Here is a 72089-nt window from a genome sequence, read left to right as displayed (position 1 = left end):
AGTCCCGTTCTAAATGCTGGGTGCAGTCATTGTGGTTTCTATGGTGTGGCTAAGTCATTTTGCAAGCTTAATGCTAATTTTAGAAGTGGGTGTTCTGGGAATCTCTCTGATACTATACTGGGTGTTGGGTTTAGCAACAGATTATACAGCGCAGATACAGGGCTCCTTATGTGGTAAGCACATGCCTACTGCTGAGCTGTGGGTGTAATCACTAAATGTTCCCCAATACACAGGCAGACAGAAAAAGCCGAGTCCCGTGTGAGCACCCTCAGCACTGGAACACTGTTTAACCTGTTCTTATTTTCTCACAAATAAGAACAAATAAGAACTCTAAAAATGACATACTCTTTGTGCCAAATTGGCAAGAAAACAAAAATGAGATTTAAATGATTTAAAGATTCAAATAAAAAGAAAAAATTCTCCACACAAGCGAGTAATACAGACATAGGCTCTAGGCGGCAGAAGTCCTCTTGTGGAAAGGGTCCATAATCCTGGCCAATGTGCAACAGGGTTAACTGGTTCTGTAGACTCCTTAGATAGACGGAGCAACTTTTTTTTTTTTTTTTTTTTTTTTAATGGTAGACCATGATTCTGCTCAGCTGATCAGTTCACATTAATTATTTTACATCGTTCCGGGCTTTCAAAAATTTTTACAGTTCTGAGGCTGAAGCTCAATTTGTAGGGTGCTTGCCTTACTTTCCAGAAGTCCTCAAGTTACTACCCATACGCCATATTCCCTGGGGGTCCCTCTCACCTGCAGCCCCACTCAGCACTCAGGAGGTGGAGGTTCCCGTATCAGAAGCTCGAGATCATCTTTGACTGCATACCAGGTGCAGAGTCAGCCTGGGAAAAGAGAAGCGAATTGAAAGAGTCTTTCCTCAAGGCTTTGGAATCTGCACAGATGAATGTTCAGTTTTCTGTTCCCACCTCCCCTGTGTCATAACTGTGCGCTGCTCCGGGTGGGTGGAAATCAGTTCCATACTCAGACGAAAATTATTGGCAGAACAACAATGGTGACACATGGCATGAATTCTTATCCTCATGAAATCAACTGTTTTTTTTTTTTTTTTTTTTTCCGAGACAGGCTTTCTCTGTAGCTTTGGAGCCTGTCCTGGAACTAGCTGTTGTAGACCAGGCTGGCCTCAAACTCACAGAGATCTGCCTGCCTCTGCTTCCCGAGTGCTGGGATTAAAGGCGTGCACAACCACTGCCCAGCAAAATCAACTGTTTTCATATATAATGTGTCAACTGATCAGTGTTGCTTTAACTTAATTAAAATCCAGAATTTCATCAACAGGAATGAATGTCAGTGCAGGCGAAGGATCGGTTTTTGCAGTGAAGTTCACCCATTGGCACACCTTTTCACTAATCGGTACCCAGATTTTGTCTTCCTAACACTATCAGGGACCCATTTTTATTCTTCTAGGAAAGCTACAGCTTGGGGTTTCACCATTCAAATTTTTCATCAGTGTAGTCTAAGGGACTTCAGAATTTTTCATCACTGAGCTTCCATCTTTCTGTGGGATGATGGCATTTAGGGTTTTGACTTTTGTGATAAGGTTGGGCACAATTCTCAGCTCAGGAATTTGAGGGCATAGAATTCAACCTAATAATTAGAATGCTTGGAGAAATCCAGTAAGTTGGTGGCGCATGCTTCTGGAGACAGAAGCAGGTGGATCTCTGTTAGTTCCAGGCCAGATTTGTCTAAATAAGGAATTTCAGGACAATTAGGGCTACATAGAAAAAAAAAACAAAGACAGACCAACAATGCTGCTTAAAATACTGAGGCAGCTATGAACCCCAATAAAGGGGTGCTAGAAGCCAGAGCATTGCAGTGCCGGTCATTCTCAACTGCTTATGGAGTTTGTGAGCAGACTAGGCTACAAGACACCCTTTTGCAAAAAGAAGCAAACATACACACACAAAGAAGGCACAACAAAAACCTCCTCGTTACTTGGCTACAACATTTTATTCCTCCACAGACTAGTTCTTACATCATGTCTCCCAATCATCATGTGTTCCCCCAATAAAACACAAGCCACTCCATACCTACAGAGATGAGCCCTGTTCAGCCTGTCTTTCCTGTTAAGCTTCAGACATCTCATGGGCACCTCTCGCCCTCAACCCCCTACCAAGGGTTTTACCTTCTTCACCAGAGCATTTGGGATCCAAAACTATTTGAAAATCAGGAAATATTAACAAGTTTGTATTGAGCCATATGTGAAAATACAGGATTAGAAGTCATGCGAGATAAATGTCAGTCTTGATATTCCCTTTCAGTGTGGTACTGTCCCCTTTCCATACAGTGACTTACTATGCTTGTTTAGGGTCTGTTCTTCCATGGAAGCATCAGCTATTACATTACAGAAACAGAGTTGGGACTGAGTTAGGATTCCATCTGTGATTCAGTCAGCAGGAAAATTGTCATTTCCTATTTTGTTTTCTTGTTTTCATATTAGGTCAGGCTGATCTTGGTCTCCCTGGGTTGCTAGGTTGTGCCAACTCTCCTGCTGTACATCAAGGGTAGTGGGTAAAAAGTTGTGAGCTGCCACACAGGAGGTCTGATCTAGTCACATTCGCCAATCTATTAGCATCACAGATTGATTAACTGAAGCCAGGCACTATAAAAGGAAGACAACTTGGACAGAATCTCAGATGAGGTAGCATGGAGGCCCAGGGCACACACCATCTCCCAGTACATCCTGGAATCACCCTGGAGAATCATCCCAGAAGGAGTTAAGGTTGGAGAAAAGAAAGATTTTTCTCCTTTGTGCCCTTGAGTATGTAAATTTTGCCTGCTATTACTTGTGGGCTGTGGGAGATGCCACGTCACAATTTTGGGGGAGATTTCAGTGGTCGAGTGTGGTCTTTTGGACGACTTCTCTGATTAAGGGTTTGACATTTTAAATAATAGACGCTATTCAAGGATGGGACCACGTGATGTATGTAATAGCCGTGTCTTTGCTGCACTGTGACTTCAATGTTGCGGGCCATTTACTTTTAATGGGTTTCTTATGGAAGGGCTGTTTTATGGCACTCCAGAATGGGAGAAGAAGGGTGAAGCTTAAAATTGGAGGATCAGTCACAATAATTTTACCTTTCACAAGGAGGAAACAGATAGCCCCGAACTACCGCAGAGCTTGTGTGCAGTGTGCAGCTTATGATGCGTCTTCCATTCCTTAACACAGGATTTTTTTTTCCCTATGGAGCTACTCTTTGATGTGTTCTCTGGACGCATTTGTGTACCGCTAGGATGAAGTATGCACTGTCAGGAAACCATGAGACCATCTGTGACAGAACTCTTAGTTGATTTTTGACTTTAATTATTGTGTCTCATCTCTTTTTAACGTACAGCTTTTCACATCCACGAATTGTTGAAAAAGATCTTCAAGTCTCAAGGCATATATCAAACTTCTTTCTGAGAATCCTGACCAGAATGGCTTCACAGCTCAGAAAATCTTTTAAGCCCAAGTCACCAGCAGATAACCTTGAACCGGACACTAGAGAGTTTATTCCAAACCAGGAAGATGACATCTCTAACTTTTCAAGTGCCCGTCTTGCACCAGATGACAATGGCTCCTGTGTGAAGCAGGAGCTGCACACACTCTGGGAGATGTTTACCTCGTGGTTGCAACCAGAAAAGCAGAGCAAGGAGCAGATGATTTCTCAGCTGGTCTTGGAGCAGTTTCTGAAAACTGGGCGCTACAAGGACAAGTTTGCCTTGAAAGAGAAGTGGGAATCAAGTGGCAGAAACCTGGGAACATTCATGGAGGGCCTGACTGACGAGTGCTTGAAGCCTCCTGTCATGGTGAGTGACTGAGGTGAGATGGCTGGGTTGAAAGGAAAGACTCATTTGTATCTGGGAATAAATAAGGAGAGGGTGGTGTTATTGAGATACTTGTATTATTTTTTGTTTTTATTTATTTTTGTTATTAGTGAGATTGTTCTCTGCCTCCAAAATTGTTACAAGGGATAATATACTGTGCTCTAAATTAGCATGAATAAAGCAGAAAGGAGTGTATCGATTGTTTGAGGAACATAATTAAGTTTAGTTAGTTTGTACTGTGATGGAAAGACTGGAGAATTGACATTCGAGCAGAGCCTTTGAGGCTTTAGAGGCGATGCCTCTGTGACATAGCTAAATTGAGGGAGGTGCCTATGTTGTAACTGAGTTGGTAATCTGGCTAAAATTCTAGCTCCTAGCACTGGCTTGTGATCCCCAGACCTGGGACGTAGAAACGGACTTTCCAAGATGGTTGTTACATGTCAGAAGATACCTGTCTAAAATACTGGGGTTGCAAAATGGCAGAGTAAGGTTTTCATGTTAAAATATAGCTCTCACATGCTTACACAACACTGACACACCCATGAGAAATGCCTCGGTGAATAGTGGTATTTAGGTGCAAAATTTTAAATTCAGAGAGACTTAATATATGTGTAATTATATTGGGTCTTATTTCAGAGTCTCGATTTGCATAAATCTTAGTTATTGACAGGAATGGTCTAGGTGAAGAAATGCTTCAAACGTAGTGTTTTAGATTTTTCTTCTTTCAATATCAGTTTGTTTGGTCCATTTTTTTAGTTAATTAGGTTTTAGTTTTTAATTTTTTTCTCAATTTGAGGCATGGTTTTGTAGTGTACCCCTGGCTGGCCCTTTCCTCTTCTGATGCTGGATTAAAGGTGCCACCCACTACACCCCACTATTTTTAAGTCCTTTTATTCTGTAAACATGTTCCCACTTCACAGTTTGTTTTATTCCACATTTGCACACCTGCACTTGTAGTGTGGAGCTGCGAGTAGCGTTCCTGCCGCCCTGCTCCCGGCCACCGGATAGCTTATGCCCCGAAATAACAACACACAAACTGTATTCATTTAAATACTGCCGGGCCCATTAGTTCCAGCCTCTTACTCACATCTTGATTAACCCATATCTAATAATCTGTGTAACACCACAAATGGTGTCTTACCGGGAAAGATTCATCATGTCTGACCTGGTGGCTGGCTTCATCGTGTCTCTCTCCCTGAGGAGAGGCACGGCAGTCTGGTCCAGAGAGACGAGGCATGGTGATTTATTAACTTCCCTTCCCAGCATTCTGTTCTGTCTACTCTGCCCACCTAAGGGCTGGCCAATCAAATGAGCCAGGCAGTTTCTGTATTAACCAATGAAATCAACTCAAACAGAAGACCCTCTCACATCATTTCCCCTTTTTCTGTTTAAACAAAAAAGAAGGCTTTATCTTTAACATAGCAAAATTACATAAAACAAAACAGCTATCAAGCAAGAATTACAGTTACAATATTTATATCTACTTTATCTTTTATCATAACTAAGAAAAAATATAACTATTCTTCAACTCCATCAAAGACTCTAGAAGAACACACTATTACCTAGGTGAACAAGAAGCTACTTCCAAAACTCTAGAAATGACAGAGACATCTTGCTGCCTGGACAGTCACCCAAAGTTCTTTTGTACTGTTGGGGCATCCATCTTCGGCCTACAGGCCCATAGTATCCAGCAGACATTTCCATGAAGCAGGAAATTTCAAAGGCAGTTCAGTCAGTATCTGCTGTGTCCTGCAGAATGTCTCACAGACTCTTTCATGAATCAGAAAGATCATCTCACATTTAGGCAAGTTCAGCAGTCCTCTCTCTGCGGGTTTTTTGTGTCCAGTCTATGCATCAGTCCAGGCAAGAGCAGTTTCTTGTCCAAATGGCTACCAAACTCAATAAGGAGCCTCTTCGATGCCCATCTTCCTCTTGAAGTAGATTGGTGCTGCCAGGAGCAGATGTGTCTCATTGTCATGAAAAGCTTTAAGTTATTAAAACATTCAAGGGGAATATTCTGTAGTCTTTGAAAGATATTAGGAATGCCTATCTAACTGAAATATAACTCTATATATCTAGAAAATCTAACTAACATGACTATAGGCTTTACTATTATTGATGATTATCCATTAAAAACCTATATTTCTTAATTATACATTACATTTTTAAAATGAACTACACATTCACAATACCTTAATCATTATTAGAAACACATATAACAAAATTGACCTTAAATTTAAATCACTAAAGCAAAATCCATATCAATGCAAATTATTCATCTCCATATCATATCCCCCTTTAAATGTAAAAGAACATTTATAAACAATATTTGGGAATATGGGTGCAGTTATTTCTCTCCAAATTGCTTCCTGCTGAATGGAGGCCCTGTTATTTAGGTCTTTCATGGTATAACCTGTGTGCCAGGGTCATCTCAGTCAGCAGTTGAGCGAAGTAATTTTTTGAGGGTATTCATAGCAACCTTTCAGGAGGGCATGATCTGTCATACCATATTGGGATAGAAGTAATCCATAGGGTCTCATTTTCTGCAAAAACAAAAGAAAAATCTCTTTTCCAAAGTATCATATCCTTAGATCCAAATTCTGAAGTCAAGGTATTTTCAAAATATCTATCTTGGATTAGTTCTGCAGCACTTGTAAACAAATATCTTTTAGCAGCTGTTGCTCCTTCCTCAGCATTCAGACAATTCAAAGAGAGCATAATAGCATACAGTATCAAGATTCTCTATGTATTTTCCATCTTTGTGCAGCTTTATTTTAACCTCTATTTCATTTATTTTTACTTTTATTTTTTGAGACAGGTTCTCTATATATCTTTGTCCTGGAATAAATCTGTTGACCAGGCTGTCCTTGAACTCACAGCGATCCATCTGTCTCTGCCTCCGAGGCATTGGGATTAAAGGTGTGTCCTGCGCACCTTGAAGTCACAGAGGTCAATCTACCTCTGCCTCCCAAGTGTTGGGATTAAAGGTGTGTACCACCACAACAAACTACTTCTTTTTTTTTCTTTTAAGAACTTTAACCTTTAGCCTGCATATATTTTTAACACACTGGAAACCATTTAGAGGTTTTCTTTGTCTTTGAATTTCTCCTTACTGTATATCTCTCTTTTTCTGACCACACGAGTCTTTAATTTATCAAGCAATATAGGTAGGCCTAAAGCCGTGACTTTGACAGCTAGATCCAGTCCATTCCTTAGCTTTTCAGCCTCATGGCAGAGGTACCGGCTGTAGCCATGTTTATCATCACAACTCTGTGGCGGTTCAAGGTCCCTGCCAGCAAGCAAGCTGCAACAGTGTTAAACAACAATCAAAAGCTCCATACTCATGACCGCCTGCTTGAAAGAGTCAGAGTTTACCCTGGCAGGATGGCCCAGAAAGCCTGCATTTTAAAACGTTACAGCTTTTTTCCTGCTATGTCTGAAAACTGAAAAGCATGCAGTCAGTTTTTCATCAACACCACTTAAGTGTTTGGTGGCAGGACCTCTTAAAGAGCTGCAGGGTTTTGCAGCTGAAACTGAGTCAGGAAGCCTCTCTTGGATGAGAGCGCTTGCTATCCTATAGCAAGCAGAGCCAAACCCGAGAATTGCTGCTACCGAGAAAACATGCTTTACTCTATTCTTTCCCAAGCTTTCTCAAGCTTTCTGTGGATTCAGTTATCCACATTGGGCGCCATTCTGTAGTGAGGGGCTGTGGGCGTTGGGCGCCAATCTGTAGAAGGAACGGCGGGGCTGCGTCCCGCCACCAGGCTAGCTTTACCCAAAATAATCCACGGAAACTGTATTCTTTTAAAACACTGCCTGGCCCATAGTTTCAGCCTCTTATTGGCTAATTAACCCATATTTAGTAATCCTTGTAGCACCACGAGGTGGTCGCTTACCAGGGGAGATCTTAACCTGCGTCCATCTTGGAGAGGAGAGGCATGGCGACTCCATATGGCCACTGCCTTAAGTGTCTCCCCAACTCTGCTTCCTTTCTCCCACAATTCTGTTCTGTCTACTCCGCCTGCCTAATTTTCTGTCTCTTAAAGGGCCAAGGCAGTTTCTTTATTAATAATGAAAGTAACACATAGACACTTCTCCATCATGCACTTTGTTTTTAATTGAGAAATTCATGGTTGAAGCTTAATTCCAAGTAAGCTACTGTCCTAGTCATGTTCCTAAGAGCAGAGGCAGTGTGCGACTTGTGAAGATTATGTATGTGTTGGACAAGTTTCAGACAGGAGTTATTTCTGTTAAGAACTCAATAATAAATAAATTAATGAAACCCAATTTAAAGCTTTCTTACTAAGGGCATTTTTGGTCAAAGGTGATTGTCTAGGGCCAGTAGTCGATGGGAACGACAACGTATTATAGGTATTGGAAATAAAGACCACTTACACAGCAGAGTGGAGTGACAGGGAGATAGGGAGAGACCACTGACAGACTAATGGCTGGAGATGGGGGATGGGAAAGCTTCAGCTACCTGAGAGTGGAAATGGCTAAGTACATGCGGTTCAAAGGCAGAAAATAATCATTGCCAGTCTGAGGCTCGGACTCCAAGATGGCAGGCACTCCAGTATTACAGTTGAGTTTCTGAGGATTCCAGATGATAACATCCTTATGGATGAGGATAAACAAATGAACTAACCAATAGTTCAGTTATCCTGGGCAAACAGGTTAGGGCAGGTTTTTCTGTAATCCATGGATTCATTGGCAGTGGTCATCTGGCTTTGTTACAGGTTCATATCTTCATGCAGGGGCAGGAAGCCCTCTTTTCTGAGAACATGACCTTAAAAGAAGTCATCAAGCATTTAAAAGAACAACAGTCATTCAGAACTACAACACAGGAGAAGGCAAGAACACCCTTGCAGATTCCACGGGATGTGATATTGGCAACAGGTGAGTAGGGTAGTCTGAAGAGAAGAGGGATGTTGTGTGAGGATCCCTTCCTGGGCACAGTTTCATAGACTCTTTATTTCCACAGGATATGAAAACAGTGAAGATGACCCAAACACTTTCTTGAAAGGTAGTAAAGTAAATAGTTGTGTTAGTAGTCCTGGAAATGAGATGGACTCCCTTCTCATTATCCAGACAGGGCAGTATCCTGAGCCTGAACAAGGTGTTTCTTATGGAGTCCTTTGGGATTCCAAAAGAGCAAAGCAAGGCACTTCCAGGTACCAGGCAGAGTCCCTGAGTGCATCTTCTTATGAACATATGTTTATGGAAGTACAACCAGTATATCTCTCCAAGACAGACCAGTCTGAAGACGCTGAAGATGGCCACAACACCTTCTTGAATACTACTGGTGGAAATGGTGGTATTAGCAGTCTCAGAGATGAGAAAGATTCCCTTCTCATTATCCAGAGAGGGCAATATCCTGAACTTGAACAGGGAGGTGTCCCTTATGGAGTTCTCTGGGATTCCAGAAAAGCAATTTGGGATACATCCAGATCCCAGGAAGTGCCCCCAACACCACATTCTTCTGAAGGTGTCACAATGGTGGTACCAGGGTTCCTCTCCAGGCCAGAGCAACCTACCTCTGAGCCTGTTCCTCTTTACCAGAATCAGGAGGCAAATTCTCTCTATGTGGGTGAGCAGGAGAGACTCCACATAGATCCCAAACCATACAAATGTGATAAATGCCCCAAAGCCTTCAAATATTCCTGTAGCCTGTCAATGCACCAGAAAAGACACATGAATGAGAGGCCATTTGTCTGTCCTATTTGTCAGGAAGGCTTCTATCAAGTCTCAGAGCTCCAAATTCACGAGGCCGTACACAAGCCAGAGAAGCCTTTCTCATGCAGCACTTGTGGCAGGTCCTTCAGCCACAAGACCAATCTGCAAGCTCATGAGAGGATTCACACAGGAGAGAAGCCCTACACCTGTTCCCTGTGTAACCATAGGTTCCGCCAGTCATCCACATACCACCGGCACTTGAGGAATTACCACAAATCATACTGAACTGTGTGCCTTCCTCACCAGAGGTTAGCAGAGCTTCCGCCTCACTGTCTCATCTGCGCATGGAGAGCCACGTAGCTCCTAACTAGCACTTAGCCAGTGAAAACAGGTCATTTAACTTCTGGATTGTCCTCCCATCTGTTAGCTCTTCCTCCTGGAATGTGAGGATAAAAAAGATGAGGAATTTGAAAGTTTGATCACTTAAGTTTACCAAATGCCTAAAAAGTGTCTGGCGTTTTATTTCTGAATAGTAAATAAATGTTGATGCTTCTGTGTTTCTCCTGTGTGCTATGTCTCATGTATTTTCTTGTGTGGTCTATGTGTTAGTGAGTGTCTCTGTATAGGTCTGTTGGGCCTTACCTTCCCCATTTTGTGGCAGAGACACTCTTGCCACCTTGTACCCCTTGTGGGATAAAGACCCGAAGCTCATAGTGAAGGAGACTCCCATAGGGCAGGGGCTTCCTCCCAGTCCCCGGATTAGGCACAGACCACATCTAAACACCTGTTTTCACAGAGAGATACTTTATTAAAGGTAAAGAAAAGTGACTGCTTTCCCAGTAAGGCAGAAAACAGCCCCAAATGACTTTTCAGGTGTAATTTTTAGGTGGGGCAGAAAGGAAGGCCTGTGTTAGAATGAGCTAGGATGTGGTGGGAAAGGAGATAGGGTATGAGGGACAACGGGAATGGGATATGGGAACGGGGGGAGGTCTTGGGGACAAAGGACCACATCTGGATAGAGAGGAGACAGATGTGGCCTGCAAACGGAGACTGCGCTTTCATTGTCCAGCTGCCCAGACCCAAATAATCACTCAGAAACTATATTAATTACAGCACTGTTTGACCAGTGGTTTAGGCATATTTCTAACTAACTCTTACATCTTAACCCATTTCTATTAATCTGTGTATTGCCACAGGGCTGTGGCTTACCTGTAAGGTTCAGGTGTCTTTCTTCTTCAGTATATACCTGACTCCACCTCCTTTCCTCATCTATCTCTGCTTGAATTTCCTGCCTTACTATATTTTGCCCTGCCATAGGCCAAAGCAGCTTCTTTATTAACCAATGATAATAAAACATCTTCACAGTATACAAAAGGGAATCTCACATCAGTGGTCCAAAGCAAATAGCAGTTTATTAAGGTACAAGGGGGAAACCTATTAGGATGAGGTATTTAATTTTAATTGGGCACTGATTTTCCTCACCTCACTGTATTTCCTTAATTATTCATGATGATTCTCTGCTCTCTGCCAGCACTTACTTTCACATGCAATCTCCCAAAACACACTTTGTTTTGTTTTTAAGAGTCTTCTCATATATATGTGTGTATACCTGTGTGGATTCATATGTACAACATGTGTGCCAGAAACCAGAAAGACCAGAGGGTGTCGGGTCCTTTGGAACTGGAGTTGCAAGTAGTTGAGAGCTGCCTGATGTAGGTGCTAGGAACTAAACCCAGGTCCTCTGCTTTTTTTAAACACTGAGCCATTTCTTCAGTCCTGTGATAAGCATTTTCAGCTGCCCACTTTAGTGTTCAACGTTTTCAGGTCGGAAAAATGATACTATTTTTGAAAACAAAGCATGAATATTCTTGCAGGTGATTTGTGTGTGTGTGTGTGTGTGTGTGTGTGTGTGTGTGTGTAGAGGTCAAGATCCAAAGTCTTCCTTAATTGCTGTCTACCTCATTTTTTTTTGAGAGGGTCTCTTACTGTCCTGGTGTAGATGGAGCGGTGGGCTGTGTCCCACCACCCGGCTAGCTTTACACCTGAAATAATTACACGGAAACTGTATTCATTTAAACACTGCCTGGCCCATTTGTTTCAGCCTCTTATTATCTAATTCTCACATCTTGTTTTAATTCATATTTAGTAATCTGTGTAGCACCACGAGGTGGTCGCTTACCAGGAGAGATCTTAACCTGCATCCATCTCAGAGAGGAGAAGCATGACGACTGCCTATAGCGACTGCCTGAAGCATCTGCCTCACTGCCTTCTACCCAGCATTCTGTTCTGTTTACTCCGCCTACCTAATTTTCTGTCCTATTAAAAGGGCCGAGGCAGTTTCTTTATTAACCAATGAAATTAACACATAGACACTCTTCCATCATCCTGGAGCTTGCCAGTCTGGCTAGACTGGTTTACCAGTGAGCCAGAGACCCACCTGTCCCCATCTTCCGGCACTAGAGCTCTGTGCCACCATGCTTGGTGTTCCGTTGGGTGCTCCAGGGAACCAACCATGCTGGGTGTTGCGTTGTGTGTTCAGTGAGCCCCAGAGACCCACCTGTCCCCATCTTCTGGCACTGGAGCTCTGTGCCACTGTGCTGGGTGTTCCGTTGGGTGCTCTGGGGACCCGAACTCAGATCCTTGTGTTTGCACAGCCAGCGCTTTACTGGCCGATTGTCTCTCCCACCCCTAGTTTTAAAATGCTGTCTTGACGTGTTGCTTGTGAGTTTTGAAATGAGCTTTGCAGAAGTGTCCATGAAAGCACACATAAATTAAAGCAAAATTAATATTAAAATATTAAAATGAATTAAACAAAAGGAATCTTTAAGTATTCACTTTATATTTGAAAATTTAAACACTCATTCTAAACATAACTGAAATATTTTCTCTTGTTTCTCTAGGTGAATTTCAAATTTTGGTCATGCGAATTCAGAAATTATGGCATGATTTGAAAATTCTTTGAAAGATGATCTCAAGATCATTTTATTTAGTCAGAATGAATAAAACAGTCCTTTTTTCCTTTTTTTTTCTATCATCATTTTGGCTTTTTGAGACAGGCTTTCTCTGTGTGTAGCCCTGGCTATCCTGGAACTGACGTTACAGACCAGGTTAGCTTCAAACTCATAGGTCTGTCTGCCTCTGTCTCCTTAGTACTAGGAATAAAAGCTTGTGCCACCACATTCTGTGATAACATTAATCTCTACTAAACACATCCAGTACTTTCCATTGAGATAATAAAGTCTACAAGAGCTAGTTCCAGGACAGGCTCTAGAAACTACAGGGAAATCCTGTCTCGAAAAACCAAAAAAAAAAAAAGTAATTTTTACTGATTCTTTGGAGTCTCATATCATGTCCCCCATTGTGCTTGCTTTCGAGCCCTCCCTTATCTGCTCCCTCCCCCATGACTTTCCCCCACACTCACAAAGAGAAACAAACAGATACAAAACCTATTTTGTGTCGCCCATGTGCACACTGAAACATGGTGGAATTCCTAGAGACCAGGGCCTGAAGGGAAGATGAGCCTTTCTCTGTCTGCATACATGCCAGAACCCATCAAGTCCTGGGGGCCAGACGGGGGCATGCCTACATCTCCCGTGCCCTCACCACCACTTGCTTCGACATGCTGTGGGCTGGTGCAGTGTGGTCCGTGTCTTCCACAAGGCATGGGGCTGAAAAGACCTACTATAAACAAAAAGCTTTTAGACATTCTTCAGTGAGGCAGCTAAGTAAATACAAGGAAAATGATAACTTTTATTTAAGGTAAACTAACTTCTTGAAATTACTTCCAGGGTCTGCTGAACCTACTACTTTACTTTTTAGGTATGTATGAAAATGTTAGAGTGGGAGGAGTGAGAACATGAACAAAGCGGTCAAGACCATGATGGGGACACCCACTGAAACAGCTTACCTGAGCTAATGGGAACTCACAAATACCAGCCGGACAGGGAAGGAAACAGCATAGGACCAAACTAGTCCCTCTGAATGTGGGTGACAGTTGCATGGCTGGGGCAGATTGCAGGGCTACTGGCAGTGGCACCAGAATTTATCCCTATTGCTTGTACTGAGTTTTTTGGAACCTATTCTCTTTGAATGGGTACCTTGTTCAGCCTAGATATAGTAGGGAGGGCTTTAGACTTTCCCCAAAGCAATGTGCCTTACCCTCTCTGAGGAATGGATGGGGATAAGGTGGGGGGTAGGTGGAGGGAATGGGAAGAGGGGAAGGAGTAGGAACTGGGATTGGTATGTAAAATAAAAAAGATAGTTTGTTTTCTTTTAAAAAATAATAATTTTAATGATTAAAAAAAGAAAATGTCTCCTGCAAACTTGGTAATGGGAATTTTCCTCTTCTCCAAGACTATAGTGGGAATGCTTGGCTGTTCCTTGGTACTATTTTATTATGCCATTTTGATATTCACTGGAAAGTAGGTAGTGCCCAAAGACCTGTGTAGCACAAATAATAAAAACCCAGAGACAGAAAGCAAAGCAGCCAAGTTACTAGAGAAGTTTTACCTTCACCAAGGCTGGACGACTGCAGACTGAGCAGACTAAATAGACTAAGCCGACTGAGCCTCTTTCTCCAACCAGTTTATATTCCTTGTACAGTTGGGATTAAAGGCATTACTTCCTAGTACTGGCATTAAAGGTGTGAACCATCACCACCTGGATTTGTTTCAGCATTGATCTTGTGTAGACAGGGTGGCCTTGAATTTACAGAGATCCATCTGCCTCTGTCTCCTAGAATCCTGGGATTAAAGGTGTGTGCCACCACTGCCTGACTTCTGCTGGCTTGGTTTTGCCTTTCTGATATTTAGGCAAGCTTTATTTATTAAAACATAAATAAAATATCACTATATACCTGATTGTAGAGCATTTGACTTTTGTCATCTGCTTGCCTATCATCTCAAAAGGCATTCTGCAATGTCACATTTTGGGTTTAAGGATTTCCTGAATGACATTGGATGTAATTTGATAGTGGGTGTTTACAGAATAAATGTTTTGACGCTGGGCGATGGTGGCGCACGCCTTTAATCCCAGCACTCGGGAGGCAGAGGCAGGCGGATCTTTGTGAGTTCGAGACCAGCCTGGTCTACAAAAGCTAGTTCCAGGACAGGCCCCAAAGCCACAGAAAAACCTTGTCTCGAAAAACCAAAAAAAAAAAAAAAAAAAAAAAAAAAAATAAATGTTTTGACTCCAGAAAGATTGTTCAGGGCCCATTTCCACCAAAAGTGTGGCTTGGAGGGTGAGTTGTGGGTACCGCTCATGGTTTGTTTCTGCTAGTATTGCAACGGCTCTGTATATGTTCTTACTGTGCTTCACTGATGACCTGCTCAACTGTCTCTATAGTGAGTGTTCTCTGCAGACTGAAGAGACAAGTCCAGCAAATCCACAGTGCTCAACACTTTCTGAAAGTCTCGCCTAAGGACAGAGCTGCCCAGACTATCCTCACGTTGGTGTGCATATTTGTCACCTCTTACTCAGTCTCTTCCATTCTTTATTCATAAAAATGGCCATCTTTTATGACCCATTGCAAACGTCCAATACTCTGGGGAGTATGTATATTTTTATTAAAAATTCTTTCCCATTTCTCCCTTTGTTCTTACCTACAGTATCGGGTTGAGTTCCAGTCTGTTACTAACCTGCTGTGATAGATAGTGGCCTCCGAGTTTGACATGAACCCTAGTCCTCTCCTTTTTTATTTTCCTTAAATAACATTTTAAAAATGTATTTTACATATATGAAACTGAAGTTTCCCTCCCTCTTTTCCTCCCTCCCCCCTTGTCATCTACCCTCTCCCCATTCACTCCTCTTACACCTGCATTCAGAAAGGGGCAGGTCTCCTATGGGGTTGAACGAAGCATGGCACATCAAGTTGAGGCAAGATCAGGCAGGTCCCCTTGCTTTTGGAAACATGTTCCCCAATTTCAGTCTCTTAGCATTGGCCCTTTCTGTATCCCTCTGTAGTTAGAAGCTTCTTGGTCTGTCTTGCCTGGCCCCACTGGCCTGGTTTCTCTTCTGTCCATCAGTGCCCACAGCCACTTATAGTGGCTCAGAGGCTAAGATTAATTTAATTGCTTGGTCGATGGCTTAGGCTATTAATGGCTTTTTCCCACTTGTAAATCAACCCATTTTTATAATGTCACATGGCTGTGGCATTATCTTAGGTGTTCTGGTATCTGTGTTTTTTTTTTTTTTTTTTTTTTTTTTTTTTTTTTTTTTTTTTTTTTTTGAGAATAGTATCAACTTATTTGACTTAGTTTTTTTTATCATAAGACACCATAATGACAGTCATGGGAACAAGTTGTGACAAGTATAAAACAAGAAGATGGAGATTCTGGGAATATGACAACAGTAGGGGATCAAATTTTTTTTTTAAAATCATAGTTTTTTTTTTCTCTCATGGTTTTTTTTTATATTTAAAAATTTCCATCTCCTCCCCTCCTCCTCCCCCTTCCCTCCCCTCCTTCTCCCCCTTCCCGGTTTTATGAGCGACTTGCTGGCATCTCTCTCCATCCCATCTTCTTTCTCTAGTTCTGCTTGGGTTTCCTACTTATCTATATTTTCTCCTGCCATAGGCCAAAGCATGTTCTTTGTTAACTAATGGAAAGAATACATACTCACAGCATCCCTCCTTGTAACATTGGGCTCACAGAGATGTTTTCTACCTAATTCATCCTATTTGCTTCCTTGAATTTGCTCCTGTGGTGTGGGCAGCTTTTGCACTGACATGTAATTGGTGGAAAGTCATTTGAGAGCTTTCTCAGTCCCTTATCTAGATGGTGTCATAGATCTAGAGTTGAGCTACAAAGCTCTCCTGTAGTAGAAAAGGGGCCCTGGCAATGATAAAGCTGTAAATCAGGGCCCATCGTCTCATCTCAACAAAGGACAGACTCAACTTTTAGCTCAGCACTTTTTGCTGTGGCATCACACAGTATGCAGGTGAGAACTATTTTCATGTCAGGATAAGGATAATTATAAACTTGAGACTTACATGGGTACAGGGAAATGACCACGCTGTTGTGATTAGAGCTGAGATTTGAAAAGATTTTTAACAGGATTTGGATGGTGTTTACTGCTAGATGAAGAATACACTCTGTCCACTCCTTCCTGTGAAAATCTACTTTCAGTACTTAAAATGGAATCTACCCTTCTGTCTTTCCTTCTGATATTTATTCCTTCCTTCCTTCCTACTTCCATTTTCATTATGCTTTTGATTAAAATTCATTAAACTTCCACACCTCTCCAAGAAGCTATTTGTCTTTGAAAGCTGCTAGGAGAGGGAAATTTCAGTTTTCTTCAATGGAGTGACACTGGGTATGTGAACCACACTAAAGGTCAGGCCTCATACCCAGGAAGAGTTTGCCAACACTTTTCAGACTCTATGTATTTATTGATATTTTTCCGTTTGTCGTTGCTTTTGTTTTTTCTTAAGAAGGAGAAAGTGTGTGTGGAGTATGGGATGATCTGAGAGGAGTTGGAAAATGTCAAAGAATATAATAAAATGTACTATATAAAATTGTCAAAGCATAAATGAATACATATTAAATAAGTGAAAAATGATATGAATAAATATGGATATTACATAATTACATACTCACTTCTAAAGTGCCTTAAATAATCCAAAACATTTTATCAAAAATATTTTCATATTTAACCAAAAGCTTCTACAAAATCAAATGGAAAATAGACAGGTAACAAATTCAGAATAAACAGCAAGTGCATATCTTTCATTTCTCTTGGAACTCTGTATAAGCCTGTTATGACAAACAAGTTAATGATGAAAATTTACTTTGGTTAGTTTTGAAAATCTTTTAGGCACAGTCCGTATTCTGCCATTTATGCTAATGAATAGCAAGGAAGAAGTGACTGCCATTGTTCAGGGCCACATAACTGATCAGAACTGTGACACCATGGGTTTGAGCTATACGCCAGTGTTGAATGCTCAACACTGACTGATATGATGGCTTTATTATGCCTTAAAACATTATTAGGACATGAATCCAGTATTCTAAAAGGAAGTTGAAAGAGGATTGTAGTTTCATTTAGACCATGAAGAAATATTCCTTTCTTCTTTTCTGTCAGCAATGGAACCTTCCGTGTTGTCCTGTCAGCAAGTAGCATGGGAGGGAAGGGCCAGACTTAGAAATAGACAGAGCCTGGGAGTGAGGGAGGAGTGCTGTGGGTGGAGCTTTACAGCAGGATGGTCTTGAAGTTGGCCTTTATCTCCCATGAATTCTGACATTGTGTTCTCACACATGGCTTATTCCAAAGATGACAAGTTTTCCTGATTTCTGGGGTTATTTGGATCCCTAATGCTGTAGTAAACAAGGTCAATTCCTTGGCAATCAAATGAAACAGAGGACAGGAGGCACCCAGGAAGTATCTGAAATACAACACAGAAAAGATAGAGGCTGAACCAGTCTCATCTCTGTCTGCAGAGAGAGGGAAATGTATTTCATTTTGGGAAACCATGATGTTTGATAGACATGATGTGAAGACTGGCCTCTGGAGGAATTAAAATGGTTTGTATTTTGTTTGTTCAAAATATTATCGTGCAGTCTACTCTACTTATAGACTCAGTAAGAAGTTGAGAATGACCTCTCACTCAAATCCTATGGTTTCTAGATGCCCAGTGCTGGGGTTCTAGAGCTGTCTCTCTCTCTATTTCAGACATTGTTACATTTGTCTGTATTTTTTTTGGAGAGACTTTCTCTTAATGTAGCCCTGGTTGTCCTGGAAGTCAATATATAGTAGGGGCTGGGCTCAGACTCACAGAAATCCCCCTACTTATTTTACTCAGTGCTGGAATTAAAGGCATGCACATGACTTAAAGGCCCATGACTTTCTCAAAGCATTCTAAGTGTTAGGTTAATTTGTGTCTTCTGATGCTGGGCCTTGGTAGAACAAGCATTTAATCCCAGTACTCAAGAGGCAGAGAGAGGTGGCTCTCTGAGAGTTTGAGGCCAGCAAGGTCTACAAGGTAAGTAGCAGGGCATCCAGGTTTACACAGAGAAACCCTTTCTTAACAGACAAAAACAAACAAAACAACAAAAAACAAAACATACAAACAAAAAACAACCAAGCAACATTAAAATATGTCTTTTGAAATCATGGGTGGGAAATAAATAGTGACACAGAGTGGCATGTTTATTCTCATGGAAACAAATATTTTCATATGAATGCTTCTTTTGACCAGCATAACTTCATTTATTAAAAATCCATGCTATCATCAATAGGATTGACTACCAATGCAGACAGATCATGTATTCTTATAGTGAACATTGAATAAGGATTCTACCATCTGCTGATCCATTCCCAAAATGTGGAATTCTTTTCCTATCATGTGACATTTTTCCCCCAGGGTAACTGAACTTCAAATTTCAACATTCAAACTTTCAGGTAATGGCATTTAGGGTTCTGAATTTTGAGCTGAGAGTCAGCACTTTTTTTGATAAGAGAACACAGTCTTTGGGGTTAAGACCTCAAGGTATGAACATCAGGGGAAACAATTCAATCTGTCAATTATCATGCTTGGAGGCATCCATTCATAATGGCACACACCTTTAATCCCAGCAATCAGAAGTCAAAAGCAAGTATATGCAGTTTTGAAACCAACCTTGTCTACTTAGTGAATTCCAGGACAGCTAGGGCTACAATGTCTCAAAAAACCAAACCAAACCAAACGAAACCAGAGGGAAAAAATAAAACAAAACAAACAAAAACAAATGGATGCATGAAGTACTGAGGCAATTTGGGCCCCAGGCACTAGGGAGGTATAAGCCAGATGATTGTCAGTGAGTGTTTTAGTAGACTAGGCTACAAGACACCATTTTACAAAACAAGCAGATACCAAAAATTAGAAAAGAAGAAGAGAGAAAATAGCCTCCTTATTTTTGATCACACATTTCAATTACTATCTTCGTATTGTGTCTATCAAGCATCATGTTTTCCCAAAATAAAATACATGCCCCTCTCTCTACTCTCAGAGATGAGCCTGGTCAAGCCTCTGTCTTTTCTGGGTTGTCCACAAGACAGATCCTGGGTGCCTCCTGCTGTCTGTATTACTCAAATGCCAAGTGTTTTACCTTGTTCACTGCAGCATTTGGGATCCAAAACTCAATGGAATCTGTAAATTTTAACAAGTTTGAAATGAGCTATATGTGAGAATGCAGGATCAGAAGTCATGGGACATAAATGCCAGACTTGACATTTTTCTCAGGAATATGATCCCCTTTCACTGCAATGACTTACAATGCTTGGTTAGGATGTGTTCCTCTTCCAGGAAAGCATCAAGAGGTTGTATCACATTAGAGATGTAGAGTTGGGGCTTGTAGTGAGGAGTAGCAGGCTGTGTTCCTGCCGCCCAGCTCCTGGCTGCCTGGCTGCCTGGCTAGCTTATGCCCCGAAATAACAACACACAAATTGTATTCTTTTAAACACTGCTTGGCCCATTAGTTTCAGCCTCTTATTGGCTAATTCTCTCATCTTGCTTTAACCCATATTTAGTAATCTGTGTAGCACCACGAGGGGTAGCTTACCAGGAGAGATCTTAACCTGCATCTGTCTTGGAGAGGAGAGGCATGGCATCTACCTGAGGCATCTGCCTGACTCAGCTTTCTTTCTCCCACAATTCTGTTCTGTCGATTCTGTCTACCTAATTTTCTGTTCTATTAAAGGGTCAAGGCAGTTTCTTTATTAACCAATGAAAGTAACAAATAGACAGATGACCCTCCTCCATCATTTCCCCTTTTTCTGTTTTTCTCTTGTCATAATTGCCACTCGGAGCACCAGCACCCCAGCCTCCCTGACTTCTGGGTCATCCGACCAGATCCAGCTAGGCCACATCACCCCACCCATGGACAGAGGATGCTCTTCCATGTGGTCTTGGGTGTTCACGCTGTTTTGCGGGTTTTTACAATTTTGGCTCTGGATAGCAACCGGCTCCCTGGCTCTTTGAAATTCCAGCCGGCCTTTTCAATTCCAGTAGTGGCATGGTGGAGTTTTTTCGGTTCTAGCCTTTTGTCCCCCTCTGCAGCTTGTGTTATGGCATAGCGGCTCAGCAACAGAGCAGATCACACCTTTAGGTCCCTCTCATTAAGACAACATGTGGCTGTCACCATCTTGGCTGAGAGCCAGGTCAGGTGACCAAGCTCTCCCACTTTTACTTCTGCATACCCTACCTCTTTACCCGGTCTTTACTAAACTTCTCATGTTAACCCTGTTACATATGTTTTGTGTAATGGCATGTCTTTGATAGGGCCCATCAAAGGCGTCCACATTGCCCAATTCCTGTTCACTCTTTCTGTATATAATAATTGTTCATTACATCTCATTTCAGATTACAAAATCATAAGTCTCATATTTTAAACTGGTATGTACTTTTAAGTATCTTATTTAATATTAAGCTGTTCTCCACTATTGTCAGTTCTGCCATTAACCTTCTATTACAAGCAGTTTCTTCTTTCTGCCTTTTTTTATGAGTATAAATCTTACCTATTAAGAGCCAGTACAGTCAAGCTCAGACCCAACCTTCCAGACAGATTCTGTTCTGCAGCTATATTTAATCCAGCCTCAACTGCTCAGAGATCTGGGGATGTGATATTTAAATATTTAATTATTAAAACCTTTTCACAACAAAAAGAGACAGCTTGGCTCCTAGCAGCAGCTCTCTGCTCCCTCCAAAGAAGACAGAAGACAGACGGGCGCAGAACAACGTCCTTCTGCAGTTCGCAGCGACTGCCGAGTGCTGACCATTGGGAAAAACTGCCTTTTGTCTAAACTAAAGACCTCTAGATGTGGACCAGATCACTGGAATTGATGGCCTAGCTGCTCAGGTCAAGGTAGGCCTGTCTCCTACAGATTTCTTAGCCCACAGGGTCTTCTGGGGCCTGGCCGGCCTGCGCTAACCAACAAAGGTCAAGTGCAACCTTCAGCAACCATGAAGGACCCAAAAAGAGTAGCTCTGGGTTCCCACCAAGTAAGTTCTCTGTCATTTTTTAATCAGTAACTCAAGTAAAATCTTATCCTTCTCAAAGATCTCTGATAGTTTGATAGCTGAGAGGTTTTGCCAGGTTACCTCACCAAATAAATTGCAAATCAAATTTCTCTCTTATGCTGCCTTTCATAGTCTTAAAAATACTTTTCATTATACAAAAATATGCCACAGTCATTATATGTCTAAAACTTCTGTTTTCACAAACCCAAGGAGTTCTTGTGAGTTCCAGGGAGCCAAATTAAGGAATCCATCTTAAACAGGTCAGATACCCCCTCAATTCCCTGGGCCAAAAATTTTTTTTCCTTAATTTAACTTTGTTCTTTGTTCTGCCAATACCTTAAACAGGATAAGAGACACCAGACATTTCCATGTCACAAACACCAGTCAAAAGCAAAGAGACCAGCTATGCCAGGATGTGGCCAGCACCCAGCCTTCTCTCAGGTCCACCCCCCCTCAAGATGATGCCCACAAATCAGCAGGAAGCAGTTTTGAGAATTTGCCACCCCAATTCCTTCAAACTGTGGTGTCTAATCTCCTGCTTTTTATTATAAGGAATACCTGGGAATGTTATGATTTTGGTCCCTGGTCCCTTTAAGAGACAAGCCATGCCCACTCCCTCCCCATCCGCTGAGGCAGGCTGATCTTCAGCTTCTGGCCTGAGCTCGCTCTCTTTCCCATCTTCCTCTCCCAGAGGCAGCTTCACTTCTGCCTCTCTCCCCACTCATCAGCTTCCCCCTGTTTCTTTCTCCCTCTCCCTCTCCCACTTTCTCCCTTCCCCCTTCATAACTCCCTGAATAAATATTCAACCTCACTCTGCAAGTCCATGTCTATCCATGTCTCTGTCTTCTGCCTGCCCGCCATGTGTCTCCCTGCCTGGGACCAGCCACTGCTTGGGGACCAGCAGCCGTCTCTGTTTGGGACTGGCTGCTCGCAGGGCCTGCTGTCTGCTGCCACATGGCCGGCTACCACCATTTGGGACCTACAGCATTTCTGCCTGCCTACAGCTGCCACCTGGGACTTTAAAGCATTTTTTAAAGAACAACAGGGCTGAGTTAGGATTCCATCTATGATTCAGTCAGTAGGAAAACTGGCTTTCCCTTATTGTGTTTCCTTGCTTGTTTTTGTTGCTCTGGTTAGGTAGGCATCATTTGTGTGATGATGTGAATAGATGACCTTGGCTGTCCTCAGCTACCTTGAAGCATGCACCACTTCCTAGTGCTTCCTGGAATGAAGCTTGAAATTCTGAGAAAGAGTTCAAGTTGGAGAATAGAATGATTTACTGTCTTTGTACTTTATTAGATAAGTGTGTGTGTGTGTGTGTGTGTGTGTGTGTAATCTTTTGTGGGATTCAGGAGAATCTGAATAACATTTATGGGAAGATATTGAAAGACCCCCGGAGTAGGGAGACTCTCACTCAAGTCTCGGGATAACACGACCCCCACCCCCACCCCAGGAACTCACGAGAGACCGTCCTTGCTGCAATCACAGGAGGTTTATTGACAGGAACTCAAGAAGCTAGACTTTAAAATGCTAATTAACCCATTTAAAAAATGGGGCTCTGAACTGAACAGAGAATTCTCAACAGAAGAAGTTCAAATGGCCAAAAGACACTTAAGGTCATGCTCAAACTCCTTAGCTATCAGGGAAATGCAAATCAAAACAACTTTGAGATACCATCTTACACCTGTCAGACTGGCTAAAATCCAAAACACCAATGATAACCTTTGCTGGAGAGGTTGTGGGGTAAGGGGTACACTCATCCATTGCTGGTGGGGATGCACACTTGTGCAACCACTTTGGAAAGCAGTTTGGCGGTTTCTCAGGAAATTTGGGATCAACCTACCCCAGGACCCAGTAATTCCACTCTTGGAAATTTACCCAAGAGATGCCCAATCATACCACAAAAGCATCTGCTCAACTATGTTCATAGCAGCATTATTTGTAATAGCCAGATCCTGGAAACAACCTAGATGTCCTTCAGTGGAAGAATGGATGAAGAAACTGTGGAATATATACATGTTAGAATACTACTCAGTGGTAAAAAACAATGACATCTTGAATTTTGCAGGCAAATGGATGAAAATAGAAAACACTATTCTGAGTGAGGTAACCCAGACCACAAAACAATATTTTTATATGTTTTATCTTCATTGATAAATGAAATAAATCATTGATAAATGATTTCAGCATTTGAATTTTTCATTGGTATATTATTTGTTTTTGGATAAATAAATCTCACCTGAGGACCCAATGCTAATCTAAAGAGGTGGGGTAATGGTAATACACACCTTTAATCCCAGGACCTGGGAGAGAAGCAGATTGATCTTGAGTTCCAGGCCATTCTGGGCTACAGAAGATCGATGCAGAAACAAATCCTGGTGCTGATGGCCTAAATCTTCAATCCCAGTACTAGGGAGTCATATGTCTTTAATCCCAGCCCTAGAGAAAAGAAAGAATGAAAGGAAAAACTGCTTCATTATGCTTAATGTATTGTATCCCAGCCTTGGTAGAGGTAAGATGTCTTATTAACTTGGCTGTTTTTCTGGTGTTCAGGCTGAATCCAAAGTAAATCCCCTGATATTTTTTTTTACCCATGCTATAGGAATTCCTTTGTTGGACTCTAGCGTCCAAACACCAAGGAAGAGTTGCTCCCAGAGACCACCTCATACACCACAGCCGATGCAAAAGCATGAGTGTTTTGTTAATTCTTTCATGACATGGTCCCTCAGCATTCGGGAAGCCGAGAGAACTCGAATAGCTGGTACAGGCTACTTTTAAAGGAGAAGGCCATAGAAGCAAGGGGGGTTGTGATTGGCTTATTCGAAAGGGCTATTGCCTAGAGAGCTGTTGCCAGATCAGATGAGGTAAGAGGTCATTTTGACCCCATTTCTCAGGGGACTGAATCAAAACATATGTATATGGGTAATGGTTCAGGAACTGAGTACTGGCATGTGTTGCTTCCCAGGGGAGGAGGGGAAGCACTATGGCACAGAGGCTGAGAGGGTTCAGAATTGTCAGAAATGGCTTCAGAATTGTCTTTTTTTTCTCATTAAACTTGTTTTAATTGGTCTCAAAATTCTGTGACAGAATTTTGGTCAAGTTGTTTCCATTAAAAAGTACTGATTTTGAAAACTAATAACTTAAAACTGCCACGCACACACAAAAAAATGGTTCACAAAACATTCTCCTTTCCTTCTGAAGGTTTTATGATGCATTGTTATCATTAACCAGTCTTTTACTATTAAACTTAAATGGCCAATTGAGACAAACAGTTCTGAGACCGTTCTTCCACCACTGATTAAGACTGGGGTGGCAGGTGTTAGGGATAATATTCATTTAGCCTTCTGAGCTTTCTGGGCAGACTTGGTGACCTTGCCAGCTCCAGCAGCCTTCTTGTCCACATGTTTGATGACACCCACAGCAACTGTCTGTCTCATGTCATGAACAGCAAAACGACCCAGTGGAGGATAGTCAGAGAAGCCCTCAACACACATGGGCTTGCCAGGAACCATATAAAAAATGGCTGCATCACTGGATTTCAAGAATTTGGGGCCGTCTTCCAGCTTCTTGCCAGAATGACGATCAATCCTTTCTTTAAGCTCAGCAAACTTGCATGCTATGTGAGCTGTGTGACAATCTAGTACAGGAGCATAGCCAGCACTAATTTGGCCTGGGTGGTGCAGGATAATCACCTCAGCAGTGAAGCCAGCAGCTTCCATTGGTGGGTCATTTTTGCTGTCACCAGCAATGTTGCCACCTCTAACATCTTTGACAGACAACATTCTTCACATTGAAGCCCACGTTGTCCCCAGGAAGAGCTTAACTCAAAGCTTCATGGTGCATTTCAACAGACTTTACTTCTGTTGTCACATTGACTGGAGCAAAGGTCACCACCATGTCAGGTTTGAAAACACCGGTCTCCACTCGGCCCACAGGGACAATCCCAATACCAACAATTTTATAGCCGTCCTGGAGGGGCAGTTGCAGAGGCTTGTCAGTTGGACGAGTTGGTGGCAGGATACAATCCGAAGCTTCCAGCAGGGTGGTCCCACTGGAACTACCATCTTTGCGAGTGACTTTCCATCCCTTGAACCAAGGCATATTAGCACTTGGCTCCAGCATGTTGTCACCATTCCAACCAGAAATTGGCACAAATGCTACTGTGTCAGGTTTGAAGCCAATCTTCTTAATGTAGGTGCTGACTTGCTTAACAATTTCCTCGTATCTCTTCTGGCTGTAGGGTGGCTCGGTGGAATCCATTTTGTTGACACCAACAATTAGCTGTTTCACACCCATGGTGTAAGCCAGAAGTGCATGCTCACGAGTCTGCCCATTCTTGGAAATACTAGCTTCAGATTCACCAACACCACCAGCAGCAACAATCAGGACAGCACAGTCAGCCTGTGATGTGCCTGCAATCATGTTTTTGATGAAGTCTCTGTGTCCTGGGGCATCAATGATAATCACATAGTACTTTCTGGTCTCAAACTTCCACAGGGAGATGCCAATAAGTGATACCACGCTCACGCTCAGCTTTCAGTTTGTCCAAGACCCAGGCATCTTGAAGGAGCCTTTTCCCATCTCGGCAGCCTCCTTCTCAAACTTCTAGATGGTTCGTTTGTCGATTCCACCACACTTGTAGATCAGGTGGCCAGTTGTAGTGGACTTGCCGGAATCGACGTGTCCAATGACGATGATGTTGATACGAGTCTTTTCCTTTCCCGTTTTGGCTTTGAATTAGCAGTGGTTTTCACAACACCTGCGTTCTGACGGCAAACCCATTGTGAAAAAGGCAGAACTGTCTTAAAGTCTTACACCTTCACTATTATTTGAAATTTTTTCTTATCCTAGGGAACGGATGTGTTTTAGAGTACCTCAGATTTTAGTAATTTTAGTCCCTGTACTTCCAGCTTCTTTGGGATGATGGCATTTACGGTTCTGTGTTTAGTGTTGGAAATAAGCACACTTTGATAACAGAGCACAGTCTCTGTTGATAAATCTTCAACATGTGATATTCAGGGGACACAACTGAACCGAACAATCACCATGCTTGGAGAATGTCATTCACAAAGGCACAAGCCTTTAATCCCCTCACTTTAATCCCCAGAGTCAGTGTGTGTGAGCTTATTGATAATTATGACTGCTTTTTTATATTCTGGGCTTTAATCAATTAAAGCATGTTCATCAGAAGTCATAGATAAATGACAGACTTGATATTCCTTTCAGTGTGGAGATGTCCCCTTTCACTGCAGTGACTGACTATCCTAACTTTGGATGCATTCTCCTTCCACTGGATCCCCGAGATCTGCATAGAGATTCTGAGCTAGGGCTGAAAGAGGAGTCCATTTGTAATTCAATCAGAAGGCAAAATGTCTTTTCTCTGATATGTTAGTATAGTTGTTTATTTCCTGTTATGTGAATGCTGTTCACCTCGGCTATGCTGAACTTGGTTGTTGTAGGCTACATGGCTGTGCTAGAAGTAGAGACCTTCCTGCTCACCATACTGGTTATTAGGTAAAAGGTCATGGCTGCCACGCCCAGATACCGCAGGTATGATCCAAAACAAAGTATTTTCTAACTAATTAGCATAACAGATTGAATCATTGAAGTCAGGCACTATAAAAGGACATCAGCTTGAGCAGAAGCTCAGTTGAAGCAGAGCACAGGCCTGGAGACGCATCAGCACCTAGTGCTCGCGGGAATCAGCCCTGATCTGCCCTGGAAAGAGACCACTTTGGTGAACGGAAACATTTTCCTTCTTTGTGGCTTGGGTATGTGTAGGTTTGTTAATTTGGGGTCTGGGAGATGCTGATTTACAATCGTGGGGAGGTCTCTAAGTTGTTGTGTGGACTTTTGAAAAACCTTTCTGCTCAAGGGTTTGCCCTTAAAATTCTGAAGGTGAGGTATGTGGTCTCTTGTTTTATGGACATGTCCTTGCTACTGTGCAAATTGAGGGTGGCTGGTCATTCACTTTTAATATTTTTCTTATGAAGTGTTGCTCTGTGGCACTTGTAAGGGGAGACACAGGTAAAACATAAAATTTGAGACACTACAAAAATAAATTGACCTTTTACAAAGGGGTGAGCAGATGACCCTTGGCTACCATGCAGTTTGCTGTTTTCTCATTTAAGGTCTTCCCATTTTCAAACCAGGATTTTTCTTTCTGTCGGGAAAAGTAATATTATACTCGCAGTTTTTTTCTCTGTTCTGGTCTCTAGAAGAATTTGTGGCTGGGCACTGTTGGCCCAAGCCTTTAATCTCAGCACTCCGGAGGCTAAGGCAGGCAGATCTCTGTGAGTTCAAAGACATCCTGGTCTAAAAGAGCAAGTTCCAGGACAGGCTCCAAAGCTACAGAGAAACCCCATCACGAAAAACCAAAATAAAATTTAAAAATTGAAGAAGTGTGTAGAATTCTGAAGAAGTATTTACTTTGAAAATTTCTTAGTAGATCTGCGACATTAATACTGTCTTACTCTTTAATGCATTGCTTTAACTAATCCACAATTTCTTTAAACAGATGTTCAAGTCACAAGAAAAATACTGGTTGCTATATTTGAATAATTCTGAGTATCCCCAGCAGAATGGCTTCACACCTCAAATACTCTAACTCTGCCAGTGTGTGCCTCAACTTTTCCCCAAATGATAATGGCTCCTGTGCAAAGCAGGAGTTACAAACACTCTGGCAGTTGTTCAACTCATGGTTGAAGCCAGACCAACAGACCAAGGAGCAGATGATTTCTCAGCTGGTCTTGGAGCAGTTTCTCAAAATCGGGCCTTCCAAGGACAAGTTTGCCGTAAAAGAGTTGTGGGAATCAAGTGGAAGAAACCTGGGGAAACTCATGGGGGTACTGACTGATGAGTGCTTGAAGCCTCCTGTCATGGTGAGTAGTGTGACTGAGAGTTGATTATCTCAGGAATAAAGTCAGTTCTCTACATTTGGGGGAAGTAGGAAGACTTTATAGTTGTTTTTTTTTGTTGTTTTTTTTGTTTTTTTTTTTGTTTTTTTTTTTTTTATCAGTTTGTAATGCCCTCTATCAACATATTTACAATGGAGACTTCCTACTTCCTTTAAATTCACGTGTACAATGGACACATTTATACTTAATCTATTTAAAAGTGGCAAGAGACTAAGAGATGATATTAGAGCAAAGCCTTTAAGGGTTTAGAAGAGATAATCTGTTTTTTAAAGATGGCTCCTTTAGCAAGGTGGTTATATTGTTTTTATCATAAGGACTTGAGAATTGGTGAAGAAGACCTCACATTCAAGTAATAAGTAAAAACAAAAGGTATTTTTGTTCTGTAGTAATAATTAGCATAGGAACATATTTGATTTGCTGAGCTTCTCATTCCCCCCACTCCATTAACACATTAGAGTAATGTTGGGCAAATCCAAGTAGGGTTACAGAACTGTCCTTTTTTGGTCATTGCATTGAGAGGTTTTGTGGTCTTGTGCAGACTTCTGATGTGCTCTCCCCTTGTTCTTGCTGTCAGGGGAGTTGTTGAAGATTTTCCATTTGTTTTTAACAAACTGAAATTAGGTCCAGTTGTAAAATGGCAGAAGTTAGAGTCTCTCAATTATGAGCATTACCAAAATAATTTCATCTCAGAAATTTGGCACACATTTAACACTCTGAATCTCTGAGCTATCCTGTGATCCAAGGACGTGGGGGGCAGAGTCAGGGACATAATTGCTTTAATGGTTTTCTAAATTGTCTAGACCGTGCCATTTACATCCTGTTTCTTTTTTTTTTTCTTTTTTTTTTTTGGTTTTTCGAGACAGGGTTTCTCTGTGGCTTTGGAGCCTGTCCTGGAACTAGCTCTTGTAGACCAGGCTGGTCTCGAACTCACAGAGATCCGCCTGCCTCTGCCTCCCGAGTGCTGGGATTAAAGGCGTGCGCCACCACCGCCCACCACCCGGCTTACGTCCTGTTTCTAAACAGAAGAGGCAGGATAGTACCTTGTGCTCTCAAAAGCATATTCAACACGGAACCCAAATGAGAAATGACTTAATGAATAATGGTATGGCAATGCCAATTTTGAAAATGAAAAATCTTAAGCTAGATGTAATTGTATTTGATTTTTAAAATTTCTGGGTTTACATAATTCTCAGTCATTGACAGAAATGACCAAGGTGGTGAAATTCTTCAAACACCCCATACATACTTTTCTAAGGGTGATTCTATAAATCTCCTCCTTATTAGTCATATCCCACCTTGGGGCTTTTCGTTAAAGCAGCAATTTTGTTATAGTTTCCATAGCTTCGGTGGGAAGAGGGAAAATCCTTGGAACAATGAGAAGCCATTCTTGAAGGGGAAAGTTCCTAGTTTTCATTTTAAACCATCCTCATCTTTCCTCATTCAGTGCATTGGCCAGATGAAGATAATGTTGTAGGCAGGCATTACAGAAATCTAACGTTACCGTTTCCCTGGCAACGGTGACACAACACTTGCAAATAGGGACCTGAGGGTCCAAAACTATGAAAGCCAGAAAAAGAACATTACAAATGAAAGTTAGAGAAATGAGCTAACCTGTCCTCCAGTGATGCAATGCCATCAGGTGGAGGGCAGGTGTTCTGTCATCCAGATTCATTGGCAGTGGTCATCTGGCTTTGTTTGCAGGTTCATGTCTCCATGCATGGGCAGGAAGCACTCTTTTCTGAGAACATGACATTAAAAGAAGTCATCGAGCATTTTAAAGAACAACAATTGGCAACAGCGTCAACTCTAGGGAATGAAAGGACACCCTTGCCCATATCCCAGGACAGATTATTGGCAACAGGTGAGTGTCAGGGTGAGATAGAGAAAAGGGCTGTTGTGTGGGGATCACTTCTTAGGCACAGTTTCACAGACTGTCTTATTTTTAAAGGACATGAAGACAGTAAAGATGCCCAAGATTATTCCTGGAACTCTAGTGAAGAAAATAGTTGTGTTACTAGTCCTGTAAATGAGATGGATTCTCTTTTGATTATCCAAACAGATAAGTCTCATGTTCGCAGTGAGGGAGCTGTTTCTGATGAAATCTCTCTGGATCTCAGAACATGGCAGGATGCTGCCAGGTACCAGGAAGAGGCTCAGAGTGCACCTTCTTCTGGAGATGTCCCCATGGTGGAGGTACAACCAGGAGCTGTTTCTAAGGATATCCCTCTGGATCTCAGAACACGTCACGACACTGCCAGGTACCAGGAAGAATCTCAGAGTGCAGCTTCTTCTAGAGATATTCCCATGGTGGAAGTACAACCAGGAATTTCCTCCAGACCAGCGCAGACTGAAGACTTCCAGAATCATGCAGCAAACTACACATGTGATGGTCACGATGAGAGACTCCACAGAGACACAAACTCTAAGCTTTCTGTTCATAAGAAAGTACAAAAGAAGACGAGGTCATTTGTATGTTCAACATGTCATAAAGGCTTCTACACTGTCTCAGACCTGAGAGTCCATGAGACCAAACACCAAGAAAAGAAGACTTTCATATGTCCTACATGTGAAAGGTCATTCACCCATAAAACCAACCTGGAAGCTCACAAGCGGATACACACAGGAGAGAAGCCCTATACTTGTTCCAAGTGTCAGCGCAGTTTCCGCCAATCATCCACGTATCACCGCCATCAGAGGAATTGCCACAAATCAGACTGATCTTTGTCCTTTCTTACCAGTAAGAGACCATCAAAAATCAGAGGCAATCAACAAATCAGTTAAAGGATGTTAAGATTTCTAAGAAAAAAAAAACTGACATTTGAAGTAAACCAGTAAGACTGTTGAAGAATTAGATGCAATAAAAATAAGACCAATCTAAGGGGATTTAGGAAATGGAAATTATAGGTAGGGAAATCTCAACTACAGAGTAAAGCATTGCCAGCAGAAAGCAAGAGATGGAAGAGGTTTTTATGCATTGTAAACAATAGATAATACATATTTTGTTTGCAAAAAATGTTACATCTGTGTTTCTCAGTTCCTTTTGTGTTTATTTGAATGACTCCTCAATAAGTGTCAGTGTATCAGATACAATGCATCAGGTATTTATTTTGCTATTTTGAAAAGTAGAAAAATGACAATTCTGAAGAAGCAATAAAAATAATTTTACAGTTAGGTTACTACAACATCAAAGACCATAGTAAGTGCCCGTAGCATTCTGAAGGTTGAGAATCACTACTCAAGAGTGTAAGGAAATGTTTTCAAAGTACCCTGCTAATAATGAGCCATGCCCTAACCCTATGTAACCAAACCACCAGCTATGCTTGTAAATAGATACAGGTGGTGACAATGTGCCTCATTCAGAACCTGATCTTCCTTCAGGAGTCAGAAGCCAAACTTGTGTTAATCTGACCATAATTTTCTTCCACAAGTGCATGTAATCACAAGAACATTTGAAAGGAATCACTTGTAAATTTCTTGAAGGCATATCCCATGAGAACTTCTTTGAAACATGTACCAACTCAGAAAATCTGTGCTGCTTTCACAGTCTGAGATAAAGAAGCAGTTCTTAGTCCTACATTCTGTAAGAAAATGTTGATTCCCAGAGACATGAAGTCTCAAATATGTGATCAAATTCCATGGTATGTCATGGAACAATCGGTGTTTTCTGCTCCAACTTATTTGTTGAAACAGATGAGAAAATAAGGGATCAATAATAAAAGAGCGTGTAATACACTTGGATGAAAGTATCACAATGCAATAGCATACTATGTACTATTGATATATACTTTGAAATAAAAAGTAACTAAACCAATCTCCACAGCCCTGTGGCCCATTTCTTCATTTACTCATCTTACTTTCTCCATAGATCCAGCTCATACATGGCACATTCTTTGATATCAATTTTCTAGAAGTTTCATCAAAATACTATAGATCATGTGCAATTATATTCTTTGTGTTCATTCATTTCTTCAAGAAAATATACCTCTGGCCTCTGTCTTTCTCTGAAGGAATTGTGTTACTAACATACTTTTATAATAACATTTTCTAAGATATTTCTTATTTTGTGCAAAGGAGAAATTGGTCTCAACTTGGGCACTCCAGTACCCTAGTGCAGAGTTCTCCGGCAGAAAGGGAAGAGGCAGAGCCGGACATTCAGGACTCTACCTAGGGCTTAGGGAGATGGTGAGTGTCAACTCAGACCTACCCCCTGGCCACTGGGGAGAAAGAACTCACTGAGTCGGGAGTCTGCTGAAGCTAAATCTCATTGAATTGTATTAGGCAGGAACTTTTATAGGGGTTGGTATGCCTGGGATGTGCTGAGGTGGAGCAAGGGCCAATAATATTTTTCACGTTAGCATTGGCTGGGCAGAGGCAAGCCTAGACTGGGATGTGCTCAGTCACTTCCTGTGTGGAAGTTATAGCCACAGACAGTCTCCAAACTCGAGTTAGGCTCAGGAAGTTTCATGGGCAGTCTTCATGAAGCCCACACCCTGGAATATGCATAGTCCAGTAATATATACTCCAGTGTTGAAAGAAAAACACTGACTAATATGATGAGTCTGTTATGTTGTGAGTCTAAAGACTTCACTCAGACCATGAAGAAATAGACCCCACTTCTTTCTGTCAGCAGCAAGTACCATGGATGGAGAGGGACCAGCCAGTGGCTCTGCGAATTAGATCCATGCATTGAGTTTTGTAGCAGAGCGGCTTGGAGCTGGCATGTCCCTACCTTCATGAATTCTAACTCTGTTTTTTTCACATATGTGGCTAGTTCTGAAGTTGTTGAAAGTTCCTGTTTTCTGGAGAGTATTGAATCCAAAGTCCTGCATGGAACAAGGTCTTACCCTTGGTAGGGCAATTACACAGAGGTTAGGGGCATTTGAAGCAAAGCACAGAAAAAACTAGTCTGAACCAAGATCACCTGTGTTGTGAGGAAGAGAAGCTTGTATCTTATCTTGGGAATACATGACAGGCATGTTTGACAGCATGATATGTCGGTTTTGATACAGGTGCAAGTAAAATGGTTTCGACAGAAATTAGGAGGTTTTATCGACTCTTTTTCAATGTTTGATGCTTGATTGATTTTGAAAAGGGAGTCTTCTAGCCTGGTGCACAAAGAAAGAGAATAAATGGCTGAGAATGACCTGTGGCTTCTTCTTATCCATTGCTTGGGTTCTAGGGCTGCCTTACTATTTCAGCCATTTCAAGGATCCCTTTTGTGTGTTTGTCTGTTATCTTTGAGAATATTTCTCTATGCCGGGCCGTGGTGGCACATGCCCTTAATCCCAGCACTTGGGAGGCAGAGGCAGGCAGATCTTTGTGAGTTTGAGGCTAGCCTGATCTACAAGAGCTGGTTCTAGGATGAACTTCAAAGCTACAGAGAAATCGTGTCTCACAAAAAATATTTCTCTATTATATCCTGGCAGTGCTAGAACTTGTTATGTAGTCCAAGCTTGATCCAGATTTACAGAGATCCATTTTCAATGGTCAGATCTGTCCTGGGATTAAAGGTGGTTGTTGGGATTAAATACATGTGCTGGGATGAAAGTCAACTAGCCTTCTCCTAGCATTTTAATTGTTAGGCTGAATTTTGTCCTCTTAATTAAAGGAACATGCCTTTAATCCCAGGACTGAGGAGTCAGAGCAAGTGTCTTTGATTTTCAGGTCAACCAGATCTACATAGGAGTTTCAATAGAGCCTGGGGAACATCAGGAGACAGTTTCTCACCAACCAACCAAAACACACACCCACACAGACCCACACACACCCCCACACACGCATGCACACTCCCATACAAACAAAATCTAAAATAACAGAAACAAACCAAATATAAATACAATACAGCTAAAAAAAAAAAAAAACCCAGCATCGACATGCAATGTGATTCTCAACTATTTGTGAGTACGTGAGCAGACTAACCTACAAGTTATCCATTTGCCAAACCAACACAGAAAAGGAAAGAAAAAGAAAGAATAAAGACTGCCTTATCCTAGAGACACATTCTGTAATCCCTCCATACACTACAGTATTCACATTGTGTGTATCAAACATGATTTTTTTTTCCAAAATAAAATACATGCTCTCTCTCTTCTTGGAGAGATGAGCCTGCTTAAACCTCGGGGTTTTGTAAGTTGTGTACCAGACAGCTACTGGATCCTTCCTCCCCTCTGTCTCATTCCTCTACCTGTGGTGTGAGATTGTTTTCTGATTGCAGCATTTGAGATTCAAAAGTTTCTGGAAATCAGGGAATTTTAACAGGTTTGGTAGAGCCATATTTAAGAACAAAGCATCAATAATCATGGGACAAAAATGCCTGTCTTCATATCCCTTTCAATGTGTTATCATTGTAGCTATCTTCACATTGACTTAGAATGCTTGAATAGGATGTATTCTCCTTCCAGGGAAACATCAAGCACTGCATTAGAGATTAGAAATGTTTATGCCGTTCAATCATCCATAAAAGTGTCTTTCTTACCTTGGTCTTCTTGAGTCTGTAGGCTTTGATGGGACTGTTGAATTGCCACAAATCAGACTGAACTGTGTCCTTCCTCACCAGGAATTGACAATAAAAAAATCAGAGGAGATCAACAAATCAGTTAAAGAATGTCAGTAAATCCAAGAAGAAACAAATGTTTGAAGGAAACCAATAATGCTGTTCAAGAAAGAGAAGTAATTAAAATAATGCAAACTAGGGGAATTCAGGAAATGGAAAGTATAGGTAAGCAAAGAGGAATCACAGATGCCAGCATGGTCAACTGAAAACTAGAAATGGAAGAGAGGATATTTGGCATTGAAGACACTACAGAAGAAAATAGATACAACATATTTTGTTTACAGAAAATGTTAAATCTGTGTTTTTCAACACCTTTAGGGTTTGCATGACTCTTTAATAAGTGTAGGCATATCAGATCTCCTGCATATCATTTATGTATGTTCCTGTGCATAAAAGTAGAAAAGTTACAATTTTGAAGAAGCAATAAAAATAACTTTATAGTTGGGTCAGGGTCACCACAACATGAAAGCCTATAGTAAATTCTTGTAGCATTCTGAAGTTTGAGAATTCAAGAGGTTGAAGCAGATGGTTCCAAATTACAATGCTAATAATGAGCCATGCCCTAACCCTGTCTAACCAAACCACCAGCTATGTGTGTAAAGAAATAAAGGTAGCAACATAAAAAGGTTTTTAAATACACTGGGAAATTTCCTCTAGGTAACATTATTATTTAATTTATTAACCTATCTTAAGAATTGAGAATGTGTCTACTTAGGCTTTGAAGCATAAGTCTTTTAATAAACATGAGGGGTCGGCAAGAAGAAACAGAATAGGATTTTACAACCTGAAAAATGTGGACTCTAAAGGGGAATCTCTGGCTTTGTAAGAAATCATATTTGCAAAGAGTATAGAGAATGGGGGCTCTCCACCGGACAGGGAGCAACCTTCACAGAGAAGGTTTTACATAGGAAAATCTTTTTAATGTCATACTTCAAAAACTAGACAGAGAAACAGTGTGCCCCACCCCATCTATTTCTTCACTCTGTGTTTCCAGTGTATTGGTATAAAAAGAAAAATAATCAACTGGTGTGGAATGTAATACAATTGTGTGTTTTGTACAGAATGGCTCTGACTATCCTCTGATTGTGATCAGACTCTGAGCATCCTACTTAATAATTACTATTCTCTGACATCTTTCTTAATAGACCAGTTATTTTCATAACAAGTGTATGTCTTTAATACCATCTACTTTAAAGTCTAAGATTTACTTTCAAATTATTTTCCCTTAATATTATTTTGGAGTAAAAATAAGAACAATTACACAAACAAATTTACAAAAGCATTTAGGAAGAGTGGGGAGTAGCCTTTCTCCATGAGTCCTTGGAGGGCTCAGTGTATTCCAGGAAGAAGCGTGGTTGACACCCAGGTTCAATTCTGAACAATACACTAGTCAGTGTTGGAGAAAATATGAACATGAAAGACTGTGTTGCCCATGGTGGTTTAGTGAGTCAATCCAAATTACAAATACATTAACAACTACATATACACATACAAGAAAACATTCATATTATGAAAGAAATTCAAACACTGCCAATAGTTTCCAAAAGAAAATAATAATCCTGTTTGTAAAGAAGCCTTTATAACAGTGGAAAACAGCAAAACAAGTAGTGATATTCTAGAATAATCAACTTCTGCTGGCAACAAGAACTTCACACAGCATAGATTCCATAAATAGTAATTTTAAAGTTGCTGGAAAGGCATAAGGCAGATATCAGGATATCTCCAATGCCATTGTTTAAGCATTTCTACATGGACACCTCCTTACCTGTTTAGTACCATTTTACTGTAGTAGGGAACTAACAGTGAGTCCAAGTATACCAGTCTATGCCCATTAATTCCATCTTCATAGAATTCATTTTCTCTCACCTCCTTTACCCGATTCTGTAAGCTAGCTTCCTCCTCTTCTTACCCTCACTGTGGAATCATTTAATGGTAAATATTTACCCTTTTGGTATCTGTTGATGGAGCAGCAGGCGGCATTTCCACCCAGCTCCCGCACAGCTAGCTTTACACCCAAAATAGCTACACACAAATTGTATTCTTTTAAACACTGCCTGGCTCATTAGTTTTAGCCTCTTATTGGCTAATTCTCACATCTTGCTTTAACCCATATTTAGTAATCTGTGTAGCACCATGAGGGGTGGTTTACCCGGAGAGATCTTAACCTGCATCTGTCTCAGAGAGGAAAGGCATGGCGTCTGCTTGAGGCATCTGTCTCACTGCCTTTTACCCAGCATCCTGTTCTGTTTACTCTGCCTGCCTAAGGGCTGGCCTATCAAATGGCCAAGGCAGTTTCTTTATTAACCAATGAAATCAACACAAAACAGAAGACCCTCCCACATCAGGTATCTATCTGTGGATAATACTATAGTACACAGCTTCCATCTTTAGTCATTTCTACCTTCTCTTTATTTACTTGCTAGAATTTGGAGCACATTTCAAAAACCTTAAAGGGGCCAGAGAATGGTTCATCTCAGAACACCCTTGTCCCTCAATGTGAGGATGTGAATTCCATCTGAGAGATCCTCAAGGGGAAAACGGAAAATCAATTTCCAAACAGTGAAGTAGGTGAGGGAAAACCTCTGTGAGCTTCTGGTCTTTGTTTCTTCCAAGAGAAACACACTGTCCTCTCATATGAGCTACATTCCTCAATTTTAATAAAGATTCAATAGATGTGAAGATATTTCAGTGGACAAAGGTGCTTAATACAGAAATCCAATGTCCTGAGTTTGTATCTAAAGAACAGAGTTAAAACTCAGATCCAAAGGTTGGACAGATGGCTATATCAAGAATTTCTTTCAACCGCTCTACTGAATGGAATGCAATTAGGAGGCGAGGTAAGAAGTAGGAAAGAGAAAGTAAGATAGGAAGATAGCTAGGTAAATTGAAGGAAAAACTAATTAAGGAAGGAAGGAAAGAAAGGAGAGAGAGAGTAAGAGAAAGAGAATAAGCAAACAAAATTGATTTAAGAACATAGAGGGTCAGAGAAAAAATGCTGGTATTGGATTTAGAAGTGGGAAGTTCAATGGACCTTTGAATGAAATTGAAGCTCTTTCCTCCTCAGGGAAAAGGAGATGGTCCCAATTCTCTCTAACCCACGTAAATCTTGTTCCCTTAGTATACTGCTACCAAGACTTGTTTATTACTGTTATCCTCTCCTTTTTATGCATCTATCTTTTCTTATCAGCCTCTCTCTCTCTCTCTTTCTCTCTCTCTCTCTCTCTTTCCTCTCTGTCTCTCTGCCTCCATCCTTATCACCTGCACCCTTTCTCTACCTCTTTTTGCATGTCTCTTTCTAGGTTTTAGGATTTGTTTTGGTTTTGGTTTTTCCAAGACAGGGTTTTTCTATGTAGATTTGGATGTCCTAGACTAACTCTGTAGTAAGAGGTCGCCTACAATTACAGAGACATGCCTGCCTCTGTCCCCACGGGCTGGAATTAAAGGGATGCACCATCATCATCATCATCATCATATCTTCCTGTATGTCTCTTTATAGTTTCAAGTTTTTAGAAGGAAGATTGATTTGGATTCTTCATTATTCTTTTATGAGTTCACTAAGAATGACACGTAGGCCTCACAAAGGCCATAAAAACTATGAACTACATCCCCAATGTATCATACAAGATAGCTATATATTGAAGCAATTTATTCTCTTATTTCTCCTTATTAGAATTATTTACATTTTTTGAAAATATTATATTATATTATTCTGCTTTAATATTTGTTATATAGGAATGGGTGATAAAGAATATTGCTACAGTAATTAAAAATTGTTTTATCAATAATAGAATAATAGGCTGGTTTTCAACTGGGAAAACTGAATTTTATGGAAGCTTGAACATAAGAGTTAGAAATTGAATAAATTACAAATAAGGGACAAGTGTAGAATAGAAGTTTATTTCTTGAAACTTTAGCTATCCTGAGATATGACAGGTATTTTAGCAATTCTGTTTCTAATTTTCATTCAATACACCCCCAAATTGGTGTTTATGTGGCTTCAGTTCACTTGTTATCTGCAAGAACATGTAGACATAGTGCTCTTGTCATAGGAATAGATAGGCATGTCTCCATCTGGAAAATATGAAGAGGTATGTTTGTCTGTCTCTATTCTTCTTGTCTTGTTGCCATTTAGAGTTTCACAAGCTGTCATATATATTCCCAATGTCAGGGTTGCTGTGAATAAGTGAATTCTAAACCAAAGTAATAACATGAAAGCTCCACCATATTATACTCTATCTAACATGCTTATAACTTTCCTTACATACAAAAATATTTTCTCATCTTGTCACCCTAAATTCCATACCTGTGAAACAAGGCCGTAATGTGTTTAGTTGACTCTCCATCACTGTGGCTCTTTACCAGACAACATTGAAAGAAGTTCTCAGTTATTTATAATGTTGCTACTATCTTGTAAATGAGAAACAAATGTAAACTACAAACCTTTCTCATATTAACCTCTGTAAGTGTGCAGTTCAGCTATGTAAAATATGATCCTATTTTTCTGCAGCTGATCTCCAGAATATTTGTATCACAAACCCAAAACTTTGTGCCATTGAGATCAATATCCATCTCCTTCTCTTTGTAACCCTGCTAACCATCATTTTATTGTCTTTTGGACTTTAATTATTCAGTGGTTGTTGAGGATGGCATGTGCACCTTAGCCTGCACATGTGTGTGGAGGTTAGAAGGTATACTTCAGGTGCTGAAATTTTCCTTCCACCACTTTACTGTGTTCTCATCATAGGGCTTCTCAAAAAGCACCTCTAACTGCTTTGCAATCTTTCTGGGTCTCATCATTTCAGTTTCCTTGTATTTGTAGATGAAAACTGCAGGTTCAACAGCCAGAAAGAATCATACAGCAGCAGACCTGGTCATAGCCCTCAGCAGAGGACCTCAGCCAGAAAACCTTGTCGTATGTATCACCTTTCACACTGTATGATAAATGCTGTAGCATGTTGCCTTCAAGTGTTTATTTCTTGATGGACTTTGTGGAATATTGCATGTTTCAGCGATTTTGAATGATTCTCCTATTAAAGTGACTAATGGGGTATCTCTTCAAAACCCTGATTTTTATTCTTTTTTTCTTTTGCTCATAGCAATAAATCAAATTAGTAGAAGTTATAACAATTCTTGTTTCATGTAAAATAGCATTTTATGTGCACATGGCATGTATGTCAGGAGGACTTCTTTTATACAGATATTTACACTAACATGATAATTAATGAAGTATCAGAATTGTCTTAGAAAATGCATTGCCTTTAGGAAGGAAATAATTGCAATATAAAATATTTTCTATGAAGCACATGTATATATAGTCCATGTTGTTTGAGAAACACTGAAGGGACACAACGAGACTGCTTTCCTCAAATGATTTCTTGCAGAAAATGACAACTCTGCCTCTTTACCACAAAGAACTAAGTATTACAGTACTCTCATACAACTTGATATACTGATCTAAAATTCATATATAAAAAAACAAGACTGAGGCTCAGTGTTAGAGTACTCATCTTTTATTAGGAGATGCTGAGTTTGATTCCCAGTCCTTCCAATATTATAAAACTTCTGTAGAAGAGAAATATCATAAGAATGACCATAGAATATTTAAGTATTGAGTGTAAAATTGTAACATTGCATTGGCTGTAACTACTGTCATTATTAAATAGCAAAATTTACTATGAAACCAGAATGCTTATTTGCTTTAGCTTTATAAAAATTTTACTAAGACTACCTTGTGTGTCATCAAAGTAATTTATTTGATTCTTCTCTTCCAATTTTCTCCTCCACACCCCTGACTCCCTATCACCCTCCCATATATCTGCTACAATCCTTTTCACAGCACAGTTTTCTTATTGCCCTCCCTTTGATTCCCTGATACCTATATTACCCTCATCTGTGGATCTCCTTTCTTGTTTCATAGCCCATAACCACCTTATCTCAACACATATAATACCTTTGCAGAATGTGATCAATGTCTCTTTTTCAGAAAGAACATGCAATATATTTCCTCTGAGTCTATGTTACCTTGCTAATTTTGAAAGACCGTGTAATTCCTGAAAACTTCAATTTTTCCAGTTGAAATATTCCACTGTGTATTAAGACCTTGGTTCTTTTATCTGCAGATGAACATCTAGGGTGGACATCATTTCCTTGCTATTATGAAGAATGCAACAGATTACATGGATGTGCAAGCATTTCTGTGGTAGGACAGAATTTGTTTGGTTGTATGCCCAGAACTTACAGAGATGTGGTATATTGTAATTGTACTTTAATTTTATTGAGAAATGTTTGTATTTAGTTCTATAGTGAACATAGTACTTTACTCTTCTACAAGTATAGAATGAGGATCACTTTATCTACACCTTCATCAATATTTGCTGTTGTTTTTTCTCTTAATGTGAATAATTCTGAGGAGAAGTAGAGTCTCAAAGTATTTGTAATTTTCATTTCCCCCAAAACTAAATATGTTAAACACTTTAAAAAAATCATTACTGGCCCTGTGTGGTTTTTCTTTAAAGAAGTGTGTGTCCATTTCATTAACCATTTTTGTTGACTGGAAGATATGTGAAGAACAATTTTTTTCTTTATTTTTCTTTAAACATTCTAGTGTTTGAGCTCCTGAGTGAAGTACAGAAGTCAATGATTTTCTCCCATTCTCTAGGTAATATTTCCATTCCACTGGTAGTTTACGTTAATGTTCAAAGCTTATTCATGTAATGACATGCTTTAAATCTTATTATATTTCCTCTGTTCTTAGTCTTGTTGCCTCTCTTTGCATCTTATATTACTAACATTTTCCTCAGAGAGTTTTAGCATTTCAATTCTATAATAATTCAACATTGATTTTTGTTAAAGTTGAGTGTATATAGACATAAACCCATGCTTTCATGTGAACATCCATTTTAAACAATGTCATTCAGAATCATTTTGTCTGTTCACCGTGTTACCCAAACATTATCAAAGAAGTGACTGTATTCCTGAGTTTCTTCAGGAGAACTGCTGAGACTCAGCAGGGCAATGGCAGGGAATGTCAGTCTCCTCATTTATCCTTCTTACTCAACACTGTTCATTCTCCATGTGGGATTGTTTCTTCTAATCTCCTCTGATCCTTGTGCAGCATTTGCCATGGTGAATAACAAGAGTTGAAGATCCAACATGTGGAAGATTCAGTGCCAGTACCAATGAGGTTGGTAATGATTTTCTTTCAATTTTGTGAAGAATGAAAATACTAATTTGCACAACTTTCCTGTTTTACTTTCCTGCAGCATCTGCACAAGGATTCTTTTCCTCCACTTTAATGTTGGTTAATTTTTTCAATTAATATGTGTTTACACAGTATGTGATGATCTCTTCCTGAAACTTTAATTGCATTCTCTCATTGTATTCCTTTAATTACTGGTGATGTTGAGCCTCAGTTTGTAAGTATTTTGGATATTTTTGAATTGATTTAGGAATTTTAACAATGCCTGGAATCCATCTTTATTTGATTTATAGTTTATGCTTTAGTAATTTAGTTTTAAATATTCTTTTTGAGTTGAATGAAGAATGTATGAGTAAAACTGCTCACTTCTTTGGATTTGTGATTCCTTCCTAGCTCCTACTAGTGACTCACAAGTGTCTACCAATCCATCTCTAGGAGCTGTCATCACTCTGGCCTCTGTTGGCCCTCAGATTAATAAGCAAGCTCCCAAACACACTCAAAGAAAAATAAGAGATATTAAAATAAGATATTGTAAAATAGTCTGAATATTTAATTACTCACTCTAAATGTGACTTTTAAATATTTTGTCCTATTTCTCTTAATGAATTTTGAAGTCAGTTTGATATGAACTTCAGAAGTAATGGTATGTTCTTAAAATGATTTTCTTGAAATTCTACCCAAAATCAATGTGTTTAGTCAAATCAATGAAGACATATATCATCCTACACTTTCATTCATTCATTCATTCATTCTTTCATTCATTCATTCATTTTTCTTGCTGAAGATGGGTTTTTCTGTGTGAATCCCTGACTCTGTGTAGTTCCCTTTGGAGTACAGATTGGCTGCAAATTCACAGATCTGTCTGTCCCTGTCTCTTGAGTCCTAAAATTAAAAGCTCCACTACCATGTCCAGGGAAAACATTAAACTTTAGGAAACATATTCATTATTTTCATTGAAAGAGCAGAGATTATATACTTTTATTTTAAAAGTTCTTATTTTAAGACTGGAGGTGGTGACAAACTCTTTTATGCCAGCATTTAAGAGGCAGATGCAGGAGCATCTATGAGTTATAGGCCAACCTGGTCTCCAGGGTGAAATCCAGGACAGGTTTTAAAGCTACACAGAGAAATCCGATCTCCAAAATATAGTAAAAATACTTTAAAACCTTCTTTTTAAATGAATGAGCTGTATAAATAAAATAGTGACGAACATTTTATTTACACTTACTTTATGAAATGATATATGTTCATAACGTTTTCCCATGATCTAGTGTACCTAATAAATTTATTTACTTATTATGTTTTTGGTTTTTGATGACAGGGTTTCTCTGTAGCTTTGGAGCCTGTCCTGGAACTATCTGTTGTAGACCAGGCTGACCTTGAACTCAGAAATCTGCCTGCCCCTGCCTCTTGAAAGCTGGAATTAAAGACACCCATCACCACTGCCCTCCAAATTTATTTATTTATTAATAGAAATGAAAATAGCTTCTGACAACTTGACAAATGGAATTTTCTCTTCTCCCAGACTACAGTAGAAATTCTTATAAATTTTCCAATACTATTTTATTATGTCATTTTTATATTAACTGGAAAACATTAAATACCCAAACACCTAATCATAGAGACTTAACTTTTGCCAACTTTTTGTCTCTCATCATAGAAGTCAATCCACAGAAAATGGCATGTTTTGTGTTTAAGGCGTTCCTAGTTGACACTGGATGTAAAATGCTAATGTATATTTATGGAGTAATGAGGAGTAATATGCCATGTGCATATTGAGTAGCTTCCAAGCAATCACTATCTGCCTGAGTAACTCCAGGTGGATCAATTAAACACAGAGACAACATGTTCATCTGTCTCTCTTGCTCACTCAGTTGGTTTGTACACATGCTTTTAAATATCTTGACTCCAGCAAGAATGTCAGACCCCATTTCTGACAAAAATGTGACTACCTACTCTTCCGGGTTTGTTTCCAGTAATGTGACAATCCCAGTGCAAATGTAAACTGTGCTTCACTGATGGCCTGTGACATGTCTCATGGCCTGCTCAAGTGTCTCTATGGTAAATGTCCTCTACAGACTGAAGAGACAAGTCTAGCATATCCACAGTGCACAGTACTTTCTGAAAGTCTCGCCTGAGGACAAAGCCACCCAAACTATAATCATCCTTGTCTTCACATTTGTCATTGTCTCTTCAGTTTCTTCCATTTATCTTTTCTTGGATCATCTCCAAAGGTCATATACTATGGGGAGGATAGTGTATTTCTATCTCTAGAAACATGCTTTCCCATAGTTTTTCTTTTGTTCTTATCAGTAATATCAAGTCTATTACTAACTTTTTTTACCCTGCTGTGATAAGTGATAGCTCTGTCTGAGTTTGATATGAATCCTGGTTGTGTATGTTTTCTTATATATTGATATATTCTTTTACCTATTGTATAATAGAAAGGTTGTATTTTAGATAAATCAACTATCCTATAGCTGACTCTGGCTTTATATGGATGGATGACTAGATATTTTATTATAGCATTTCTTTATAGAAATTTCTATGCAATAATAAGCATTTTTTCAAATGTGAAGAATCACCACTTCATACAAATTAAGATGTGGTAAAGGGCAAAGTACAGGTGAGCATGAGAAAATATATCCAGGAGACAAGTCTTATCTGAAGAGTCAAGAAAAGATTTCTACATCTTGTGTGTTGTTTGATGGTATGTGTATGTGCATTTTTCTCACATGTGTACCACACGCATCCTGCAGAGCTAAGTAGAGGGTGTTCACCTCTAAGGACTGGAGTTACTGATGGATTTGTGGCACCACTTGGTGCTGGAAATAAAGCCTGGATCCTCTGATGAGCAATCAGTGCTTTTAATCACCAAGACATGTTCACCCCATGATATTTGAAACATTCCACACATTTGAATATGTTTGTGACTCTGTGGAGTTAATCATGGTGATCCTCACAGGTAGACTTTGATGCATGATTCTGGAATTATTTAGTGTATACTGGTGTTGACAGGGTTTTCTGTCCTGCCTGATTTCTGCAGTCATTAAGTCCCAAAGAAATCACACAGAGATCAATTTTTTGGTAATATGGGCATAGGTTTCCAGGCTACTTCCTGTTGGCTGGGGGTGCTGATAATCTTATGTGGACCTAAAGAAAATTTAGAATTATGATCAAGTCCTGACTAGAGTATCCTGTGAGGCTTGATCAGCTCAGGCAGCAGTCTTGAATCTGTTCTGGATGAAAAACTCTGACATCTTGGCCGTCTGCTCCTATCAGAGATTTCTCAGGTGGTTTTTCTTGATCAAACTTGATATTTCTTAACTCAGATCCACAGCCTCTCATTTCTTGTGGAAACAAAAGCAAATCTTCTTCTCCAAAGTAACATACCTTTTGACTTCAAATTTGAAGTCAAGGTATTTTCAATATATCTATCTTGAATTAATTTAGCAGCATTTATAAACAAATATCTTTTAACAGCTTTTGCTACTTCCTCAGCATTCAAACAATTCAAAGAGAGCATAACTACATACAGTATCCACACTCTCTTGTATTTTTCATCTTTACGTGGCTCTATTATATTTCTTTTATTTTTATTTTTTTGACTTTTTGAGACAGGTTCTCTGCTTTGCATGGGAGCCATTGTCCTTTGGGGAAAAGTTGAGGCAAACACTAATAGATGTTAGAGATGCCTTCTTCCCACTGCACAGGAGAAACCCGGCTTGGAATAAACTCCATGTTGTCTACGACGCCATCATTTTCTGGTGACAGGGGCTTAAAAGAGTCTTTGAGGTGTGAAGCCATTCCGCTGAGAATCCTTAGAAATATTCAAATATGGCAGCTCAGTATCTTTCTTGTGACTTGAAGATCTGTTTAAGAAGTTTGTGGATGGGTTAAAGCAATGAATTAAATGAGTAAGACACTTGTTATTGATGCCAAATTTTACTAAGAGACTTTTCAAAGTAAATACTTCTTCAGAGTCCTACACAAATTTTCCCAGAGACGAGAACACAGAAAGAAATGTGAGTATAATATTACTTTAAATAACAGTAAGAAAAATCCTGGTTTTAGCATGAGAAGACCTGAAAAAAAGAACACAGAAAGCTGCATGGTAGCCAAGGGTTATCTGCTTACCCCTTTGTAAAAGATAAAGTTATTGTTGCAGAGCCTTGAATTTTGTTTCACCTGTGTCTCCCTTTACAAGTGCCACAGAGCAATACTTTCATAAGGAAAACATTAAAAGTGAGTGACCAGCAACATTCAATTTGCAGAGTAGCAAGGACATGTCCATAAAATAAAAGACCACAGTCTTCCTATCCCATCACAGCATCCCTAAGGCACCCCTACTCTCCTTCGGGGCCACAAGACCCCCCTGCTATGCCTGTTTTGGGGCTGGGACCCGGTGGTGAGTTGTGGGAGATCCTTTGTTTCACTCAGCTTGCTGGTGGTGAGCTGGGCCTTTTGTCTGAGATACCTGCCCAGCAAGGAGCCAACATCCTGTAACAGAAGACCCATCGGAGGTGTACCTGCCCCAACAAAGAGCCCTTATCCTGTAACAGATGGTTTCAATGCAGAATTCTACCAGAACTTCCAAGAAGACCTAATACCTATACTCCTTAATGTATTTCACAATATAGAAACAGAAGAGTCATTGCCAAATTCCTTTTATGAAGCCACAGTTACCCTGATACCAAAACCACACAAAGACTCAACCAAGAAAGAGAATTACAGGCCAATCTCACTCATGAACATCGACGCAAAAATTCTCAATAAAATACTGGCAAACTGAATCCAAGAACACTAGAAAAATTATCCATTTTGATCAAGTAGGCTTCATCCCAGAAATGCAGGGCTGGTTCAACATACGCAAATCTATCAATGTAATCCATCATATAAATAAACTGAAGGAAAAAAGCATATGATTATTTCATTAGCTGCTGAAAAGCATTTGACAAAATTCAACACCCTTTTATGATAAAGGTCTTGGAGAGGATATGGATACAATGTTCATACCTAAATATAAAAGCTATTTACAGCAAGCCAACAGCTACCATCAAATTAAATGGAGAGAAACTCAAAGCCATTCCACTAAAATCAGGAACACGACAAGGCTGTCCACTCACTCCATATCTCTTCAATATAGTGCTTGAAGTTCTAGCAATAGCAATAAGACAGCATAAGGAGATCAAGGGGATTCAAATTGGAAAGGAAGAAGTCAAACTTTTGTTATTTGCAGATGATATGATAGTGTACATAAGCAACCCCCAAAACTCTACCAAAGAACTCCTATAGCTGATAGACACCTTTAGTAATATGGCAGGATATAAGATCAAGTCCAAAAAAATCAGTTGCCCTCCTATACACAAGGGATAAGAAACAGAGAGGGAAATCAGAGAAGCATCACCTTTCACAATAGCCACAAAGCATAAAATATCTTGGGGTAACTCTAACCAAGGAAGTGAAAGATATATTTGACAAGAACTTTAAGTCTTTGAAGAAAGAAATTGAAGAGGATACCAGAAAATGGAAGGATCTCCCTTGCTCTTGGATTGGGAGGATCAACATAGTAAAAAATGGCAATTCTACCAAAAGCAATCTATAGATTCAATGCAATCCCCATTAAAATCCCATCAAAATTCTTCACAGACCTTGAGAGAACAATAATCAACTTTATATGGAAAAGCAAAAAACCCAGGATAGCCAAAACAATCATATACAATAAAGGAACTTCTGGAGGCATTACCATCCCTGACTTCAAACTCTATTACAGAGCTACAGTATTGAAAACAGCTTGGTATTGGCATAAAAACAGAGAAGTTGACCAATGGAATCAAATAGAAGACCCGGATATTAACCCACAAACTTATGAACACCTGATTTTCAACAAAGGAGCTAAAAGTATACAATGGAAGAAAGAAGGTATCTTCAACAAATGGTGCTGGCATAACTGAATGTCAACCTGTAGAAGAATGAAAATAGATCCACATCTATCACCATGCACAAAACTCAAGTACTAATGGATAAAAGACCTCAATATCAATCTGAACAAACTGAACCTGATAGAATAGAAAGTGGGAAGTACTCTACAACACATGGGTACAGGAAACCACTTCCTATGTACAACCCCAGCAGCACAGGCATTAAGGGCAACATTGAATAAATGGGACCTCCTGAAACTGAGAAACTTCTGTAAAGCAAAGGACACTGTCATTAAGACAAAAGGGCTACCTACTGACTGGGAGAAGATCTTCACCAACCCCGCAACAGACAAAGGTCTGATCTCCAAAATATATAAAGAACTCAAGAAACTAGACTTTAAAATGTTAATTAACCCAATTAAAAATGGGGTACTCAACTGAACAGAGAAATCTCAACAGAAGAATTTCAAATGGCCAAAAGACACTTAAGGTCATGCTCCACCACCTTAACAATCAGGGAAATGCAAATCAAAACAACTTTGAGAAACCATCTTATACCTGTCAGAATGGCTAAAATAAAAGACACTAATGATAGCCTTTGCTGGAGAGGATGTGGATTAAGGGGTACATTCATCCACTGCTGGTGGGAATGCAAACTTGTGCAACCACTTTGGAAAGCAGTGTGGCGGTTTCTCAGGAAATTCGGAATCAACTTACCCCAGGACCCAGCAATACCACTCTTGGGAATATACCCAAGAGATTCCCTATCATACTACAGAAGCATTTGTTCAACTGTGTTCATAGCAGCATTATTTGTAATAGCCAGAACCTGGAAACAACCTAGATGCCCTTCAATGGAAGAATGGATAAAGAAATTGTGGAATATATACACATTAGAGTACTTCTCAGCAGTAAAAATCAATGACATCTTGAACTTTGCATGCAAATGAGTGGAAATAGAAAACACTATTCTGAGTGAGGTAACCCAGACCCCAAAAGATGAATTTGTATGTACTCACTCATCAGTAGATTCTAGTCATAAATAAAGGTCAGTGAGCCTATAATTCCTGATCCTAGAGAAGCTAAACAAGAAGGTGAACCCAAAGACAAACATATAGTTATCCTCCTGGATATTGGAAGTAGACTAGATTGCCAGGAAAAAATTGGGATCTTGGGGTGGGGGTGGGGTGGCAGTAAGGGGTGATGGGGAGATGTGGATAGAAAAGTAAGGAGGGGAGGATGGGGAGACCCTGGGGGAATGGGATGGTTGGGATGGAGGAAGGGTGGATAGGGGTGCAGGGAAGAAGGGAGCCATTTTAGGGTTAGCAAGAGACTTCACTCTAGAGGTGGTCCCAGGTATCCATGGACATGTCTCCAGCTAGTTCCTTGGGCAGCTGAGGAGAGGGAGCCTGAAATGGCCCTTTCTTATAGCCATACTGATGAATATCTTGCATATCACCACAGAAGCTTTATCTGGCGATGGATGGAGATAGAGACAGAGAACCACACTGAAGTGCAGGACTGAGCTCCCAAGGCCCAAATGAGGAGCTGAAGGAGGGAGAACATGAACAAGGAAGGCAGGACCGCGAGGAGTGCTCCAATGCATTGAAACAGTGGGGCTGGTCTAATGGGAGGTCACCAAGGCCAGCTCTACTGGGACTGAAAAAGCATGGGATCAAACCGGATTCTCTGAACGTGGCGGATATGAGGGCTGACTGAGAAGCCAAGAACAATGGCACTGGGTTTTGATCCTACCGCATGTACTGGCTTTGAGGGAGCCTAGTCTGTTTAGATGTGCACCTTCCTGACTTGGATGGAGTGGGTTGGACCTTGGACTTCCCGCAGGGCAGGGAACCCTGACTGCTCCTTGGACTGGAAAAAGAGGTGGAGGGGAGTGGAGGGAGGGGAAGGAAAACGGGAGATGGGGAGGAGGCGGAAATTTTTAATAATAATAATAATAATAATAATAATAAATAATGTAATCAGGAAAAGTCTCAAGGACAGAAGAGTTTTATTAGGTTACTTTATTTCCTTTGAGTAATCTTAACAGACAGACTATTCTTGCTTTTGGAAGCCAACTGGTAACATATAAACTTTGTTAACTCAGAGTCCAGGAACTATATCTGGTGGCTAGCATTCAGAGCTTTACCAGAAATACAAGTAAGCCAGTATTAAGTACCAGCTCTCCCTCTGTAATGCCACCAAAAGTTTGGCTTTCACTGTAGTCCTAGGTAGACAGTGCTGATATGACAACGGTGCTTCAGACTTTCTGGTTTGTGGGAGAGGCGGTGTGTTGAGGAAGGTTGTGCCAGGAGAGTTACATAAGAGATTCATTCATGGTGGACGAAGAGACTTGAGAGAAAGCACGTAGGCCAAGGGAGAAATGGAGAATGTTAAAATAAATTTGTCATCGTGAAAACAGCAGGATGAAGCTATTCTTCTGAAGACACACTTAGATTTCTGAAGGGGAACTTAGAAATCTTTGGACAGGAATAAGAAAAAATATAATTAAAAATAACAAAAAATCAAAAAAAAGACCACAAGGGCAAATGCCTGAGCAGAAAGGTTTTCCAAAAGACAACACAACAACTTAAAGACCTCCCCACAATTGTAAATCAGTATCTCATACAACCCACAAAAATTAACAAACTTACACATACATATGCCACAAAAAAAGGGAAACGTTTCTGTTCACTAAACTGGTCTCTTTCTAGGGCAGATGTCAGGGCTGATTCCAGCAAGCACTAGGTGCTGTTGTGTCTCCAGGCCTGTGCTCTGCTTCCACTGAGCTTTTGTTCAAGCTGATGACCTTTTATAGTGCCTGACTTCAATGATTCAATCTTTTATGCTAATTAATTAGCATAATAATTAGCACATTTAATTAATTAGCATAAATACCTTGGATTACACCTCCCGTATCTGGGCGTGGCAGCCATGACCTTTTACCTAACAATCACTATGACGAGCAGGTGGGACTCCAGTTCCAGCACAGCCGTGTAGCTTAAGAAGACCAACTTCAGCAAAGCCTAGATGAACAGAAATCATATAGCATGAACGAAACCAAATACACTAACAATTCAGGCGAAAGACATTTTGTCCTTTGAATGAGTTACAAATGGAATCCTCCTACAGCCCTAGATCAGAATCTCTATGCAAATCTTTGTGATCCCACGAAAGGAAAACCCATCCAAAGTAAGCATAGTCATTCAGTGCAATAAAAGGGGACATGTCCACACTGAAAGGAATATCAGGTCTGTCATTTATCTATGACTTCTGATCAACATGCTTTAATTGATTAAAGTTCAGCATATAAAAATCAGTCATGGTTATCAATGAAGATAAACTATGAAATTTTTATATGGATGATTCTATTATTTTTGTACATTTTGGCTAATCTTTTTTCAGTATTTATAATTTTCAGTGGTATATTATTTATATTTTGATAAATAAATCTTGCTTGATGACCTGAGGCTAATCTAAAGCCACAAGAGGTTGGGTAATAGTGACACACACCTTTAATCCCAGGATCTGGGAGAGATACAGATGGATCTCTGTGAGTTCAAGGCCACCCTTGGCTACAGAAGATCAATGCAGAAACAAATCCTGGTGTTTGTGGCCTATATCTTTAATCCCAAACCTCGTTTATCACTGGTGTTCACTCCTTTTCATTCTTCTGTCTTCTCTTATCAGCCTTTGTCTCTCTCTCTTCTCTGTCTCTGCCTCCATGCCCATCTCCTGGATCCTTTCTCTACCTTCTTTTGCATGTCTCTTTCTAGGTTTTAGGTTTTGTTTTGGTTTTGGTTTTTCTCAGATAAGGTTTCTCTATGTAGCTTTGGGTATCCTAGAACTAACTCTGTAGAAAATGGTCACCTAAAATTTCAGAGATATTCCTGGCTGGTGTAGGAGGTCCTTCTGTGTATGTGTTGCTTTCATTGGTTAAAAAACAAATTACCTTGGCCTGTTGATAGAACAGAACTTAGGTAGTCGGGGAAAGCTAGGTGGAATGTTGGGAGAAGGAAGAAGGGAGGAGAGACACCATGGAGCCACCAGAGATAGAAATGCTGAATCTTCCCCAGAATTCTACTGCCACGTGGTGATATACAGATTAATAGAAATGGGTTAAATTAATATAAGAGTTAGCCAATAAGAAGCTAGAGCTAATGGGTCAAGTGATTTAATTAATACAGTTTCTGTGTGGTTATTTTGGGGCTAAGCTAGCAGGACCCCAGGACAAACAAGTGGCTCACTCATTACTAAAGATTGGTGCTCATGTGGTCAACTCAATCCATGTAAAACCTGACAAAGCTTAAACATTAATTCTACACACAGAACAACAGAGCTAGCATGGTTTGCTAGCAGCATTTTCTTGGATGGACTAGAAGAAAGCAGAGGCATGGCTCTGGTAAGAAGGGATTTTCTCGTTCAGCAGTAGCAGGAAAAAAGCTGTGTGGTTTTAAAACGTAGCTTTCTCGGCCATTCTGCCAGCCTGAACTCTGCCTATGGGGCATTTCAATAACATTTGTGGTCCTGGGTGTTTGTGTGGTCCTGGGTGTTTGTATGCCCACTCAGTGTCAGGAGGAAAGTTGCTAAGACCATGCCCAGGCACAGTGATCCTTGCCTGGGCAGGCAGTGAGACCAGATCTACTAGGCATGCACAAGCAGGAGAGCATGGTGTAAACCCGCTGCTATACACAGAGATATTTCCAGGACATGCAGTGAGCTGCATGGTGGATTTAGCTTTTACTCAGAACCAAAAAGGGTTTATATGCTGCATTGTGCTATCCAGAGTTTAGGTGGTGAGGATGGCTCCCACCAAGCAGTCCTAGAGCTGAGGTGAACACCTCCACCATATTTAAAGCCCGAGAGAGGCAGAGACCCAGGGTCAATGAGAACAAGCTGCTTAGCATTTTAAGAAACACTTCTGATCAAAAAATAATTATAGATACACAATAAAGAAAAATTCAGATGGAAAAACCTCTAAATGAGTCACAGTGTTGGATAAATGTATGTAGGCTTAGGAGAAAGAAAAAGAAGAGTATAGAGGGTCACAAAATAAAGTTAATGCTTACAAAAGGGTAAAGTCTTTAAAGAGACAGAATATAGACAGATTAAAAGGATTAAGAAAAAAATACATAAATTAAAAGGGGTAAGGAAAAACAGACCACGTAAAATGAAAAATACACAAAGAGTCTGGATTATGTATATTATTGTGTTTTCTTCGAATTTTTTGACTGTGAGGAAGCTAAGTTCAGAGAGACATTTCATTGTATGCACTACTAAGCTAAACCAGCATGTATATTATAAAGGTATCTTGATTTCATAATTTGGGTCTAAGAACATGTTTCTTGGGAAAAGTGGTTCTTCTCTTTTTTCTTCACAAAAGATGAGAACCTGTGGTTTGCTTTTAGGCAAATATGATTTCATAGACCAAGGCCTCCTGAAAGGTCGCCGTGAACACCCTCAAAAAATTATTTTGCCCACCTGCTAACTGAGAATAACCTAGCACACAGGATACACCATGAAAGACCTGATTAACAGCGCCCTCAAACAGCAGAAAGCAGTATGGACAAAACTACACCCATATTTCCTAATATTGTTTTTAAATGTTCTTTTATATTTAAAGGGGGATATGCTATAGAGATTTGCATTGATATGGATCTTGGTTTATTGACACAAATTTTAGGTCAATTTTCATATATGTATATGTATTTCTGATCTTGATTAAGGTATTGCGTTTTGTAGTTCATTTAAAATGTAATGTTTAATTAAGAAATATAAGTTAATAGATACTTATCTATAATAGTCAAGCTTGTAGTCATGTTAGTTAGGTTTTATAGATGTATTGAGATATATTTCAGTTAGTTAGGTATTCTTCAAATCTTTCAGAGACCTTCAGAATATGGTATTTAAAATGTTTTAATAACTTGGGACTTTTGATGACAATAAGACATGTTAGCTCCTGGCAGCACCAATCTACTTCAAGAGGAAGATGGGCATCAAAGGGGCTCCTTATGGAGTTTGTTAGATAAACTGGACATGCAGGATCAACAGAGAAATGACTGTTAAACTTGCCTAAAGATGAGTCAATCCTTTGGGGTTCCTGCTTCATGAAAGAGTATGTGAGACATTCTGTAGGATACAAAAGAAAGTTTCTGGCAAATTGCCAATATAAGCAGACCTGTCTTTGAAATTTCCTGCTTAATAGAAAAGTCTCCTGGATACTATGGGCTGGTAGGCTGAAGATGGATTCCCCAATGGTACAAAAAACCTTGGGTGACTGTCCAGGTAACAAGATGTCTCTGTCAGTTCTAGAGTTTTGGAAATTTTTTTTTACAATGTACTTACTGTTAACATAGGTAATATTATATTCTCCTGGAGTTTTTGATGGAGTTAAAGAAATTACAGAGCTGTGGTATATCATAATTCAATTTTAATTTTATTGGGAAATCTTTGTATTTATTTCTATAAAAAACAGTACTTCACCTTCCTACAAGTATAGAATGAGGATCAATTTATCTACATCTTCATTGATATTTGTTGTTTATTCTCTTAATGTTATATAATAAGTCTAAAATGTAAGGGTCATAGTAGAACTTAGGTTTAGAAGATTGGAAGAGAGAAACAGGAAGTTTGCTTTAGGATTGTGTCTTTTAAAATGTGGCTTTTAAAACAAGAACAAGGATGATAATGATGGACATGGTAACTTAGAAGGAGAGAATATCATGAATTGTGAACCACAGACAAAACTGCAGGTAAGGAAGAAATGCTAAAGCGTGTAGAAATAGTTTTCCCCAATAGAGAACCTCCTAAAAATGATCATCAAATGCCAAATGGTCAGCACTGAAATCTTATACATAAAATTAATACTGTGTGGAATAAGTTGGCCCTATATTTTTAAAGTGTGTATATGGTGGGCAGCAACATATAGTGGAACAGATGCCATGAAGTTGAAGAAATTGTGAGGTATACTTGTTAAGGGCTAGAGTCAGTAAAGAGAAAATGGAAACTGATTTAAACATACTTAAATTTCAAAAAAATATTTTAATTGAAAATGATTCATAAAAATACAATTTTTATTTTACCTGAATATTTTTCTAGCCATCATTATCAAACTAATTTGTGCTATACAATACTAAGTATTCTAATAATATTTTTTTTCTCATTTTTTATTAAAAATTTCCATCTCCTCCCCTCCTCCTCCCCCTTCCCCCCCTCACTTCCACCCATACCCCACTCCCTCCCTCTCCAAGCCAAAGAGCCATCAGGGTTCCCTTCACTATGTTAAGTCCAAGGTCCTCCCAACTCCCCCTAAGACCAGGAAGGTGAGCAACCAAACTGACAAGGCTCACAGTGAGCCCGTCCATGCTGTAGAGTCTAAGTTCATTGCCATTGACCTTGGTTTCTCAGTCCTCCTTCACCATCAGCCACATTCAGAGAGTCCGGTTTGGTCCCCTGTTCCATCAGTCCCATTCCAACTGGACTTGGTGGTCTCCTGTTAGATCTGTCCCACCGTCTCAATGGGTGAACGCACCCCTCACAGTCCTAACTTCCTTGCTCATGATCTCCCTCCTTTTGCTCCTCATCGGGACCTTGGGAGCTCAGTCCGGTGCTCCTATGTGGGGCTCTGTCATTTTCTCCGTCTAATGCCAGGTGAAGGTTCTATGGTGATATGCAAGATATTCGTGAGTACGGCAATAGGATCTGGACATTTCTGGCACCCTCTCCTCAGCTGCCCAAGGAACTAGCTGGGGGCATCTTCCTGGACACCTGGGAACCCCTCTAGAGTCAAGTCTCTGCCAACCCTAGAATGGCTCCCTTAATTAAGATATATAATTCCTTGTTCCCATATCCACCCTTCCTATATCCCAACCATCCTATTCCCCAAAGCTCTTCCCATCCTCCACTTCACACTTTTCTCTCCCCATCCCCCCATCCCCCCATCCCACCCCACCCCCAAGTTCCCATTTTTTGTCCAGCAATCTTGTCTACTTCCAATATCCAGGAGGATAACTATATGTTTTTCTTTGGATGCACCTTCTTATTTTGCTTCTCTAGGATTTTTTTTTTACGAATTATAGGCTCGATGTCCTTTATTTATGGCTAGAAACCAATTATGAGTGAGTACATCCCATGTTCATCTTTTTGGGCCTGGGTTACCTCACTCAGGATGGTGATTTCTATTTCCATCCATTTGCATGCAAAATTCAAGATGTCATTGTTTTTTACCGCCGAGTAGTACTCTAATATGTATATATTCCACACTTTCTTCATCCATTCTTCCAATGAAGGACATCTAGGTTGTTTCCAGGTTCTGGCTATTACAAATAATGCTGCTATAAACATAGTTGAAGAAATGCTTTTGTAATATGATTGGTCATCTCTTGGGTAAAATGCCAACAGTGAGATTGCTGGGTCCTGGGGTAAGTTGATTCCGAATTTCCTGAGAAACCGCCACACTGCTTTTCAAAGCGGTTGCACAAGTTTGCATTCCCACCAGCAATGGATGAGTGTACCCCTTACTCCACAACCTCTGCAGCAAAGGCTATCATTGGTGTTTTGGATTTTAGCCAATCTGACAGGTGTAAGATGGTATCTCAATGTTGTTTTGATTTGCATTTCCCTGATTGCTAAGGAGGTTGAGCATGCCCTTAAGTGTCTTTTGGCCATTTGAACTTCTTCTGTTGAGAATTATCTGTTCAGTTGAGTACCCCATTTTTAATTGGGTTAATTAGCATTTTAAAGTCTAGTTTCTTGAGTTCCTTATATATTTTGGAGATCAGACCTTTGTCTATTGTGGGATTGGTGAAGATCTTTTCCCAGTCAGTAGGCTGCCTTTGTGTCTTAGTGACTGTGTCCTTTGCTTTACAGAGCTGCTCAGCTTCAGGAGGTCCCATTTATTCAATGTTGCCCTTAATGTCTGTGCTGCTGGGGCTATACGTAGGAAGCGGTCTCCTGTGCCCCAATGTTGTAGAGTACTTCCCACTTTCTCTTCTAACAGGTTCAGTGTGTACAGATTGATATTGAGGTCTTTAATCCATTTGGACTTGAATTTTGTGCATGGTGATAGATATGGATCTACTTTCATTCTTCTACAGGTTGACATCCAGTTATGCCAGCACCATTTGTTTTTTTGTTTTTTTTTCTTTTTTTTTTTTCCTTTTTCTCATGGTTTATTTTTTTTATATTTAAAAATTTCCATCTCCTTCCCTCCTCCTCCCCCCTCCCTCCCCTCCTTCTCCCCCTTCTCTCCCCTCCTTCTCCCCCTTCCCTCCCCTCCCCTCCACCCATACCTCCCCTCCCTCCCTCTCAAGGCCAAGGAGCCATCAGGGTTCCCCACTCTATGCTAAGACCAAGGTCCTCCCAACTCCCCCCAGGTCCAGGAAGGTGATCGACCAAGCTGAGAAGGCTCCCACAGAGCCCGTCCATGAAGAACAATCAGAGCCCAGAGCCATTGTCCTTTGCTTCTCAGTCAGCCCCCGCTGTTGGCCACACTCAGAGAGACGGGTTTGGTCGCATGATCCATCAGTCCCATTCCAACTGGAGTTGGTGATCTCCCATTAGTTCTGTCCCACCGTTTCCATGAGTGAACACACCCCTCCCGTTCCTGACTTTCTCCCTCATGTTCTCGCTCCTTCTGCTCCTCATCGGGACCTTGGGAGCTCAGTCCAGTGCTCCAATGTGGGGCTCAGTCACCTTCCCCATCTGTCGCCAGCTGGAGGTTCCCTCACGGTCCTGACTTTCTTTCTCATGTTCTCTCTCCTTCTGCTCCTCATCAGGACCTTGGGAGCTCAGTCCGGTGCTCCAAGGTGGGGCTCTGTCATTTTCTTCATCTATCGTCAGGTGGAGATTCTATGGTGATATGCAAGAAATTCATCAGTATGGCTATAGGAACTGGCCTTTTCAGGCTCCCTCTCCTCAGCTGCCCAAGGAACTAACTGGGGGCGTCTCCCTGGACACCTGGGAACCCCTCTAGGGTCAAGTCTCTTGACAACCCTCAGGTAGCTCCTTAAATTAAGATATATGCTTCCCTGCTCTCATATCCACCCTTCCTATATCCCAAGCACCCCATTCCTCCGAGCTCCCCCCGCTCTCCCCTTCACACTTTTCTCTCCCCATCTTCCCTTGGCCCAGTCTTGCCCAACCCTCAAGTTCCCAATTTTGCCTGGCGATCGTGTCTACTTCCAATATCCAGGAGGATTACTATATCTTTTTTGGGAGTTCACCTTCTTATTATCTTCTCAAGGATCCCAAACTTATAGGCTCGATGTCCTTTAATCATGGCTAGAAACCGAATATGAGTGAGTACATCCCATGTTCATCTTTATGGGTCTGGGTTACCTCACTCAGAATAGTGTTTTCTATTTCCATCCATTTGCCTGCAAAATTCAAGATGTCATTGTTTTTTACCGCTGAGTAGTATTCTAGCATGTATATATTCCACAGTTTCTTCATCCATTCTTCCACTGAAGGGCATCTAGGCTGTCTCCAGGATCTGGCTATTACAAATAATGCTGCTATGAACATAGATGAGCATATGCTTTTGTTGTATGATTGGGCATCTCTTGGGTAGATTCCCAATAGTGGAATTGCTGGGTCCTGGGGTAGGTTGATCCCGAATTTCCTGAGAAACCGCCACACTGCTTTCCAAAGTGGTTGCACAAGTTTGCATTCCCACCAGCAATGGATGAGTGTGCCCCTTACCCCACAACCTCTCCAGCAAAGGTTATTATTGGTGTTTTGGATTTTAGCCAATCTGACAGGTGTAAGATGATATCTCAAAGTTGTTTTGATTTGCATTTCCCTGATAGCTAGGGAGGTTGAGCATGACCTTAAGTGTCTTTTGGCCATTCGAACTTCTTCTGTTGAGAATTCTCTGTTCAGTTCAGCGCCCCATTTTTTAATTGGGTTAATTGGCATTTTACCGTCTAGTCTCTTGAGTTCCTTATATATTTTAGAGATCAGACCTTTGTCAGTTGCAGGGTTGGTGAAGATCTTTTCCCAGTCAGTAGGCTGCCTTTGTGTCTTAGTGACAATGTCCTTTGCTTTACAGAAGCTGCTCAACTTCAGGAGGTCCCATTTATTCAATGTTGCCCTTAAAGTCTGTGCAGCTGGGGTTATGCATAGGAAACGGTTCCCTGTGCCCATTTGTTGTAGAGTACTTCCCACTTTCTCCTCTATCAAGCTCAATGTGTTCAAATTAATATTGAGGTCTTTAATCCATTTGGACTTGAGTTTTGTGCATGGTGATAGATATGGATCTACTTTCATTCTTCTACAGGTTGACATCCAGTTATGCCAGCACCATTTGTTGAAGATGCCCTCTTTCTTCCATTGTGTACTTTTGGCTCCTTTATCAAAAATCAGGTGTTCATAGGTTTGTGGTTTAAGATCCGGGTCTTCTATACGATTCCATTGGTCAACTTCTCTGTTATTATGCCAATACCAAGCCGTTTTCAATACTGTAGCTTTGTAATAGAGTTTGAAGTCAGGGATGGTAATGCCTCCAGAAGTACCTTTATTGTATAAGATTTTTTGGCTATCCTGGGTTTCTTGTTTTTCCATATAAAGTTGATTATTGTCCTCTCAATCTCTGTGAAGAATTTTAATGGGACCTTGATTGGGATTGCATTGAATCTATAGATTGCTTTTGGTAGAATTGCCATTTTTACTATGTTGATCCTCCCAATCCACGAGCAGGGGAGATCCTTCCATTTTCTGGTATCCTCTTCAATTTCTTTCTTCAAAGACTTAAAGTTCTTGTCAAATAAATCCTTCACTTCCTTGGTTAGCGATACTCCCAGATATCTTATGCTATTTGTGGCTATTGTGAAAGGTGATACTTCTCTGATTTCCCTCTCTGCTTCCTTATCCTTTGTGTATAGGAGGGCGACTGATTTTTTGGAGTTGATCTTGTATCCTGCCACGTTACTGAAGGAGTTTATCAGCTGTAGGAGTTCTTTGGTGGAGTTTTTGGGGTCGCTTATGTATACTATCATATCATCTGCAAATAATGAAAGTTTAACTTCTTCCTTTCCAAACTGAATCCCCTTGATTCCCTTATGTTGTCTTATTGCTATTGCTAGAACTTCAAGCACTATATTGAAGAGATAAGGAGAGAGTGGACAGCCTTGTCGTGTTCCTGAATTTAGTGGGATAGCCTTGAGTTTCTCTCCGTTTCATTTGATGTTAGCTGTCGGCTTGCTGTAAATAGCTTTTATTATATTTAGGAATGACCCTTGTATCCCTAATCTCTCCAAGACCTTTATCATAAAAGGGTGCTGAATTTTGTCAAATGCTTTTTCAGCATCTAATGAGATGACCATATGGTTTTTTTTCCTTCAGTTTGTTTATATGATGGATTACATTAATAGATTTTCGTATGTTGAACCAGCCCTGCATCTCTGGGATGAAGCCTACTTGATCGTAATGGATAATTTTTCTAATGTGTTCTTGGATTCGGTTTGCCAGTATTTTATTGAGAATTTTTGCGTCAATGTTCATGAGTGAGATTGGCCTGTAATTCTCTTTCTTGGTTGAGTCTTTGTGTGGTTTAGGTATCAGGGTAACTGTAGCTTCATAGAAGGAATTTGGCAGTGACTCTTGTGTTTCTATAATATGAAATACCTTAAGGAGTATAGGTATTAGGTCTTCTTGGAAGTTCTGGTAGAATTCCGCATTGAAACCATCTGGTCCTGGGCTCTTTTTGGTAGGGAGGTTTCTGATAACAGTTTCTAATTCTTCGCGACTAACAGGACGATTTAGAGCATTTACCTGGTCCTGGTTTAACTTTGGTATATGGTATTTATCTAAAAAACTGTCCATTTCTTTTACATTTTCCAATTTTGTGGCATACAGGCTTTTGTAGTAAGATCTAATGATTTTCTGACTTTCCTCTGTGTCTGTGGTTATGTCCCCCTTTTCATTTCTGATCTTGTTAATTTGCGTGTTCTCCCTCTGCCGTTTGATTAGTTTGGCTAAGGGTTTGTCAATCTTGTTGATTTTCTCCAAGAACCAGCTTCTTGTTTCATTGATTCTTTGGATTGTTTTCTGTGTTTCTATTTTGTTGATTTCTGCCCTCAGCTTGATTATTTCCAGTCTTCTACTTCTCCTAGGTGAGTCTGCTTCTTTTTTTTCCAGAGCTTTCAGGTGTGCTGTTAAGTCACCAATGAGTGCTTTCTCCGTTTTCTTTAAGTGGGCACTTAGTGCTATGAACATTCCTCTTAGCACTGCTTTCATTGTGTCCCATAGGTTTGAGTATGTTGTGTCTTTGTTTTCATTAAATTCAAGAAAGACTTTAATTTCTTTCTTTATTTCTTCCTTGACCCAGGTGTGGGTCAGTAGTTGACTGTTCAGTTTCCATGAGTTTGTGGGCCTTCTGGGGGTAGCATTGTTGTTGAATTCTAATTTTAATCCATGGTGATCCGATAAGACACAGGTGGTTACTAATATTTTTTTGTAACTGTGGAAGTTTGCTTTGTTACCAAGTATATGGTCAATTTTTGAAAAGGTTCCATGAGCCGCAGAGAAGAAGGTATATTCTTTCCTATTTGGGTGGAATGTTCTATAGATGTCTGTTAAGTCCATTTGGTTCATTACCTCCATTAAGTCTTTCAATTCTCTGTTAGGTTTCTGTCTGATTGACCTGTCCATTGGTGAGAGAGGAGTGTTGAAGTCTCCAACTATTAGTGTGTGTGGTTTGATGGCTGCCTTGAGTTCTAGAAGTGTTTCTTTTACATAAGTGGGAGCTTTTATATTAGGGGCATAGATATTCAGGATTGAGACTTCATTCTGAAGGATTTTTCCTGTTATGAGTATAAAGTGTCCCTTTCCATCTCTTCTGATTGATTTTAGTTTGAAGTCAACTTTGTTGGAAATTAGTATGGCCACACCCGCTTGTTTCTTAGGGCCATTTGCTTGATAAACCTTTTCCCAACCCTTTACTCTGAGTAGGTGCCTGTCTTTGTGGTTGAGGTGTGTTTCTTGTAAACAGCAAAATGTTGGATTCTGTTTTCGTATCCAGTCTCTTAGCCTGTGCCTTTTTATAGGTGAATTGAGTCCATTGATATTAAGTGATATTAATGACCAGTGGTTGTTAACTTCAGTCATTTTTAGTAGTAGAGTTTGTGTGTTTCCCTTCTTCTAGTTGTGCTGGTGAGGGGTCGCTAGATGCTTGAGTTATTGTCGGCGTTGTTGGACTCCTTGGTTTGTGATTTTCCTTCTATTACTTTCTGCAAGGCTGGATTTGTGGCTGCGTATTGTTTAAATCTGTTTTTGTCCTGGAATATCTTGTTTTCTCCATCAATGGTGAATGCAAGCTTTGCTGGGTATAATAGTCTAGGCTTGCATCCATGTTCCCTAAGTGTCTGTAGCACATCTATCCAAGCTCTTCTGGCTTTCATGGTTTCCATTGAGAAATCAGGTGTAATTCTGATAGGTTTCCCTTTATATGTTACTTGACCTTTTTCCTTTGCAGCTCTTAATATCTGTTCTTTATTCTGTATGTTTTGTGTTTTGATTATTATATGGCGTGGGGATGCTTTCTTTTGATCCAGTCTATTTGGTGTTCTGTAGGCTTCTTGTACCTTCATAGGAAGATCCTTCTTTAGGTTGGGGAAGTTTTCTTCTATAATTTTGTTGAATATGTTTTCTGGGCCTTTGAGTTGTAATTCTTCTCCTTCTTCTACCCCAATTATTCTTAGGTTTGGTCTTTTCATGGTGTCCCAGATTTCCTGAATGTTTTGTGTTAAGAATTTGTTAGATTTGTTTAGTTCTTTAATCTGTGAGTTTATTTCCTCTATAGTATCTTCAGAGTCCGAGATTCTTTCTTCCATCTCTTGTATTCGGTTGGAAATACTTGTCTCTGAAGTTTCTGTTCGTTTACTCAGGGTTTCCATTTCCAGTCGTCCCTCAGATTGTGTTTTCTTCAATACCTCCATTTCATTTATCAGGTCTTGTACTGTTTCCCTTACCTGTTTGATTGCTTTTTCTTGTTTTTCTTGTTTTTCTTGGGTATCTTTGAGAGATTTATTTATTTCGTCTACCTTTTTGTTTGTCATCTCCATTTCTTTATGGCAGTTTTTTACCTCCTGTTTAAGGTCCTCTATTATTTTCATAAAGTACTGTTTAATGTCAGTTTCTTCTATATCTTCTGGGGTAGGGTGTTCAATTCTTGTTGTTTCGGGATGTCTGGCTTGTGGTGATGTCATGTTGCCTTTCATGTTGTTGGAGGAGCTCCTGCATTGGCGCCTGCCCATCTCTTCCCCAAAGAACGATGGATCCTCCTGCAGACTGTCAGGTCCCCTTGCAGGCCAAGCAGCTCTCAGACAAAGGCCTACCTTGCTCCGGGCAGTCAAATGAAGAAGGGGACCTCCCACCGGCCTGGGTGCACTCAATTCCAGGTCCCCAGAGCCCAAACAGGCTGAGCTGTGGGATTTTGTGGCCCCAAAGACGGGAGGATGAGGAAGGGGGAGGGGGGGAGGATTCTGGGTGCAAGCTGGGAAGGGACAGGGAGAGAGAGGCGGTATCCGGGGAGAATAACCCCTGCAGGAAGAGCAGGAAGTGTGCTGGTGGCAGGGGGAGTTGTGGAGAGTCGGTGGTCCCTCTCCGGGCAGCTGCCGCGGTTCGGGCACTCACTCCTCACTCACCCCAAAGAACGATGGATCCTCCTGCAGACTGTCAGGTCCCCTTGCAGGCTAAGCAGCTCTCAGACAAAGGCCTACCTTGCTCCGGGCAGTCAAATGAAGGAGGGGACCTCCCACCGGCCTGGGTGCACTCAATTCCAGGTCCCCAGAGCCCAAACAGGCTGAGCTGTGGGATTTTGTGGCCCCAAAGACGGGAGGATGAGGCAGGGGGAGGGGGGGAGGATTCTGGGTGCAAGCTGGGAAGGGACAGGAAGAGAGAGGCAGTATCCGGGGAGAATAACCCCTGCAGGAAGAGCAGGAAGTGTGCTGGTGGCAGGGGGAGTTGTGGAGAGTCGGTGGTCCCTCTCCGGGCAGCTGCCGCAGTTCGGGCACTCACTCCTCACTCACCCCAAAGAACGATGGATCCTCCTGCAGACTGTCAGGTCCCCTTGCAGGCCAAGCAGCTCTCAGACAAAGGCCTACCTTGCTCCGGGCAGTCAAATGAAGGAGGGGGGAGGGGGGGAGGATCGCCAGCACCATTTGTTGAAGATACCTTCTTTCTTCCATTGTGTGCTTTTAGCTCCTTTATCGAAAATCAGGAGTTCATAAGTTTGTGGGTTAAGATCCAGGTCTTCTATTCGATTCCATTGGTCGACTTCTCTATTTTTATGCCAGTACCAAGCTGTTTTCAATACTGTAGCTCTGTAATAGAGTTTGAAGTCAGGGATGGTAATGCCTCCAGAAGTTCCTTTATTGTATAAGATTGTTTTGGCTATCCTGGGTTTCTTGTTTTTCCATATAAAGTTGATTATTGTCCTCTCAAGATCTGTGAAGAATTTTGATGGGATCTTTAAAGGAATTGCATTAAATCTATAGATTGCCTTTGGTAGTATTGCCATTTTTACTATGTTGATCCTCCCAATCCAAGAGCAAGGGAGATCCTTCCATTTTCTGGTATCCTCTTCAATTTCTTTCTTCAAAGACTTAAAGTTCTTGTCAAATAGGTCTTTCACTTCCTTGGTTAGAGTTACCCCAAGATATTTTATGCTATTTGTGGCTATCGTGAAAGGTGATGCTTCTCTGATTTCCCTCTCTGCTTCCTTATACTTTGTATATAGGAGGGCAACTGATTTTTCGGAGTTGTTGTTGTATCCGGCCAAGATACTAAAGGAGTTTATCAGCTGTAGGAGTTCTTTGGTGGAGTTTTTTAGGTCGCTGATATAAACTATCATATCATCTGCAAATAACAAAAGTTTCACTTCTTCCTTTCCAATTCGAATCCCCTTGATCCCCTTGTTTTGTCTTATTGCTATTGCTAGAACTTCAAGCACTATATTGAAGAGATGAGAGAGTGGACAGCCTTGTCATGTTCCTGAATTTACTGGGATAGCCTTGAGTTTCTCTCCATTTAATTTGATGTTGGCTGTCGGCTTGCTGTAAATAGCCTTTATTATATTTAGGAATGACCATTGTATCCATAATCTCTCCAAGACCTTTATCATAAAGGGGTGTTGAATTTTGTCGAATGCTTTTTCTGCATCTAATGAGATGATCATCTGGTTTTGTTTGTTTTTTTCCTCTTATCTTTTTTTTATTGAGAATTTTTTCTTTTTTTCCCTCATTTTTTTTATTAAAGATTTCCATCTCCTTCCCTCCTCCTCCCCCTTCTCTCCCCTACCTTCCATCCATACCCCCACTCCACCCATCTCCAAGACAAAGAACCATCAGGGTTCCCTTCACTATGTTAAGTCCAAGGTCCTCCCAGCTCCCCCTAAGTCCAGGAAGGTGAGCAACCAAACTGACAAGGCTCACAGTGAGCCCGTCCATGCTGTAGAGTTCATGTTCATTGCTGTTGTCCTTTCTTTCTCAGTCCTCCTCCACCATCAGCCACATTCACAAACCAGACTCTCTGATCATATGGTTTTTATTCTTCAGTTTATTTATATGATGGATTATATTGATAGATTTTCATATGTTGAACCAGCCCTGCATCTCTGGGATGAAGCCTACTTGATCATAGTGGATAATTTTTCTAATGTGTTCTTGGATTCAGTTTGCCAGTATTTTATTGAGAATTTTTGCATCGATGTTCCTGAGTGAGATTGGCCTGTAATTCTCTTTTTTGGTTGAGTCTTTGTGTGGTTTAGGTATCAGGGTAACTGTGGCTTCATAAAAGGAATTTGGCAATGACTCTTCTGTTTCTATATTATGAAATACCTTAAGAAGTATAGGTATTAGGTCTTCTTGGAAGTTCTGGTAGAATTCTGCATTGAACCCATCAGGTCCTGGACTTTTTTTTTGGTAGGGAGGTTTCTGATAACAGTTTCTAATTCTTCACGACTAACAGGGCTATTTAGATTGTTCTCCTGGTCCTGGTTTAACTTTGGTATATGGTACTTATCTAAAAAAGTGTCCATTTCTTCTACATTTTCCAATTTTGTGGCATACAGGATTTTGTAGTAAGATCTAATGATTCTCTGAACTTCCTCTGTGTCTGTGGTTATGTCCCCCTTTTCATTTCTAATCTTATCAATTTGTGTGCTCTCTCTCTGCCATTTGATTAGTTTGGTAAGGGGTTTGTTAATCTTGTTCATTTTCTCCAAGAACCAGCTTTTTGTTTCATTGATTCTTTGGATTGTTTTCTGTGTTTCTATTTTGTTGATTTCAGCCCTCAATTTGATAATTTCCAGTCTTCTACTCCTCCTAGGTGAGTCTGCTTCTTTCTTTTCTAGAGCTTTCAGGTGTGCTGTTAAGTCTCCAATGTGTGCTTTCTCCGTTTTTTTTTTAAGTGGGCACTTAGTGCTATGAATTTTCCTCTTAGCACTGCTTTCATAGTGTCCCATAGGTTTGAGTATGTTGTGTCTTTATTTTCATTAAATTCAAGGAAGACTTTAATTTCTTTCTTTATTTCTTCCTTGACCCAGCTGTGGTTCAGTAGTTGACTGTTCAGTTTCCATGAGTTTGTAGGCTTTCTGGGGGTAGCATTGTTGTTGAATTCTAATTTTAATCCATAGTGATCCGATAAGATGCAGGTGGTTACTGATATGTTTTTGTAACTGTGGAAGTTTGCTTTGTTACCGAGTATGTGGTCAATTTTCGAAAGGTTCCATGAGCCACAGAGAAGAAGGTATATTCTTTCCTGTTTGTGTGGAATTTTCTATAGATGTCTGTTAAGTCCATTTGGTTCATTACCTCTATTAAGTCTCTTAATTCTCAGTTAGGTTTCTGTCTGATTGACTTGTCCATTGGTGAGAGAGGAATGTTGAAGTCTCCCACTATCAGTGTGTTTGGTTTGATTGCTGCCTTGAGTTCTAGTAATGTTTCTTTTACATAAGTGGGTGCTTTTGTATTAGGGGTATAGATATTCAGGATTGAGACTTCATTCTGATGGATTTTTCCTGTAATGAGTATAAAGTGTCCCTTTCCATCTCTTCTGATTGATTTTAGTTTGAAGTCTCGTTTGTTAGAAATTAGTATGGCCACACCGGCCTGTTTCATAGGTCCATTTGCTTGATAAACCTTTTCCCAACCCTTTACTCTGAGTATATGTCTGTCTTTGTGATTGAGGTGTGTTTCTTGTAAACAGCAAAATGTTGGATCCTGTTTTCGTATCCAATCTCTTAGCCTGTGCCTTTTTATAGGTGAATTGAGTCCATTGATATTAAGTGATATTAATGATCAGTGGATGTTAACTCCGGTTGTCATTTTTTATTTGGTAGTAGAGATTGTGTGTTTCCTTTCTTTGAGATGTGCTGGTGAAAGGTCACTAGATGTCTGAGTTATTTTGGGCAATGCTGGACTCCTTTGTTTGTGAATTTCCTTCTATTACTTTCTGTAAGGCTGGATTTGTGGCTACGTATTGTTTAAATTTGTTTTTATCCTGGAATATTTTGTTTTCTCCATTTATAGTGAATGAAAGCTTGGCTGGGTATAGTAATCTGGGATTGCATCCATGGTCTCTTAGTTTCTGCAAAACATCTATCCAGGACCTTCTGGCTTTCATGGTTTCCATAGAGAAGTCAGGTGTTAGTCTGATAGGTTTACCTTTATAAGTTACTTGACCTTTTTCCTTTGCAGCTCTTAATATTCTTTCTTTATTCTGTATGTTTTGTGTTTTGATTATAATATGGTGAGGGGATGATTTTTTTTGATCCAGTCTATTTGGTGTTCTGTAAGCTTCTTGAACCTTAATAGGAATATCTTTCTTTAGGTTTGGGAAGTTTTCTTCTATAATTTTATTAAATATATTTTCTGGACCATTGAGCTCCACTTCTTCTACGCCTATTATTCTTAGGTTTGGTCTTTTTATTGTGTCCCAGATTTCCTGGATGTTTTGTGATGAGAATTTGTTGGATTTGCTGTTTTCTTTGATCAGTGCATTTATTTTCTCTATGGTATCTTCAGAATCTGAGATTCTTTCTTCTATCTCTTGTATTCTGTTGGTTATGCTTGTTTCTGTAGTCTCTGTTCGTTTACATAGATTTTCCATATCCAGCTTGCCCTCAGTTTGTGTTTTCTTCCTTGCCTCCATTTCAGTTTTCAAGTCTTGCACTGTTTCCATTATCTGTTTGATTGTTTTTTCTTGGTTTCCTAGGATATCATTTACGGATTTACTCAGTTCTTCAAACTTTTTGTTATTCTTCTCGTCCATTTCCTTAAGGGAGTTTTTCACCTCCTGTTTAAGGGACTCTATTACTTTCATAAAGTCAATTTTTTCTACTTCTTCTTGATTCGTGTGTTCAAGTCCTCCTGTTATAAGTTCGCTGGGTTCTAGTGCTTTCATGTTGTTTTTCAAATTGTTGGAGGAATTCATGCATTGGCGCCTACCCATTTCTTCCTCTGAATAATCCCCTTTGGGTCTTCTTTTAGAAGCTCAATTTACCCCAATGAATTCAATTCACTCACCCCAATGAATGAGGGATCTTCTGGTAGACAGTCAGGTCTTCTTGCTGGCCAAGCGGCTCACTGACAAAGAGCCTACCTTGCTGCAGGCAGGCTATTGAAACAGGGGACCTCCCACCGGCCTGGGTGCACTCAATTCCCGGTTCCGTCGCCCAAACAGGCTGAGCTGTGGGATTTTGTGGCCCCAAAGATGGGAGGAAGAAGCGGGGGGGGGGGGAGGTTCTGGGTGCAAGCTGGGAAGGGACAGCTAATAATATTTTTTCTAAATGTGATATCATGTTTTTCCATTTACTCCTACTTCATTAGATATTCTCTGATTTGACTAACTTTGTTCTTCTGCTGAATACTATAAAGTGGGGGTGATTAGATATTTGACAGTTAAGAAATAAATTGATAGCAACCAAGAACAATGTCACTATTCTATAATGTTTAGGGGTCTGTGGTTCCTAGATGGTGAGTTAGTACTCCTGAAGATACCATATATTTGCATCATAGACCATGAGTAATCAAACCTGTGGTCAACTGAAAGCTTGATCCGTAGTTCTCATAGTGCTGTAAGTAAGCAAAGTCTTATCCAAGAATGAACCATGGGAGCTCTAACAACAACAAGCCTGGCACAATAGTTTCATGAGCATGATTTGAGCAACCAACCATTTTATGATTAAAATTAATGTCCTCATCACAAGTTGGAACCCATGCCTGATACTATTATCAGAGACAAGAGCATGTACACAGAGAATATATAGAATCAAAAGAAGAATATAATACTTTTACTCTGCCAAGTGGCTATAGTTTAAAAAACTGCATCTTATGCTTGTATCTTCATACTAAAGATTAGTATATTACTCAACCTTCATTAGAGAAGCTTTTTTTCACTCTACAGTGATTAACACATGGACCTACAATCATTATAAATACTGAGAATAAGAGACTCTAGAGGTATCACCTTAAAATGGAACATCTATATCACAACTTTTCCTTAAAACAGTCAGAGATCATCATGGAAGAAGATGGAGAAAGAGTATAAAAATGAGAGATGGCAGATGACTAAAAGGGAACAAGATTTTTCTGGACTAAACAGAATGCTTACACATATGAATTTACTTGTTAGGACATTATGCACAAAATCCAACTACACACAATCCAAGCATAGTGGGCTTGTTCAGGAACTCCTGCTTTGAGCTGAATAGCTGTTGGTTACAGATAACTTCTTGGAGACAAAATGTTATGTTTCTATAAGGATTCAACACTTAAAGGCTAACAATGCCTTTATAGCGGCCCATGAATTAGGCACATTCTGGATTCACAAAGTAGGCTCAGTAATTTTCTTGTCTTGATTTGTTTTGAGCATGTGAGATTTAGAGATAATAGTTGTGGGAGGGTGTAGAAATAAAATTGGAAAGGAGATAATGGGCATGCGCTGAAATAAAGCTCATATGCTTTTATGAAATACTCAAAGAAATATTCTAATGTTATAAATTTTTTACTTTTAAAGAACTTTTTTGATTCCAGTTCAAGAAGTCAGTGTAACCTATATACATTGAAGCTGAGAAACTTCACTAACTTTCTTATGAATCTGACTTCAAAGTTTCTAACACTATCCACCAGAGACTTCATCAATCATGCAAACTCAATTCCTCCTACAAAGACTGTCTCTGTGGAGATATTAACGGGATATTGTTAAGTGTCTTTGTTATTGAGCAACTGGAAAAATATCATGAATTATATTGTCTCCCAAATCCAACACTGTAATTTCAGTGGTAGATGAAATGATACTTGCAGTTGTTTAGGGTGGTAAGGTCACAGATCTCTATGTCAACTCTCTTGCAACTGCTTCTTAAGAGTCAGGATCTGACATATGATCCCTCCATCCTGCCGATGCATGAAGCCAGGTGAGTACTTTGTATTTCAGTCAGATGAGAAGAGTGAACAAGATAGAGACTTGGTAAGTGCTTATCCCTGGTAATTGGAATTTAAGGTAAAAAAAGGTCTGTGGAACAGAGAGAGAAGGCACAAGTTATGCCTTCCATAGCTATGATGTAACTGAGAATTATAAAAGTATTCCTAACTTGTGCCATTCTCTGTTGGTAATTACTTTAATAAAATTCTTCCACTGATGGTGACTGTGGGTACACCAGGATAATGCAGCCCATCTGTAAATGTGCTAAAGGATCATTATAATAAGTCAATGTGATATTTCATATTACACTCCTGATTTGTTGACCTTCTTTGAAGTAATGGAAAGATGAACTTATCATGGTTCCATGCCCATAGTAGATATTAGACTGGAAGTAGAAGAAGCAAACAACCCTGGAAGGTAAAGGATGTGAATATGTTTCTGGAGTTTAAAAGTGTTCTTATATAACATGACATTTATAATCTCATTAGAGAGACAATAACAATATGTCTCTTTTGAATGGTCACTGGTAAAATGACTGGTTTTAAAACACTCTCTTTTCTTTAGAAAGGTAACATGGAGTGAAAGGGGCCTGTCCTGGAACTAGCTCTTGTAGACCAGGCTGGTCTTGGCCTTGAACTCAAAGAAGTCCACCTGCTTCAGTCTCCCAAGTGCTAGGATTAAAGGTGTGTGCCACCACTGTCAAGCAAAACAGTGTGTAATATATATATATATATATATATATATATATATATATATATATATATAATCATATGAAGAAGCAAAATCATAAAGAACATCTTTGTGATTCTGTTCTGACAAACATTTCAGTAAACTCACTTTTCAGTGTGTATTATTGATTACAAATATTGGATGGTGTTTGTTGGGATATTTGTCTAAAACTGTGATTCCATGATTTTCATGTGCAGATGCCAGTTACCATCAAACCAACAAACTTAAATCACAGTCATCTTCTTTCTCTATTTGTTATTCATACTGTTTCATTTTAAGGACTTAAAACTCATGGTTATGAGGGTTATACTTTTCATGGGATTTTTCACAAGTGTTGCTTCACTTAGAATCCAGTAGCTATAGAAGAAACCAATAGTGTAATATATTTAAATATCGATGTATATAAAATTCTATCATATGTATATTTATTTGATCACATATTGTTACTGAGCACATGAGAGTGATATGTAGGAAGATTATTACTAGATTCAAATTCCAAATTTATTCATTGACAAAAAGAAATAACTTTGATCTATATGTTCATTTGTATAAGTAAGTGTTTTCCTATAGATACATATTCTTGAATGCTTGGATCATAGAGAGTAACACTACGGCATTGTTGTGGTAGGTGTGGTTGTGTTGGAGGAAGAGTGTCATTTAGGGGGCAGGATTTGAGTTCTCATATAATCAAACTATGCCCAGTGTGGTCCTCAGTTCACTTTCTGATACTGGCATAATAAGACAAATAACTCTCACCTTCTTCTTAAGCTCCATAACTTCCTTTATTCTTACATGATTCCCACCCTGGAGATAATCGTCTAAACCTCTGAGAGTGTAAGCCAACTCCCCCCAATTTTT

At 40.1% G+C, this 72089-nt stretch overlaps 2 protein-coding genes and 2 pseudogenes across 2 annotated transcripts; 3 read left to right on the top strand and 1 right to left on the bottom strand.

The window, feature by feature from the left end:
- The first annotated feature begins 3436 nt into the window (after nucleotides 1–3436).
- LOC119821805 (zinc finger and SCAN domain containing protein 4C-like) lies at nucleotides 3437–9784 on the top strand. Its single transcript, XM_038340920.2, has 3 exons — nucleotides 3437–3808; nucleotides 8563–8722; nucleotides 8808–9784. The coding sequence occupies exons 1-3, from the start codon at nucleotides 3437–3439 to the stop codon at nucleotides 9782–9784; spliced, it is 1509 nt and encodes a 502-aa protein (XP_038196848.2).
- A 14884-nt stretch (nucleotides 9785–24668) lies between these two features.
- LOC119821804 lies at nucleotides 24669–26273 on the bottom strand (annotated as a pseudogene).
- Nucleotides 26274–28072: 1799 nt separating this feature from the next.
- LOC119821803 (zinc finger and SCAN domain containing protein 4D-like) lies at nucleotides 28073–31126 on the top strand. Its single transcript, XM_038340919.1, has 3 exons — nucleotides 28073–28372; nucleotides 30110–30269; nucleotides 30357–31126. Exons 1-3 carry the CDS (start codon nucleotides 28073–28075, stop codon nucleotides 31124–31126), a joined length of 1230 nt encoding a protein of 409 aa, XP_038196847.1.
- A 12508-nt stretch (nucleotides 31127–43634) lies between these two features.
- Nucleotides 43635–71459, top strand: LOC119820980 (annotated as a pseudogene).
- The last annotated feature ends 630 nt before the right edge of the window (nucleotides 71460–72089 follow it).

The sequence above is a fragment of the Arvicola amphibius genome, chromosome 8, assembly GCF_903992535.2.
Source record: "Arvicola amphibius chromosome 8, mArvAmp1.2, whole genome shotgun sequence".
Taxonomy (NCBI): domain Eukaryota; kingdom Metazoa; phylum Chordata; class Mammalia; order Rodentia; family Cricetidae; genus Arvicola; species Arvicola amphibius.
This window is presented reverse-complemented; position numbering and strand designations above follow the sequence as displayed.

Coding starts and splice junctions, on each gene's coding strand:
- LOC119821805 (XM_038340920.2), top strand. CDS start 3,437: ATGGCTTCACAGCTCAGAAAATCTTTTAAGCCCAAGTCACCAGCAGAT. Junction 3,809..8,562: donor GCTTGAAGCCTCCTGTCATG/GTGAGTGACTGA, acceptor GCTTTGTTACAG/GTTCATATCTTCATGCAGGG. Junction 8,723..8,807: donor GGATGTGATATTGGCAACAG/GTGAGTAGGGTA, acceptor TTATTTCCACAG/GATATGAAAACAGTGAAGAT.
- LOC119821803 (XM_038340919.1), top strand. CDS start 28,073: ATGGCTTCACACCTCAAATACTCTAACTCTGCCAGTGTGTGCCTCAAC. Junction 28,373..30,109: donor GCTTGAAGCCTCCTGTCATG/GTGAGTAGTGTG, acceptor CTTTGTTTGCAG/GTTCATGTCTCCATGCATGG. Junction 30,270..30,356: donor GGACAGATTATTGGCAACAG/GTGAGTGTCAGG, acceptor TTATTTTTAAAG/GACATGAAGACAGTAAAGAT.